Here is a 60,948-nt window from a genome sequence, read left to right as displayed (position 1 = left end):
TATATTGAAAATTCCTTATCGGAAATTTTCACTAGCTATAACCAGCCACCACCATTTTTGGGACACAAACACCATGGATGACATATGGGGATAACGTGTTCACTGGTATTATTTAATGAACATAAAATAATTAAATTAATGTGTACGAAATATCTTCTTCAAGTGGCTCCTTTTCGATTTCCAAAGATACTACTTTCGGTAGGAGTGTTGATCGGAAAACCACAGAAAAGCCTTGTTAATGTGTTTACACAGTCTTTGTAGACTCATTAAACAGCTTGCGAGCGTTTAGTTTTCATGGGCCCCCACATGACTTCCCGTTTGAGGCGGTTCAGATAATCGTTGCTGGTGACCCGGAGAACATTCAGAAGCTCAACATGACTCATGATTATGAATTAATTGATGTAGAATCAGCAACAATTGGAACGGTTAGGCGTTAAGAGCCATACTCTGTAGGGAAATGTCTTTATTTGTCTTCCGGGATTTCAAAATACTTCCAAGTGTTCTAAAGAATTTCGACTTAAATACAGACGATGATAATGTCTATTGGACTCAAATACAGTCAATCCATATCTCTTAAAATCTCAATAATGTATTTAAATATGAAACCGATCTCAACGGACCAGTAATGCAGGTATACATATCCCAATGGCTTCGTACAAATGATCAGCCACTAAAAAAACTGTTGTCACTGATGTATTAAGACAGATAGGACTACCCTACTCCCGGGAAACAAATGTTACACTTGGTTTTGTTGTGCAGGTAAAATATCACTGGCGAATCCTGTATTGTGTTTGCTGTTGTCCAAATAATAATTTCTGTGCATTTTTTAGAATGCGTGGGGAATGTCTGTGAAGGAATTCATTGTTTGTCCAGAGGTGTGGATAATAAACCATACAAACAACACTATTACAAAGTAAAGCTAATAATATAAAATTTATTATAGGGTGCATCTTTCTGATTAGCTCATTTTTCTCCCCACCCTGTCCGTACTTGTTAGTGCGACCACACCAGAGCACGTCCTTATTATGGCCTCCATGTCCTGACCGGACGTGTTGTGGAATTTTTCGAAAGTGGTGCAAACCGTGGAGAGGGTTTTTAGCTTGATCAAAACTTACGCGGTGAGGACCTTAAAGGAACTTGGACGCAGCGTTAAACTCGTATATACCTAATTGAATTTGTATACACCTGGTAGAGACAGTGATGAACTCATGAGTGTGGCGATAACTTTTTGTTCATTTGTCTACTTTCGTCCGCGCACTCGTTTCACTAGGCTTGTGCAGTGTCTTATCGAGTCAAAGTCGCGTCCCTGCTAACTCTACCCAGACTGTTGTCGTCCCGTCCGAGGTTCATACAGGTCCTTAACAAGCTCTGAAGTTTGTACTTCACAATTGTTAATATTAATAGAATCCGGGTCGTTTCGCCCTAAATCCCGTTCGCCCCCCGAGTCGTTTCGCCTTAAGTCCCGTTCGCCCTGGGTCGTTTCACCCTAATTCTTTGGTCGTTTCGCCCTAATTTGTATACGTATAGCGATATTAAAGGATTTATCTTAGGCTTGTCAGAAGCTGAATGGAATATTGTTTAATACAGTATTATATTATCTTAATTACTGTTTATTTTGTCTTTTGAAATAAAACAAAGTACAAAGTTATTTATATACATATATGTATTTAATACATACACAATAATTTGACATACATTTTATTTTATCTAACATAAAACAACTGAGAAAATCACATCGAAATACGGATTTTATGTTATATTTATTAATAAACAAAACGTTCAATCCAGTGTTGAAGCACACATATAACATACATCTTATTTTACCTAACATAAAACAACTTAGCAAATCACATCAAAATTACATTGAATACAATGTGGTAGAATACACACACAATCAGTTGATATATACTTTGTATTTTACAACAGTTTTTTTTAGTTTTGCTTAATTTAATGTCCGTAACAGACTTCATCGTCTATTTGATAACACTATCCACTTCACTCCCCATACAATCCGACAACTAAGTCTGCCGTCATGTTGTCGGACGGTCCGTACAATCTGGACACTGACTTTAAGAAATGTGTTGTGGATACTTCATTCCCCATGTATTTGTCCCACAGGGATTGTATCTTTTCCTCCAACTTGGTGTATTTGGTTGCGACATCACGATCAAGGTCGTCGGCAGCTACTGTGATAGCGACGATCTCTGCTTCAGTCATCAAGGTTGGTACAAGAACGTAGATGGAGCAGCCACCATATCTAACGGTAGTATTCAGCTTGTGGTGCCAGCCTGAAATAAAGAAACAAATTATAATAATTTTAGGTGCATTATTCAGTGTACACTCGCCTTGAAGGTACCGTCCATGAACCAGCGCATAGCATGGCAAAGTAGGTTACGCTGGTATTCCGTGGCGAAGATTATGTGTCTTTGGTCGCCCACTCGGATGTCGGCCAGCAAAAAGTCAGCACACTTCAGGTATTCTGTGTCAAGCTGAAAGAATTAACAGCGAAATCTTAATAAATAATCATGAAATTAAAGGCAATACATTTGATATAAAATGATCATTAGTTTGTTTTTTTTTAATCATAGAGATGATATCTTTTTTAATTCTCTGAATATTCGGTTGTCACAATTAACAGCGTTTTCAAACCTTCGGTCGGTATATTTCATGGGCAATATATCGGGCGTTAAAGGTGTTATATACAACGTACTTTAAAACATATTTTATTACAGTATATTGATGTGTTAATAAATCGGCTTTTATTGTAATACAAACCACAAAGTCTAAATTGGTTGGTTCCTCTGGCCTATTCTTGGCTCGGTGACGGTTCAGAGCCCGCTTTAACAGTTTCTGTTTTGGGGCCAGGAACCGCTGTTCTTCCGGGATATGATTGGTCATCACATGCGTCACTACTTCCATGGCTCGCCGGTGAGGATCAAGCTCCATCAGATGCTTGCTCTGAAATAAAAAAAATGTAACGAAGCTGAAATAAAACAGCGTATAAAACCATTCGGACATTGTGACAAAATGAGAAATTGCACCTTGTTTCTGATTGCATACCAAATATTTTTTAAATAAATAAATAATAGGCCTACCACTGCCGACATATTTTTTAAATAAATAAAAGGCCTACCATTGCCGATATATTTGTTAAATAAATAAATAATAGGCCTACCACTGCCGATAACTCTGCTTTGACGGCCAGTCTTAAGTCAGCGGGGTGCGCGTGATCTTGTAGACCTGGTTTGAAATGGTCACCATGTTGACTGACAGTTGCATGGCATCGCATCTTTGTTGACCGAACACTACACGTCCACAACGTAGACTTCTTGTTGGCTTTCTGCAAAAGACGAAAAAACTAAAGTACATTTATTTCGCACATCTTTTTATCATAAGAACTGAAAGTCTTTTAATATTAACTTTGTATATATAAGCTTTTCGTGTTTTAAAGGTATAATGATGTCTGCATGAAATTAACACAATGAATATCAGCCGATCAAGGGTAAGTTACCTTTACTCCATAGAATAGCCATTGCTGGTCACCAGTAGTTTACCGCCTCGTTTACTGCCCTTTGCCAGCACTTTGTACGTCAATGCCTCTTCTTCCATAATATGGTTTGGAAGATCTGGTTCTGCATTGAGGGACCTAAAAATCCAATCAAAATACATATTTCGTGAACGACCCGAGACCATATGAATACATATTTTTACAGCTACTATGCCCAGCTATGTGTCCGAAAGCCGGGCAGGGAAAGCAACGGTGTTTGAAAACTGGCATTGACCTGACTCCCATAGCTATGTTGGACCCGCCTGCCTTTAGGTATTTGGGGATAGTGGCATATTTGGCAATAAAACGGGGGCCTTTAGTGGGAGGCTAAATTGGCTTAACGCGTTCAATAAGAGCATTTTGCATTAAATGGTTGGGTCAATATACAAGTTAGTAAGTGCAAAGATTTTGTAAGTCATACTGGTCATTCGGACGTTATAACAGGTTATTGTCACGATCATGTGCCTCTATAGTCATAGTGTCTATTTTGCATATATTTGCATAGCGCATTGGGTCATTGTCGACCTGAAATGGCTTGAAGTCACCCGTGGGTGACAAGAAGCCGATTCTTGTCACCCTAGGGTGACTTCAAGCCGATTCATGTCACCCTGGGGTGACTTCAAGCCAACCGGGTGACTAGAATCGGCTTGAAGTCACCCCAGGGTGACATGAATCGGCTTCTAGTCACCCCTGGGTGACTTCAAGCCATTGCAGGTCGACAATGACCCAATGAGCTGTACTAGCAGACATACACTGATGTTCTTTGACTGAACCATTATCTGTATTTCAAAATTTGTGAGGTCCTAACAAGTCTCAGACTGCATCATCTGTTGCCGGTCGAGTGTCCATGTTTTTTTACTGCCTAATTAATTGAATCATGCATCCTGACACATGAAAAACATTCTAATTTAACTCTGCAATTTGCACGGATGAGTTGTGGTATGGACCTTCGCTTTGGTGCCTGTCGGCTTAGGGCAAACCGGAGTACCCGTGATAACACCTTGGGATCCATTATACGTTAGGATCCGGGATGTGTCTGAATAAGCTTACATGATACTCACGAAAACTGGGATAAATCATAGACGCATTTCCCAACTTGTGTTAGATATTTATTTGTGTTTGGTCATTGGGTTTTGGGCCGCAGATCGGAGCACACGGACAGAGACCAAAATGTCCTGAATTGTGACAAACTTTAACTACCAGTCCGGAATTAATATAAGCAGACTTTTCGTTGAATGCCCTTACGCCCATGTATACTGTAACCGGCGTGCAAGGGATTTGTACGGGACAGTAATCATGAAAGTACGGCTGAACAACGACTCTCACATTGTAATTTGGGTGGTTAAAGTTGTATGGATATAAATGTCTGCAGCTTTAAGAAGGTATTTTCAAACAAAATCAATGTAACGTATTTATAAATGAATAATATAATTATTTTTTTATCTTAAGATCAGTAACATAAACAAAAATTCCAAGTTATATGATATTATTTTTAAAAAAACGGTAATGATCCACCCCTTGTATGATAATGGAATAGTCTTGTTTACTTTTGAAACGAGGCTTGGTTAAAGATGTAGAACGATTGGTCGATTCGAACATCCTTCCAGCGGCAAAAGGGACATTGGACCTCGATGTATTGCATTGTTATTGTTTTAGATTTATCATTATGACTAACTGATTTAATCATGATTTGATATGTGTTGTTATTGGATTGTTTATTTATATGTAGTTCATTTAAAATATAAAGACCGCAGGTTGTGAAGATTTTCAAAAAAATAAAAATAAAATTACACTGCATTTTAAATTAAAGCCTTGGCTTTTGAGTTTTTCTTTTTTGCCCGTGACACATGTTCAATGTGGATAACAATATGCGGTTATGTCTGTTTCAAAATATTCAAGTATTTTGTATCATAAACTTACATACGTAAGCAGGTCATGCGTGTTTAGACATGTTCACGATTATTGAAAAGTATCGGAAACATTCATTTTCTCTGGCTTCTCATTTTTTGTTCGGATATTTGTGATTTTTCATATAACAGCTTGTCTATTCAGTCAAAGTGCCCAAATATGATGGTATTTCTTCACGTAAGCTGTAATTGATATTTGTCTATCACTCGAATTTCTCGTCAGTAATTGTTTTCATCGTTCCGTACCATGTCATTTTCGAACCTTTATTTAAATAAACATCAGTAGCCTCAGAATTCAAGCAATTATTTTACCCTTCCTCTCAGTTTAAAATGAGGTTAGAACTAAGTATATATCCTGCGTATATAAAAGAATATACTTTCAAGCTTTATTAGCTAATCATCGGGAATGCCAAAAGCCCAAGTGGACAAAATAAGCATACAGTGTTAACAAAGTAGATTGTTCATGATTATACAGAGTGATAATACTTTTGATTCCTTCAGTACATACATGTATTATTTAATGCTTAATAAATAACTATCATTAGTATATATATAGTATAATTCAATATGTGTAATTGTGTCAAGTTATGATAAAGCTTATTAAGGACAACAATATAGCGACAGGGTTCCCAGCCAACCTGGAAATCAGAAAAAACCTGGAAAAATACTTTCAATTTTTCCAGTAAGGGAATTTGGGAAAAGTTCCTGAAATCAGGGAAAAATCTTGGATTTTTTTTTGTCAGACTTTCCCGACTGTTGAAAAGTCCATACAATTAAAACAGCACATCGATTCATCTGCATGGCTATGGTGGCTTTGTAGTATACATTTAGCTTAATGAACTACATGTATTAGTATATACCTACTTCTTTCTCTCTGTTAATATAGCAGCTGCGAGGAAAGGCAGGCCATTGCTTTTAAATGACATAAATATAATGCATTTTATTGTCTGCAACTACTATTTATTGAGGGTGTCTAAAACAAGAAATAGGTCGAAATTATGATCCTGGAATTTTTATTTTCCATCAGGTAAAAATCAGGGAATTTTGTTCATACAAAAAGCTGGGAATCCTGAGCGAGTATATTGTAGTTTGCATAAATAAGGTCTACATGTTCATGTGAAAACTTGTATAATAATTATACTCTGTACTAACCCATATTAAAAAAATCTTTTCAAGAGGCAAATGTTTTTATAACTAGTATACATAGCAGTATGTAGATGTTTAAGATTAATAGCACAATATTTTATAGTAACAAAATCTTTTTCTTATATTCAGCTATATTACAGTTAGCAGTACTAAAGTAAATACATGTCAATTATCACTTACCCCATAAGAAGCAAAATGAAAATGGCTTGCAACCAGCATAAATCCAGAACAGCCTGCGAGTAACTCACAGCCTATTCAGGTTTTATGCTGTATGAAGCACATCAGTAACTAGGGGTTGGAAATGAAGCCTTTAAAACTTGAATTAAGTAAGAAAGGTATTTAATTAAATGTAACTTTGTAAAGGACTTTAAATGTGTCAAAATACATATCTAAGTGGTAAAGGGTTAAAGGGATGGTCAACTGGATTGCTATATATCACGAAAAAAAGAAAAGTTCTAAAATACCGTCATTAAATGCTTTATATTGATAAACTTAAACATTGGATCTAACAATCTCCAGTTAAAAATCAAGAATTAAATTTTAAAAAAAAATAAAAAATGTAACGCTCAACAGTCTCAAACCACTGACCCCTGGAGTCCTGGAGTAAAAAGTCTCTCATTTAGACCACTCGTCCATCCATGCTCATACAATGAGAGTTGTATTTTATACTTTATATAAGCAATCCTCATAGTTTCACAAAATATAATGACAGCAACAGAACTCTCCAAATTACCTGTTAGACATACTCAGTAAAATTTGATTACCGAATATACTGAAAATATGAAAACTTACCAGCATTTTTCAAGTAATGTTATACACCAGTTGTGATATTTTAATTAATATAAAGTACTAATAATAGAAAAAAAAAACAATGTAATTTTAAAACGTTTCTTTTTTTCATGTTATATAGCAATCTGGTTGACCATCGCTTTGAAGCTCATGCATGTATCAATAGCATTAGCCCTTGTATGCTACCTATACCAAACGAAAATATAGCCAAACCAAGACTCTGGTGATATTTTATTATTGAATTAAAATAACATTCGGACACGGTGTCTATCGATGAACAAACATGCAAAACCGAATGTATTAAGATAACAACGTTTGCTGTTGATTAACGCGGATTTCATAAACCCTATACAAACCACCTACAAAAGAAAAAATATGGATGTTTAAAATGTCATGTGCAATGCAATATTAAAATATAGCGGTTAAATGAGACATAATAGCCGTATAAGAACCCCATTAAAGGTCATTGACTCAGCCGTGGTGGTTTATTTATATGTTTTAAAGGATTTAATCAGCATATATCGATGCATTGCAATTGATTCTATTTACAGTTGCTTATTAAGAGAGGTTAACATTAAAGAGATAAAAATAATATGCTGGAAATTGTGTCAAGATTTTCAAGAAAGCTAACTGTCTTGTGTGAATGGGCAACCATTCATTTCTATCTCTGCAAACAGAAAAAATACATGCCATCATCCTTGTAGCATTTTAAGTTTGCAATGTGTTGTATTCATTGGCTGTTATTTTTATTAAAATTATATGAAGTAATTATAATGGTAAGCTGTGTTTGTTTGCAGTGTATTATGACAGCGTAAAAAGAAAGAAACCCTATTTTCAGATCTGTGACATGAGATATGATTTATTCAGGGTGTGTTTTAAGCAAATAGTAGCTATCTGAACTGTAATAAAAAGAATTTACAGCAATTTAATTTTTTTTTCAGATATCTGATCTGTGATATTTTTATACTATGGACGACTACCTAAAAATAGAGAAAATTGGTGAAGGTACTCCTATTAATTAATTATTTGTTTACCATTTTAATAATGTAATTAAGGCAGAGTATTTCAATTTTGTAATTAAATGTCTTCCTAATAAAGCACAGTCCACTTTAAATGTATATTGTTTTCCTTCAACATTTAATGTTTTCAGTGCAAAGAATTATTAAATATTCAATATTATATTCATACTTAAGTTTTATTTGATTTGCTTCATCATGACTTTGTATTCACCTTATGAATATTTTTGCATGAAGGTTATTATGTCAATTTTTCACAGCATAAATGCGTCTTGTGTATTTCAGGTACATATGGGGTTGTATACAAAGGCAAAAACAAGAAAACTAACAAATTTGTTGCCTTAAAAAAGATTCGTCTCGAGAGTGAGGATGAAGGTGTCCCGTCAACAGCTGTGCGGGAGATTTCCCTCCTAAAGGAGCTGCAGCATCCAAACATTGTGTGGTACGAACAGGGCTGTTTGACAGGAGTTTTTAGTCTTGCAAATGTACGAGTCCATAAATTAATTTTTTTAAACATTAAAGTAACCTTTTACAGAAATTTGTAAAACTGGCTTCTTTACACTTAAAGCTGTTGAAAACCCGCATACTGATTATTATTATTAACATATTCTGCAATATTCAAAATTAAATTCTGTTAAAAATCTCCATGCATCATTGGGACTCACATAATTTGAAACTTTGCATCCTCGCTGATTTTTGTGAATCCAGGACTCGGGGATTCGCAGGTAAAAAAATCACTGGCATCAGATATCATAAGAGCCTGTAAGATGCATTTTATTTTTAGATCATTGGTTGATATGTCAGACACATGTATGCATTTTGAAATCCTGCCTGTGAATTTTGTGAGTGTCTTGTCATAGTCAGACATCGTTTCTTATCTATGTTGATGCTAAGAAATTTGAATAAGTAGCAAAATGCTTGTAATTTAGAACAATAGCTCAGAAGTGTTTAAATCTGCCTTATTTTAAATTTTAGTGCTTAATAGAAGATTTCAGTAGTCTATTATAGACATTGCCTATTTTGGCTACTAATGACTCTATTACAAACATAGCCTATTAGGTCTTATAGCTCCCAAATTTTCGGAAGACATATTTTTATAATCAGATTTGTCTGTTAGGATTTTGGAAGTCTGGGGTAGCAAATTTATGTGTACATGTTGCCCACTTTGTACCAGAGCATGTGGGGACATGATCATTCATTTTTATCAGAATTTTCTTTTTATTTAACAATAATGTGATAATGGGTGAATGTTTTCAGTATTAATTCCAATTTCCGTAAAATGTGCATTAGTACCAATAGTGAAACCTCCTCTAGCACAAACTAATAAAACATGTTTTCACCCTTTTCTTCGTGTTTGAATTGTTAATTACATATTTACAAGTAACATTACAAGTGCATTTAAAAAGCATCGTGTTTTGGGCTAATATGTGCAGACCTTGGCTCAATAGCCAGCTTGTAATGCAGCTGTTTGTGATACCCCTTATATATTGCAGCCTGGAGGATGTGCTGATGCAGGAGAACAAGCTGTATCTGGTGTTTGAGTTCCTTTCCATGGACCTGAAGCGTTACATGGACACCATCCCATCAGGCCAGTTCATGGACAAGATGCTCGTCAAGGTGAGATCCACCTCACAGTGGTTGCAATTGTTTCCAAAAAAAAAAACAAGGACAGTTATTCGCAGGAATTTAACTCAGTAATATTGGTATAAGCCTTTCGCCTTTCAATTAACGCAATCACAGTTAAGAAAATAGGTTTAAACTTGAGATCTATGTAGCAACTGCCAAGCCTATAACTCTGTTGTGATGAGAGAGTTATCATGTGGTCGTACACTTATTCAATGCTGTTTTCAGCCAAATATGACATTTCATCACATTCTTTTAAAGCTATCAAGAGGTTTTCAAGCCAATGAGATACTTGTATATTTTGCATAAAGCTATTGTAAATTTAAGATTGAGTTTACATTTGCGTAATTAAGAATATATCATAAGATCCAATAGCAAACAAGTTAGTAACAGCCGTCATAATCATTAATGTGTAATCATTTTAGTAAGCAGGAAAAAACAGTTGCTTTCCAGGTTTTGTGGTACAACTTTTTGAATATCAATAATTTTAATATGCTCTTAATGATACTTCTCAGTTAAGTTAGATATTTGATAAACTAGGAGTCCCAATGAACAGATAATAATTTAAAAAACACAAAACAGCAGTATTATATTCGTAAACAGAAGTCAATCTTATTCACAACTTAATGATCAGTAGTTGGTTATCATAAGAAAGTTCTATTCTACCATATACCGTGTATTATTTTTAGTTCAGGAATAAGAACACATTATAACATAATATACATTTTATTATTTTATTTTTTAACTTAGAAAGTACATTTTCAAGACATAAAATCATGCCCTGCTGAGTATCACATGTCATGATGATAAATTAAACATATATCTTCAGTGTTTTTTTATGTCTATTTCGGGGCCGATATTCGGCCCCATTCCCCTCAAAAAAGAGTATATATTTTTCCCCCATTTTGTAGAAAAAATCCCCTCCAAAAGTAAAAAAAAAATAAAAAATTTTTTTTTTTTTTTTAAATAACTGTCTTATGATAAATAGACAGGGCTCAACATTAATGGTTGTCCTATTGCCCCTGGCAAGTAAAAGTTGGGTCTGGGCAAGTTATTTTATAATCTAGGAAAAGTGCAAAAGAGAACAAAGAGCATTTAATTTAGACTTTAATTGCTGTAATCATTTTGTTATATGTTCAAAAATAAAAAAGGTTTTGTGGTGTTTCATTTTGGTTTATTAAACAATATGAGGTTTACAGTTGATGTGATATTTCATGTTTGGGCAAGTTGCTTTACGTTCAGTGAAAGTAGATTTTGGAAGTAGTTGCCCGGTGAGGCAAGTTGGTTTTTCGGTTAATGTTGAGCCCTGATATATCTCAAATTTATTTCATAAACAACTAATAAAGAATATAGCTATAATTAATATGATTTTGAATTATTATAAAGAGTTATATTAAGTTAGTTTTTCCCAAATCAGTTAATTTAACATGAATTGCATTTTTTTCCCAAAATGGCCAGAGAAAGGCCTGCTGTATCTATATTGTGTCAATATTCGTTCATAAAAACATTCCAATTTGGTCCATTTAATTGATAAAAAATTATCAATTTTTCCATTTTATTGATTTAAAAAATCCAAATAAGACTCAAAATGGCAAACTAAGACTGTGCATGAAGGCTGAACTGTCTGAAACTTATGTTGAAAAAATCATTGATATATATTTAAGAAAAAAGACAAAGACATTCAGCTGTGAATATTACATTCATGCATACATGTGTATTCATATAATAAATATCATTACATATAAAAGAGTAGATTTTTAATTTTCCCTTTTCCTTAAAAAACGACGTGTTTTTCCCCTTTGGACGGACCCCGCCACCATTTCCCTATAGGTGAAAAAAACCACTGATCTTCAATGTTTTAAACTACTATTCAACAATGGGACAGATGACTTCAGACTTATAATGCTATCTGAGCTTGCAAGTGATGAGAACAGCAACCATGTATTGTTCTGATTTACCACTGTTAAATTTCTTGTGCTCCAGCCTATTGAACACTGATGTTTTTCAGAGCTACACGTATCAGGTGACTCAGGGTATTTTGTTTTGCCATCAACGCCGTGTCCTTCACCGTGATCTCAAGCCTCAGAATCTCCTCATAGACAACAACGGGGTCATCAAGCTGGCTGACTTTGGACTGGCCAGAGCGTTCGGCATTCCAGTCAGAGTGTACACTCATGAGGTAGTGAGCTTGCCATTTGATCTGTATGAGCATTTATACTGTATTGATGGTTTCAAAATGATGCCTTTCCAGCATATTTCTATAATACATATATGACCAAGTAAAAACAAGAGCTGTGTTTGTGAAACACAATGACCCCTACTGGGCTTTGAAGCCATATATTTGACCTTGAAGGATGACCTTGACCTTTCACCACTCAAAATGTGCAGCTCCATGAGATACACATGCGTGCCAAATATCAAATTGATATCTTCAATATTGCAAAAGTTATGACCAAGGTTAAAGTTTTAGGACAGACAGACACACACACACGCACACACACAATGACAGACAGGCCAAAAACATTATACTAGTATCCCTAATCATTCTATCCGGGGTCATAAAAAGTTTGTCTGTAAAGAACTGATCTTTCTATGTTTAAATTGTTTCCTTTGAAATTCATGTCTGTTTAAGTGAAACGCATGTATCATTGCATTTCATATGAATAATTGTGTGGCACAGTAGATAAAACATGCAAAGCAAGCTATTTGTCTTGTGCTAGTAATGTGATATTGCTTTAACAGGTTGTGACCTTGTGGTATAGAGCCCCGGAAATTCTGCTGGGCTCTCAACGCTACTCCACGCCTGTGGACATGTGGAGCATCGGCTGCATATTTGCAGAAATGGTCACTAAGCGACCACTTTTCCATGGTGACTCAGAAATCGACCAGCTGTTCCGGATATTCAGGTAAAGTCGGTGATTTTATGTTGATGTTTCAGCTGTTTGTGTGTTTTTAACCAGGTTTTCCGAAGGAAAAAACTGGTTATTAGATTGGCGAATGTCGGCTGGCGGGCGGGCAGAACAAGCTTGTCCAGGCCAAAACTATGTCGTTCATTGTGAGATTTTTAAATCATTTGGCACATTTGTTCACCATCATTGGTCGCGCGAAAGAATTACGTCAATATCTCCAAGGTCAAGGTCACACTTTGAGTTCAAAGGTAAAAAATGGCCATAAATGAGCTTGTCCGGGCCATAACTATGTCAAACATTGTGAGATTTTATAATCATTTGGCACGTTTGTTCACCACAGGGTTTTTTTTCCACTTTTTGGGAAGATAGCCCATGGCTTTGGAATTGGGAATTTTATCGGCATTTTCATGAAATTGGGAAAATAAATTCATTAGCCTTTTTTTCCACACGAAAAGTCCACTGATTAGGGAAATACTAAATTTGATAAAACCCTTTATAATCATTCAAATTAAAAGAACAAAATCATATAATACTTTGTTAGATGTAATTGAATTAAAATTGAGATAAAATACACATTAGACATCTTTAAAAAAAAAAAAAAAAAAAAAAAATTTTTTTTTTTTATTTTTTTTTTTGGAAATTGGGAATTTTTTGCCACATTTTGGGAAAAAAGTATACTTTTTGGGATTGGGAACATAGCCGAATTTCGGCTATAAAATCGGGCCAAAAAAAACCCTGCACCATCATTGATGGATGTGTCGCGCGCAAGAATAACATCGATATCTCCAAGGTCAAGGTCACAATTTGAGTTGAAAACCTGGTTTTGTGACAATTTTGTCCCTTGATTTGTTAATTTTAATGTGTTGTGTTGAGTGTCCACCAATCATCTTTCAAAGTTGTTTTAGTTTTTTCATATGACACCATCGTTCAAGTGCCCATTTGTTATGAAATCATTCTATGAGAAGTAAAGTAACTCAGATGTAGATTTGGATTTTCAATGCTTTATCAAAAGGACTCATTATGCAAAGATACTCATTTGATTGTCAATATATTTATGTTGTTATTTTAGTAAGACCTTTTAATTCACTGAAATTTGATGTTTAACACAGATGGCCAGCCCTATTTGTATACAGCAAACAAATAATCAAATAAGCAACTTTAGTGTAAAGCTTGTTAAAACATTTCAAAATGTATGTGTCAAACAAGCCAAGTCAGACATCTTGAAATTCCGTATTGATTGACAAAATAGGCAATAAATAACAATCATCTTCAAGCAGTCGGTATAAATTATATAAAATAATAAATATACTCATTTTATAAAGATATTTATATTAAAAGCATGATCAAAACCAGCCACGCTCTGGCAAAACGGGGCTTAATGGATAATTGCTTAATGGAGTGTCGTTGCACAGACTTATCAAGGATGACAATTTCCACCTTGACTCGATTTTCGTTTAGAAGAGACTTATTTCATACAAAAAAAAAGTTTGGCCCCCGATAATAGCCTGTGCTGACTGTACAGGCTAATCTGGATGATACTCTACACACATGCATTTAATGCGGTTTGCAGGACCCTGACCACACCAACAGAGGAGGTATGGCCTGGAGTTACCAGCATGCCTGACTACAAGCCCACCTTCCCCAACTGGAAGACCAACCAACTGGCTAGCTGTGTGAAACAGCTTGACAAGACAGGCCTGGATCTGCTACAGGTAAATGCGATATTTCGTATAATGCAAACACTGCAAGTAACTTAAAACTGTTTGCTGGACAATTAAAAAAAAAAATCATATCCTGTGTTCCTTCTGTCGTTTTCAAAATTGGGGGATGAAGGATGCATTAAATTCTTTAGATAATCGAACAATTTTTGCAAGCGAGCCCCCTACATAAGTGGCCAATTCAGTTAGATTAAGAAGCAAGGTTCTCATTTCATTTGATGCTGGAAATCCTAAGTGCCACTCGCAATTTTCAAAATGCTGTTTTAAAATACTAGCTGGCATATATAAATGATTTCATCATAATATTATGTTATAAAAATAATCTATATTGCTAGTTAGAGCTGAACTTAATGGCCTCAACATTCAAACACAAAAAGAAATCAATCCTAGCTAGAATGTTACCACTTGTTACATTTTTTCCCCAACCTGTGCAACACAATCCCACTAGGTCTATGAACACCACCTTATAATCCTTTAAAATGTAAACCTCGTTTCCTTGTCGGGTTGCTATAAAATAACGTTTATGCCAATTCCTAAAATAGTAACAATAAGAGACTTGAATAACTGATAATGATAGTAGTTTTTTATTATACCCATATTAAATTTAATCAAGTTTTGAGTAAACAAATGCATGTTTTTCTTTCACATTGTGCTGTGACTGATGAAATAAAATTATGTTGCATAAATTGTGTTTCTATGTCTTGCCAATCAGAATATGGAGTAGCCTTGATGTCATTATTGTTACTTTGTTACTAAAATAAGGTAGAAGTGTACTTCAATCCGTTTGCGGTATATAATCAAAGGAATATTACACAAGTCGCTTTTTTGCAAAGTTGATATTGGTTTTGTGGTTTGCGCTATTTCATATCACGCAATTTGATACAGCTTAACATAATTGGTCACAACAAATACATACTCTTGGAACAATGGACAAGCATAATCTTCAGTACGTATTATTTAAACGTTGAATTACTAAAGTTGGTTGTGTTCCTATACACTGACTTTGATATGTTATTGTGGGGAAACCTCTTTTATGTTCCATTACAGCAAATGTTAGTGTATGACCCAGCCTTGAGGTTGTCCGCCAAGGAGGCATTGAAGCACCCATACTTTGCAAACCTTGACAAATCAGCCCTGCCAGCGAGATCATAGTGTCTAATCCGTGCGATGTGGCTGTTTCATGTGATAACGTCTTGAAAATGTGTGATGCTGAATTGGCCCTCGGGAGAGGGCGGGGGTTGGGGGTTGAATGGCACAAATACATTTGTCATCTAAAACTGGTTCAGTTTTGAAATTCATCACACAAAGCATTTCTGCAGATGACTAATATTAATACATCTGAATGGACTTTGTTTTTAACAACTTTCTTTTTGTATAACATACTTCTTTTTTGCTTCTTATAAGATACCTTCAACACTTCTGTATTTCAAACATTGTTTTCAAATTGAGATCTTTGCAGATGTGTTGAGTGTCCACCAATCATGTGTTCACATTGTTATCAAATATATATTTGTTAAGCAGTGTTGCAAATATATTCATGGATGGTATGTCTGTCCCATAGATAGGTGTACTGGTTATTTGTCATAGTGTACATGTAGATAATTGTGTTTATTTGGCAGATATTTTTTGTGAGAGTGCTTATGTTTCTAAAATGTCTGTTGTGTATATGTTTCAAGTATTTTTCTTTAATCAGATTGGATAAAATTCCAACTGTACGACTATTTTCAATGTGCTCTCCCTGTCTCTGTTTCAACTGTGAGATTTGATGTTTGAATGAACAATATTTGCCATTTATATGTGTTATTATATTATTTTTGAGTCATCATCGTTCTATGTACTGTGCACTCCAAAAGATACAGGTGTACCTGTACTTGTGTGTTGGGTTTTCTTCTTATACTAGCAGGATAAATTGTCAATATAGGCTGCCTAATTACAAATAGCTGCCTAATTATAATTATTTTTCCTTGTGTTGTTCAAGATTTTGGTCTGAACACATGCATCTATTATTTACTCCCGATAACCACAGGGTGCAGTTCCTGATTAAATAATTTTAAAGAAAATCCATTTGTCATTTGGTATGAAGCACTTTGTTCAGTGAAATATATTGTGCTATGTAACAAGATTTGATCTTCATACTAATTAAAACAGGATAAGTCAAGCATACATGTAGCTCTCAAACATAAATATAGCACTTACTGTTTACAAAGGTCACAGGGTACCAACCTTTAATACAATACGCTTTTTAATAGTCTGATGATCTGATTAAAACTATTTCAGTCACAGAACGGACAGCAATTTGGAAAATTTTGGATAATTCGAGAGCCATTATTGAGAAGTGCGTCTGGTGATGTTGCTGATTACTTTTCTTTGCCAAGAATTTATGTCGACATTGGATATGCTAAAATTAAAACTACATGTATTCGATTAAAAGCGCTAACAATATTTTGGCCAATTATTTTTGAGCCAAAAGCTCAAACTACTGGTACATGTAGCAGCCACAATGGTTGTGTGTATGTGTGTGGGTGTTGCCATATCAGAGCTTTTCCTGACTTTACTATCATTTATAATGCACTTAAAAGTAACTTGCATCAAACTACCACCATAAGGAGACAGTGTTTTTTATTTGCGTTAAATAACCGTCTTTCAAGTGGAAGCCATGTCAGCAAGGACCACACTTACAAAGCATTCTAGACAATGGGCTGAACGTGTTGCTGACAGGCATCTAGATACCAGTAGTAAATAATTGATGGGCCTTTATTCAGTAGTGCTTCAAGCAATCTAACTGGTTGACAAACTTTGTTGAGATATCGTGCCCACAAATGTCACAAAGTAGAAATAACATGCCCATACGTGTAGCAAGTCTGATTAGATTACTGGTACATGATAATCAGATTAAAACTTACTGGTACATGATAATCAGATTAAAACTACATGTACTTCATAAAGATAGCAAACTTACAAGATTAATTTGGCAAATTTTCAATAAATCAAGGCCCATAATTTCGAAGTGCTTCAAGCTTTCAGACTGTTTGTAGAATTTATAATTGATTTAGTGAAAAGGGAAGTTTGTTTTTGGCCCATATGATTTACCTTCATGATGGGATTTGCAAATTAATGGCACAAAATGTAATGGCGATCATTTCAAGATTATTCATTTTTGTTTATTTGAACATTTTGGTGTTTTCAACAGTATTTCAGTCAGTTTACCTTATTGCTAGCCAGCCATACTCTGAATGCCCATATTGTGACAGTATCCAGCTGACTGAAGCCAGCTTCACTCTGATTCTCCATATTGGGGCATAATAAATCTTATCATAAATGGGCTCAACTTTGAACCTCAATATTGTGACAGTATCAAGCTCACCATATATTGGCTTCACTCTGAACCACCCTGTTGCTACAGTATTGAGTTGACCACATGCATAATTAAATCTGAACCTCGATATTATAAAGGAAAAGGCTTACCATACATGGGCTGAACCTCCATATTGTGAGAGTATCAATCTTACAATACATGGACTCAACTCTGAACCTCCATATTATGACAGTATTAAGCTTACCATACGTGGGCTCAACTCTGAACCTTGACATTGTGGCAGTATCAAGTTGACCATACATGGGCTCAACTCTGAACCACCATAGTGTGAGAGTATCAAGCTTACAATACATGGGCTCAACTCTGAACCTCCATATTATGACAGTATTAAGCTTACCATACATGGGCTCAACACTGAACCTTGATATTGTGGCAGTATCAAGTTGACCATACATGGGCTCAACTCTGAACCTCCATATTGTGGCAGTATCAAGTTGACCATACATGGGCTCAACTCTGAACCTCCATATTGTGGCAGTATCAAGCTGACCATACATGGGCTCAACTCTAAACCTCCATATTGTGAGAGTATCAAGTTGACCATACATGGGCTCAACTCTGAACCTCCATATTGTGGCAGTATTAAGTTGACCATACATGGGCTCAACTCTGAACCTCCATATTGTGGCAGTATCAAGCTGACCATACATGGGCTCAACTCTAAACCTCCATATTGTGACTATCAAGCTGACCATACATGGGCTCAACTCTAAACCTCCATATTGTGGCAGTATTAAGCTGACTACATGGGCTCAATTCTGAACCTCCATATGTGGCAGTATCAAGTTGACCATACATGGGTTCAACTCTGAACCTTGATATTGTGGCAGTATCAAGTTGACCATGCATGGGCTCAACTCTGAACCTTGATATTGTGGCAGTATCAAGCTCACCATACATGGGCTCAACTCTAAACCTCTATATTGTTGCAGTATCAAGCTCACCATACATGAGCTCAACTCTGAACCTCCATATTGTGACAGTATCAAATTGACCATACATGGGCTCAACTCTGAACCTTTAATTGTGACAGTATCCAATTGACCATACATGGGCCCAACTCTGAACCTCCATATTGTGACAGTATCAAGTTGACCATACATGGGCTCAACTCTGAACCTCCATATTGTGACAGAATCAAGTTGACCATACATGGACTCGACTCTGAACCTCCATATTGTGACAGAATCAAGTTGACAATACATGGGCTCAATTCTGAACCTCCATATTGTGGCAGTATCAATTAAGTTGACCATACATGGGCTAAACTCTGAACTACAATATTGTGACAGTATCAAGTTGACCATACATGGGCTCAACTCTGAACCTCCATATTGTGACAGAATCAAGCTGACCATACATGGGCTCAACTCTGAACCTCCATATTGTGACAGTATCAAGCTGACCATACATGGTCTCAACTCTGAACCTCCATATTGTGACAGTATCCAGCTGACCATACATGGGCTCAACTCTGAACCTCCATATTGTGACAGTATCAATACCATAAATGGGCTCAACTCTGAACCTCAATATTGTGACAGTATCAAGGTGACCATACATGGGCTCAACTCTGAACCTCCATATTGTTGCAGTATCAAGCTGACCATACATGGGCTCAACTCTGAACCACCATATTGTAACAGTATCATGCTGACCATACATATGGGCTAAACTCTGAACCTGCATATTGTGGCAGTATCAAGGTGACCGTTCATGGGCTCAACTCTGATCCACCATATTGTGACAGTATCAAGTTGACCTTACATGGGCTCAACTATGAACCTCCATATTGTGACAGTATCAAGTTGACCATACATGGGCTCAACTCTGAACCTCCATATTGTGACAGTATCAAGGTGACCGTTCATGGGCTCAACTCTGATCCACCATATTGTGACAGTATCCAGCTGACCATACATGGGCTCAACTCTGAACCTCCATATTGTGACAGTATCAAGTTGACCATACATGGGCTCAACTCTGAACCTTCATATTGTAACAGTATTCAGTTGACCATACATAGGCTCAACTCTGAACCTTCATATTGTAAAAGTATCCAGCTGACCACACATAGGCTCAACTCTGAACCTCCATATTGTAACAGTATCCAGTTGACCATACATGGGCTCAACTCTGAACCTCCATATTGTAACAGTATCGAGGTGACCATACATCGGCTCAACTCTGAACCTCCATAATTATTGTAACAGTATCGAGGTGACCATACATCGGCTCAATTCTGAACCTCCATATTGTAACAGTATCCAGCTGACCACACATGGGCTCAACTCTGAACCTCCATATTGTAACAGTATCCAGTTGACCATACATAGGCTCAACTCTGAACCTCCATATTGTAACAGTATCGAGGTGACCATACATCGGCTCAACTCTGAACCTCCATAATTATTGTAACAGTATCGAGGTGACCATACATCGGCTCAATTCTGAACCTCCATATTGTAACAGTATCCAGCTGACCACACATGGGCTCAACTCTGAACCTCCATATTGTAACAGAATCAAGCTGACCATACATGGGCTCAACTCTGAACCTCCATATTGTAACAGTATCCAGCTGACCACACATGGGCTCAACTCTGAACCTCCATATTGTAACAGTATCCAGCTGACCACACATGGGCTCAACTCTGAACCTCCATATTGTAACAGTATCCAGCTGACCACACATGGGCTCAACTCTGAACCTCCATATTGTAACAGTATCCAGCTGACCATACATGGGCGCAACTCTGAACCTCCATATTGTAACAGTATCCAGCTGACCACACATGGGCTCAACTCTGAACCTCTATATTGTGACATTATCCAGCTGACCATACATGGGCGCAACTCTGAACCTCCATATTGTAACAGTATCCAGCTGACCACACATGGGCTCAACTCTGAACAAGCGAAAGCACACCATTGTAATTACAGCTATGTTGAGCTCACCTCAAGCGAAATCAACTCGGAACTGCCAGTCCGCGACAGTTATATATTGTGCTGACCACCAAACGGGAAGAGGACAATTACAACGAGCGAGGCATGGTATAGGGGAGATAACCCTAGGTTATGGTTAGGTCAGGGGTCGGGTAAGGGTTAAGGTATGGGTTAAGGCTAACCCAAACCCGACCCCTCTAACCCACCCATGCGCATTACAATACCATGCCTCACTCGTTGTCGTTGTCTGCTTCCCCCACCAAACAGGTCAACATTTACATTACTTGAATATTTGATATTCGTAAAACCATAAGCAAAGGCTGAACCCATAGATAATCTGGATTTTCAACGTATCATGTCAAAAATGGTGAGATTCATCATTCTGTATTTTAATGATTTTTCTGTTAACTTTGTATGTTTAACAACCATCAAGTAAATACATACAACAAGTTACATATTTTATTATAAAAATATTACTATATACACAGGTATAAAAAGTATTTACATTCAAAATTATATATTATTAATTATATTTACAACGTAAACCAATAACTTATCTAAACATGACACAATCACAAAAACTTACAATTGTTTACAGGACGGACTACCTTTAAGTTACAATTTTTTTAATGTAAAGTACAGACATGGACCATGATTAATGGTCCTAAATTATTAAGCTAAACCTCTTTGTATGAATATGTTCCTAGATACATGTATATATCACAGCTCTACCAGACTTCTGCTCTTCATCTTTTCTTCCCAGTTGCCTTTAACTGTTTCAACTCCTTTTCATAGTAGTTTGATGTTGCAGCTGTCTCTGCAAGCTGTACACAAGTTAACATTATAGGTAATGTACGTGTACTCAGAGAGGAGCCAGGATCAAATGCTCTATAATATAATTAAAGGCGCTAGAGGGCCCAAGCGATATAAGAACTGCAGACCATTTTGAAACGTTAAAAAGTAAAATATTTTAAAACATTAGTGTTTTTTTAAATCATTCGATATTAAGTTAACTTTAATTAGTACATTAATTCAATTGCATTTTTTACAGCAAAATATTGAATGAGCATGCTTATTTACAGTTAGAAGCATACTTAAATATCATTTTCATGTAGCAACTGATAAATTTAACATTAATTCGATGTTCAATAAACAAATTCTGCATCCACTTGTCTTTTCTGTCAATGACATTCAAAGCTTTTTACCTGCTTGAATTGAAATGATAAGTACTGAATGTATGTCACTATCATGGCTCCAATGTAATGAAACATACATTTTTATAACTTAGTAAAATAAGACTATTGCCAAGCAATAAAAGTCCCCTACCAGTTATCGCAGGATCCACCATTTTCAGCAATAGTTATAGTCTATTTGTCGCCATAGACGTAGGAACAAAATGAAATGACGTGCATAATGTCCATATTGCCATCTGTCCATGTTTCAAGTTTCATGAAAAAATATGAAGATCTTTTATAGTTATTGCAGGATCCAGAAAAGTGTGACAGACTCACGGACCGACTCACAGACTGACAGACACACAGAGCGCAAACCAGAAGTCCCTCCGGTGAAACTGGCAGGGGACTACTAAACATGCTAAAGCTATACTTACAATATCCAATAGCAAGTCTATTTTCAATTTAAGGAGATTATTTTCTTCAGTCAAATTTTGGTTGTCTTTTCGAAGCTTCATAACTTCCTTATGACTGGCAGCGTTTGGTCCAGATTCTAAAAAACAACCCAAAATGTGTGTTCTAAAAAGGAACCATAACAAGGGGGCCTGAAAGGCCCAAAGTCGCTAACCTGAGATTCAAAGGAGCTGACCTCAGTCACCTGTTCTGTGCAGCCCAAGATGTCATTAGAACAAAATGTTCTTGCCAACTTTCATGACTAGTGAACACCCTGGCAGCCACGTTTTTCAACAGACCAGAACCATTTTCATACACATCCAAGATATGATTTCAACAAATATACTGACAAAGTTTCATGAAGATTCATAAGTCCATATAAGGAAAAATGCCCCGCCCACTGGTGCAACTGCAACTGGAACCAATTTCGAACCTGTCCAGAATATCATTGGGACAAATCTTCTGACAAAGTTTCATGATGATCGTACAATAAATATGGCTTCTAGAGTGTTAACAATGTTTTAACTATAGCTAAATAAGGAAAAATGCCACACCCCCTTGGCGGCCATGTTTTTCCACCAACCGGAACCATTTTCTAACTCATTCAAGATATCATTGGGACAAATCATCTGACCAAGTTTCATGATGATCGGACAATAAATGTGGCCTCTAGAGTGTTAACAAGATTTTACTAAAGCATGATATATAGCGATATTAGGAAAAATGCCCCGCCCCCTGGTGGCCATGTTTTTTAAGCAACCAAAAGCATTTTCGAACTCATCCAAGATATCATTAGGACAAATCTTCTGACCAAGTTTCATGAAGATCGGAAAATAAATGTGGCCTCTAGAGTGTTAACAAGGTTTTACTATAGCCATGTAAGGAAAATGCCCCACGCCCTGGCAGCCATGTTTTTCAACCAACCAGCATCATTTTTTAAATAAATCCACGATATTATTGGGATGAATCTTATGACCAAGTTGCATGAAGATCTGACAATAAATGTAGCCTCTAGAGTGTTAACAAGATTCCTCTAGAGTGTTAACAAGATTTTACTATAGCAATATAAGGAAAAATGCCCCGCCCCTTGGAAGCCATGTTTTTCAAGCAAACATAACTATTTTCGAACTCATCCAAGATATCATTGAGACCAATCTTCTGACCAAATTTCATGAAGATTGGAAATAAATGTGGCCTCTAGTGTTCACAAGGTTTAACTATAGCCATATAAGGAAAAATGCCCCGCCCCTTGCAGGGCTCGACATTAACTTTTGAAGCCACTTGTCCAGTCGGACAAGTAGACCATAATTTCACTTGTCCTGACCAAAAAGCAACTTGTCCTGACCATTATATCTTTATTCTGCTCAGTACTTTGCAAAATAATGAAATAATACAAAATGCTCAAATCATAAAGACTTGAATCGTTCAAATTACATGTAAACATAATTGTAAGCAATTTCAATACAAAAAGAACTGACTAGAATAACAGAAAAACTCAAGATTATTTATTTTTAAACATTATACAAAGCCATAATACCTGACAAAAACTTGTGTGTTGCCAATATCAAACAGAAAATGTTAAAAGTGATGTATATGTACAGTACTTAACTGATATTTAAAAAAAAAATCATTCTATACATAGGGAGGACGTCACTACGTTAATTGTCTGTAAGATCGGTGTGTACCGGTGTCGTAAAATGCATATTCTTTACAAGGGAGAATATTCTTATCTTGGCAAAGAAAAAATGTTAAGGGTTGCTTCCCTTGTGAACAGTTCAGTGTAGTACATGTATCACATGGAACTATCGGAATATCTCGGGCTTCGACGATTAAACGTATACAAAATATACTCGGAAAAGTTGAGTGATATCTCCACAGAAATAATGGCTTTAAAGGCATTTTTTCTAAGCTATACAATTATAATGACCACTTGTCCTGTCGGACTAGCAAATTTCTTTATTTACTTGTCCAGACTAACAATTTGGTTGTCCCGGACAGTCGGACTACCTTTAATGTCGAGCCCTGCCCCTTGGCAGCCATGTTTTTCAAGCAAACGTAACCATTTTTGGAACTCGTCCAAGATAATATTGAGACCAATCTTCTGACCAAATTTCATGAAGATTGGACAATAAATGTGGCCTCTAGAGTGTTAACAAGGTTTTACTATAGCCATATAAGGAAAACTGACCCGCCACCTGGCGGCCATGTTTTTTTCACTGATATGGACCGTTTTCGAACTCGTCCGAGATATCAATGAAACCAATGTTTTGACCAAGTTTCATGATGATTGGGCAAAAATTGTGACTTTTAGAGTGTTCACAAGGTTTCTCTATAGCCATATAAGGAATACTGCCCCGCCCCTTGCGGCCATGTTTTTCAACGGACCAGAACCATTTTTGAACTCAACCAACATATCATTTAGACAAACATTTTAACAAAGTTACATGAAGATTGGGCATCAAATGTGACTTTTACAGTGTTCACAAGGTTTTTCTTTTTTTTGACCTAGTGACCTAGTTTTTGACCCAGCATGACCCAGTTTCGAACTCAGTCAAGGTATTAATGGGACAAATGTTCTGACCAAATTTCATGAAGATCAGACAATAAATGTGGCCTCTAGAGTGTTCACAAGGCAAAATGTTCACGACGCACAACGGACAAAGGCGATCACAAAAGCTCACCATGAGCATGTTGTGCTCAGGTGAGCTAAAAATCACATTCTTATATTTACTATTAAGATGTAGTTATTTATCAATAAAGACACAATTGCTTCCAAAGTAATTTGTGTAGCCAGTTTTGAACTTGAACCAGAGAAGTTTTTCCAAAGAGTTGTGAGGTTGATAAGTGTTTAGGTGCCTGCAATTTGCTTCATTATATACATGTTTACTACATACATGTATACCAAAGTCTCTTGTGCAAGTAGTTTTTCTTCTGTACTTATAATATTTGATTTCGATATTTGTATTAATGGTATTTATGTTGTGCTTTCTGTTTATGCATAACATAATGACGACAATATTGTATGCATCTCAGGGTTGATGGCAACTCTTTTAGTTTAGGGCAACAGGACTCATCAAGCCTTTTACTTAAAGATTATTATGATTTACTTTGGAAGCATATTTTATTAGACAGATACAAAATGATCATCCAGGCTCTTTGAAAACAATCTTGACGAAGTCGTTGTAAAACGAATTCACTTATTGGTTTCCTTACAAACGTCCATGGGGTTAATAGCCAATGAAAACGTTGTTTGTAGAATGATGACCATTTGACAAAAAGGGGCTTGTAAATAAATGTTTCGTGAGAATTACTAATTTGGACAAATTCCACTTGATTTTGAATGCGTCCTCTAGAAGGACGCTTGTACTTGGGACTGATGCGTTTTTCTCCTATTTTAATGCGTCAGAGACGCAGGACGCCAGGGCTCGACACTAACGGTGGTCCGTTGACCCCGGGTCAGTAAAAAATAGGGAGGACCAGTGAAACTAGAAATTTGGTTGATCCGTCGGACCAGTTAAAAATCCTGGCCAGCTTATTGTGAAATACTGATGGAAAGCCGTTTTCATCAATAAAACAACTTTATATGTTCATAATAAACCGATAATTTCATCATTATTTTATGGGCCGACTTGAGACCGGCATAAAAATAGCAACATATTGGAAATTTCAATTTTTCTAGATGCCCGGATGACAAAAACCTGTTGTCGCATCCAGAAAATGTCTCCGGACTTCGCTGTGATCGATACACAAATTAACACAAAATTCTAATCGTTGGGATCGAGAAATGAACAAAATGGTATTTATTATTTTGAAAAAGCAGCAATAATCAGCATTTTATGGGAGAGTAAACATGCGCATTTTCAAGAATACAAGTTTTCAAGATGTGGAATTTCATTCCGGGGATGGTTGAACCTACGCCTAAAACCTAAAACCAGGGTTCGACACTAAGGCACGTCCGACAGACATTGTCTAGTAAGATCGGTGGTCGGCCTGGTAAAACTGTGGGCTAGCTTGTCCGACTGGTCGTACATAACAAATCTATAATGATTTATATAACTATAACTAACCGAAAACCTTTTTCTCTTAATATGTAAAAGAATAACTCTCGTATCTGTTATTTACATCAGAACAAAACTAGCGTATATTAATAAACGAGGAGCATTCACATGATTCATCACTATTTTTAGACGCGAAGGAGAGCTTACCGCAGAAATTGCTTGTTTCCATTGGCCAAGTTGTCATGAATATTAATGATTTTCTGAAGTGTCTTAGAACTTTACATCATGTTTTTACGACTTCTATTGAAAATCGGTATCATCAATGTAAACATTTTGGCGTAGCAGACGAGAGAATGTAATTTAAAGAATGGCTTTGTTCAAGATTGGATTTTTGTCCGACAAATAAGTTGATAAAGAAGAATCCGACGGTAAAACTGACACAGATTATGATGGAAAAAGGGCCTTGGAGCTGTGGTTGCATGGAGCACAGCGGTCAAGGAGGCCAGAATTTGATGACCTTGAATAAATGTCACCTGCTTTACAGACATCATTTATTTAACTGGTGATAAACAGTGAAATTCTAACAAACAATTTATGTTGTTAAATAGTTTTATTTTATTTTTTACTCTTTGCATCAAAATGACTTTCTTGTGTTCACTAATTATTTTCTGATTAATAATTGATTAAACAGTTACACGACACAATTGTGTTTATTTGTTATGTTATTTATGGTCTAGTAGACATCATATTCGGGCTAGTACATTTTAAGAGGAGCTGGTCCGATGGTCTGGCTGTAAAAAAAGTTAATGTCGAACCCTGAAAACTAACGAAGAGAAGCTTGAAGTACAGCGAAAATATGAAAGGGATATTGAGATAGTTTAGTAGATAGTATAGTTTTCTTTTTATAAATGCACAATACATTGTGGATAGTCCGGAAAGTAAGTTGAAATTTAGGTAAAATAACAGAGAAATTGTCGGACCACTTGAAATCTTGAAGGACCAGTAATTTCTGAAAGCTGGTGGTCCTTTGGGTCAGTAGGTAAAAAAAGTTAGTGTCAAGCCCTGGACACTGTGACCTCACAAAATGATTTTGAGAATGTGTAGTTTCAAATGCAATACCTGTAGTAGAAACAGTCATATGGAGATGTTAGACATTTTAATACTTTAACCAGAGTATTAGAAAGACTTTTACATTTGGGACAGCAATATAGCTTGCGCCATATAGTGAATAGTTGAACTAAAAATTGTAAATATATTTTTAAAGTTTAAAAGTAATTCCAGCTTGTCCATACCTTGTATCCACATTCCATTTTCAAATGCAACCTCTTGGCCACCAAGTTTCAGCTTTACTGGACCTACATCAGGCCCAAACTCTTCTCTGGATTTCTCAGCGTCAAGGTGGAGGTTAGACAGTGACTGAGCGCGACGTGGTGGGGTTTTCTTAGGGGAAAACTTATCGCCAAATGGAAAAAGCGGCATTTTGTCTGAAACCATTAAAAAAGAATGAACGGTTAGGAATCCGAAATGCGTTTATCCGTAATTACTCCACTTGCAGAAAAAGATAATATTATGCAGGCAATAATTTAAATACGAAAAATAATCAAATCTGTTCAGATGAGAAAAAAAATACATGTGTTTGTCCAAGTTTAGTGTTTGCAAAATGAATAATCGAATAATAACAAACGATGTATAATTTTTACTTTGTTTGGACTTGTATCCGTACAACTACGCTTGCGCGGTGGAAAACGCAAAGGTTACAAACCACAAAGATAATCAAAAGGTCACAATCTACTAATTCTAATCATATTATTAAATCAAAGCGCTGAAGTTACTGAAGTTGTTATCTTTTGCATAATTTAAGACGCAACTAATTTTTCAAAATAAATCGCAAGTTTGAAATGAACTCATTTATAAAGAATGTGTTTATTTATTTATAAAGATAACTTAGACAAAATAACAACAACATGACCCTTTTTGACGTTCTGAAAGCATAGAAAGTATGTTAAAAATGGTAATGAAAACTGAATATAAAAACAATTTGCAATCACCATCATATTAAATAAATATTGATTGAATATCGAATACCTAAGAATATACTTTCACGATGGAAATTCCCTGTACAAAACTTTTTATTTTTGATACCATATACAAATTCCAAATATACAATATTTATTATAAGATAATTGATAAAAATAAATAAATCTTCGAGCAATACTTTTTACTCACAAATATGGTAGTCATAAAGGCAGCCCCGTTTACCCGTTATTTATTTTTTATGCGTTACTTGTTACCCTAGCAGTTCACACGGTGTCAACAACTCTGACCTAAACATAGGTATAGAGCATTAGTGCTGTTTTACCCAGCTTTTCTCCTTAACTGACTTTTACATAGCGCCAGAAGATATGCATGAATATTTTCGAATATTTCATTGGCTGATTCGTGATAAAACCTCTGAACTTTGGCAACATAACCGGGCCTGTGCTCAGCGCAAAGGATGTTCCACTGTTCAGTGTAAGGAATTCCGAACTACTCTCTGTATGTTCAAAAGACACAAATTGTGGCCCAGTTACAATTACGCGTTAAAATCCATCTCGCAGAATTTCAGGGTCAATACTCTTTCACAAAATCGTCCTGGGAATATATAATTGACTATCGATAAACACAGTTTTGCTTTCAAGATGAGAAAACAAACATTACCGAAATAGTATAGTGTCACGATAAAAGGAAAATCGTTTAATTATCCAACCACAAATGTTTGTCGTATTCGGTCAGCACGTCTGGAAATCGTTCCTGAACGCCTGGATAGGCTGCCCTTATTTACAAGTTAGCAATTTTGAATTCAATTTTTTTTATCGAAAAGCATTGCGCTAATATGTGCCATTTACAATTCGCAATGAGATTTTTAATGACCCTCGTCATGCGAAAATGGGTCTTACTCCATATGCGCCCATCATATATATATAGCCCACTCAGCCTGCGCATCTCTCAGTCTGGTCAGGAGATACATAATGAGTCTAAAACACATTGAGTGATTTTATAGCGAACAGCATCGCCTCTGACCAGACTGCGCAAATGCACATGTTGGGCTTATGATACGCTGGCCGAAACGCATAAGACCCATTTTCGCATGACGCGGCTATGAAAGTGTGATTTAAATGTGTAGAAAGAAAACTGCATGTAAATCAAATATTAACAAACGATATGTTTCGATGGTGAAGAAATATGCTCATAATAAGGCATGTGAGGACACATATGATGTGCTGCACTCCCGTAGTATATTTTTTATCTACTTACACTAATGTGTGGTTTGACAATGATAACACACATTTCACGCGGTGAATATGCGACTTACAAGTGAGAAAAAAAAACACAATAGTTAAACTTTTGTTTTTAATTTAATTAGTTAGAAACGTAAATTGCAAACTTTATTTCAAAGTCAGCATTTACGCCGACTACCTTTTAAAAGATATTTCTTGTTATATTTAGTTGTTTTTTATATTCGGTTTTAGCATTTTTGTGGTTGTCTATAGTTTACCTGTAGTAATTGGTGAACTCATGTTCAACGTTTTATAAATTGAGAACTGTGAATATAAACAAGCTTAACCTTCTACTATTGCGTTGTTAGCACCCGTAAATACAAAGGATCGCCGCTATCTGTTGAGAAAAAAAGAACGTTTCCCAGAAATATCAAATTTAACCCAGCTGTTGTACATGTAGCATGCACTATAAACGAGGTTATGAAACATCCCACTATACTTATTTATCAGCAGATTTTCCCGCATCTATTAATAGCCTCAGATGCGGCAGATGCGGTGGTTATCGTTCTTAGCGTAGTTAAGAGCAGACCGACTTGCAACGTGTAGTACTAACCTTAGTTTTTGGCAAACGAACAACTAAAAATAAGGTCAATATTTTGCCGGTAGAGGCAAACGGCATGAAAAGGGATATTGCAGTTCGTTTAGCAACGATGTTTACTGCGTATCAGCATGAAACAATTGTATCTCTAATAATAAGGCTTGAGAGATAGAGCAGTTTAACACTAAACTCTCGCCACCAATACAGTTTGTGCGTGCCTCTTTATATTTAGAAGATTGTCAGCGACAGAGCGTTTGTACTTGAAGGCTGTTTTCTTATATTTGGTAATAACTACGATATTGCATTCTGTGTACTCATAAATTTTATATCAAATAAGTATTATTGTTCAAAAACCTGATATACGCTTTGACGAAAATATTTAAAATTGTTTTCGAAATTGACCGTTAAACACGTAAATGTATAAAGCTTTAAATAAGCCGTCGTTACAGCAGTGGAATCGTTACTGGATCACTTACCGTTACACTTTAATGGATCACATTCCAACCCGCAAGGTATCAAGGTCAGTTCGCGGTCAGTTACAGAAATCGCTATATAAACGCTATCGGGTAAACAAAAAAGAAAGATATTAAATGAAGATATTCGGCGATATTATTATAGTATGTCAATCATGGATTATTCATGTGTTTGCATGATAAATAACAGTTTTGATTAATTTAATTAAAAATATTCAACAATATAGACCAATTTATTAAGCATGAGCGCGATGATTCACAATACTATTTAATTAATGGAATCAAATTACTATATCCGACAAACCACAAAAACAGGTCTGTTCGAATAACACGCGAATAAATATTTCAAATATGTATGACTGATTCGTGTGTTGTCGGCTGACCTATATGCTTTCATTTATTTTCATTCTTCCTGTGTTTTTCTTTTCTGTAAATATAGATGCCAGATCAATAATTTCTAATGAAGCGAAATAAGCCACGATATCTGGCGCAACACCCCGTAATTGATGTGCGTGTACTCCAGCTAAGAACTGCGCAGAAAAGGGCATTTTTGATCTCAAAGATACAACTTTTGATCGTTCATCAACACCGAAAACAATCAACGCCGTATATCTTTTTTAAAGATATTTTTTGTTATTATTTTATATAATTATAACATGCAGGTCTTTCATTTTTTATGTAAACACGTATTGTAATGATATGGATTTTATTTGTAATGATGTTTTTCATTCACTATTAATGCGTTTACTTAAGAATACAGATCACATAAAATTTGCCCGATTCAAATTTAATTACTGATCAAAACAGACCATTGGTAAACAACTGCGTACCGGTAAAGTGCAATCTAGCCTGTTTTTGTAGTGTTTAGTGTGGCCGCTACGGCATGTAAACAATAGATTCTTTTAATTGTAGAGACATGTGATTAATGCTATACTGCTTCGTAAACTAAGGAGAAACGATTCGATGTTATGTTTAGAGGATGTTTTGTATCATGACAGTTTTTAGTTTATTGTAATTTATTCAGTTCAAATAATATGCATACAATGTTTTAGTCTGGGAACAAGACTACCAATGTTTACGGGGTGATTTTTGTATTATTAGCCAATGCACAATTCGGGTTTATTCATTTCGGACCTATCATGAATGAAGGTCATCTAAAGTCAAAATGACGTTAAACAGCTGTGCCGAAAAAAAAAGAATTATTGTACCACGTGGCTCGGCTATCACCACGTGGTTGGTTATGAAAACAGGGTTTTGATCCAGTTATGCTGGTTCCAGTCAAATCTTTGCGCGCAGTATGAATTTACACACGAGTCGACTGTTTCTTTGACCAATGAAATCCACGGTGTGGATGCATATCGGTGGCCTTTCTGTCAAAATGCTGCCTCTCTGTTCATTCTTCGCTGCCTCTCTGTCATAAACAAGAAAAATGGATGATCGTAATTCACTAAACAGGTAAAAAAAAATCTAAAATTAAAACCCGTAAACACATTTGTGCATAAAAAGAGGTGGTCCATAAGTTGAATCATATATCCAGCTAGAGGTTCACAGTATTCCGCAGGTCCAAACACTTCTCAAAAACTTTATCGAAGATTGAATGATGACGAGGGTGGTGGAACAATCCTGCATACATGCCACTTTGATGACTTTTTATGCCCCCTTCGAAGAAGAGGGTGAATATTGCTTTGCTCATGTCGGTCGGTCTGTCGGTCTGTCTGTCGGTCCGTCCACCAGGTGGTTGTCAGACGATAACTCAACGCTTGGGCTTAGGATCATGAAACTTCATAGGTACATTGATCATGACTCGCAGATGACCCCTATTGATTTTGAGGTCACTAGGTCAAAGGTCAAGGTCACGGTGACCCGAAATAGTAAAATGGTTTTTGAATGATAACTCAAGAACGCATACGCCTAGGATCATGAAACTTCATGGGTAGATTGATCATGACTCGCAGATGACCCCTATTGATTTTGAGGTCACTAGGTCAAAGGTCAAGGTCACGGTGATCCGAAATAGTAAAATGGTTTCCGGATGATAACTCAAGAACGCATACGCCTAGGATCATGAAACTTCATGGGTAGATTGATCATGACTCGCAGATGACCCCTATTGATTTTGAGGTCACTAGGTCAAAGGTCAAGGTCACGGTGATCCGAAATAGTAAAATGGTTTTCGGATGATAACTCAAGAACGAATATGCCTAGGATCATGAAACTTCACAGGTAGATTGATCATGACTCGCAGATGACCCCTATTGATTTTGAGGTCACAAGGTCAAAGGTCAAGGTCACGGTGACCCGAAGTAGTAAAATGATTTTCGGATGATAACTCAAGAACACTTTTGCCTAGGATCATGACACTTCATAGGTACATTGATCGTGACTCGCAGATGACCCCTATTGATTTTCAGGTCACTAGGTCAAAGGTCAAGGTCACAGTGACAAAAAACGTATTCACACAATGGCTGCCACTACAACGGACAGCCCATATGGGGGGCATGCATGTTTTACACACAGCCCTTGTTATTATAGCTGTTCCGTAATATGTCAAATATCTAGTGTCATTGATATCATCTTTATGATAAAATCTTTACCGTCAATGTACGCTATATATTAATTTCCATCAATTGTACTTAAAAATGCCTACTTTCGCTTTCGTTGTGGCACGGAAAGCCTCTCGATCGGCTCACTTTTCTGGCACGGGAAGCCAAGTCGTCGAACTAAACCGCTTGATATATCAAAGTTCTCTTCTCGAGTGGATATGACTTATTATAGGCTAGACTTTTACAAAATTGATCTTGTATGTGTGCCATTTTTAGCTGTAAATATTTCATTTTTAAATATTTCTGCACAAAATTTTGTGTTTTGGGCATTTGGCGAAAATTGAAAGATAAAAATTGCTATCTTATGAATAAATTTTGATACCAGGGCACAGTGAACCAGGAAGCAACTAGTCCGAGTCAATGGACAGGGACGGGATGATACTTATTGACTTGTTCATCCACTTGTAAAAAGCCGTTTTAAAAGGACCAAATATAAAATGGGCCTTTTTGATAATTTGAGCCTAGCCGGTGTCAAGTTACTTGACTTGCACGAGAAAATCCATGAACTCGTGGCAGTTTACCGAATCTTTGGTTTTTGCATTAAGTATTTTAAATTAACACGTTGTCACCAATATGTGTTCATTATTTCTACAATTCAACAAAGCGATCTTCATTACTGACGGATTTATGCATTTACATTACACCCCCTGTACGTCGATAATCCAAACTGAGTAGGATAATTCAAACTGAAGAAAAAATGGCGACAGAAATAAATACTCCAGTCATTTATTTCTAGGAATACGTTTATTGAAGGTAAGTAGTGACATAATAAACGTTTCTTTTTTATAAAATGTTATTTGCCGGATACAATGCGCTAATAAACAATTAAAAACAAGTACGTCGAAATAAAATGAATATGTTTGAAAATCTGGAAAAGGTAAATGAAATTGTCGAAAGTTTTAGGCCAAAAACAATTATAATCAATGTTTTTAATGTTTGAATGCTTGGACTTATGTATTAACCTTTCATATATGTATGTACACAATTTGATTAGCGTAAATGCTCGAAAACGCAATATATTCGTATTTGTTTGGGACAAGAATATGCACATTGGATAATTGTAATAACTCTGAACTCGTCGGTGGGTAACTCACAACTGACTTTATTCATAGATTCACATAGATATATATCTCAATACAAGTAACTCATGACTGCATGCTTTAACAAGACAATACGAGTTGTGTCCCTTACATCACAATACATGACATCCCCTTTTCTTTCTTTTTTTTTTAAATTATAAATACAGGATACATCAACTACTCTATCGTTACATATGCGAATAGGTTTATGAAAGAAAGCAAATAACATAACCTGTAGTAACACATTATAAACTTCTCTGTTTATAAAATCTAAGTGGGACTTTCTTTTAAACCTCTGAGTTTTAAATTGCTTTTGAAAATAGAACATTTCATTTGAATAAAATTCACTTTAATTAATGAAGAACTCCTTTTAAATTAAATCTGGAATTGAAATTCATAAAATCAAATTAACAATAAAACAACATGTGAGATAAAATTATTTACTAAAATACATGTTTGCTAAGTTTCCACAAAATTGTCGCTGTTATCTAGGATTCAGGCTTGTTCAGGACAAAATGACAATTGCCAGATACACGTAATGTCGGGTTACAGCTGGGATATGATAACAAACTGTGTTTACGCCCAAAACAAACTAGAAAGTAGATACACCCAAAAACAATGAAGTTTTGGATTTTCGTGAGAATTTTTTTTTCATGAACATTTTGTTATTAGGAGAAAAATCAATTAAAGCGCTGAAGGCACTGAATCTTTAAACATTAACCAAGATTTTGATATGATAAAAATAAATGTGTACAAACAGTTCCTTTCTCGTTATGATAGTACAGTTTCAATAACATCATGCATTTAATACCACAATACATCTTACTTATACAAATACCACTATTACCGAATGATAGTTATTAAACAGTTTATTAATAAGTTTATTTTGCACTACAATAAGGCAGTCCTATGACACATGTTTTGCACTTTACATCTTACACATAGTCATTTAACCGTGTCGGTTTGCGAACTTCTCTTCCCGACCTCGTTTTCTTTCTTACAGTGTCTTGTACACTCTCTCTCCCGGTTTGTCTCGGGTTTTGCTCGACCTCGCACTAGCACTGTTTTCGTGATTTGGCGTGGTTGATGGTTGTTCTGCTACCGTTGCTGTTGGCGCTGTGGATGCCGGTATGTACACGTCATTGTTTGTGGTGATAATGTGTGGTTCTTCCTTGGTTTTCATAAGCATGTCCGTGTTTCGACGCTATTCGCGCCCCAATTTGCCTGCTTTATCGATATGTGATCGCGGGTACTCGGACGGTTTCACATACTCTGCCGGTTTCCAGCCAGATGGGGTTTTAATTCTTACTGCGTCCCCTGGCTGAAGATTGTCCTTGCTATTCGCGTGTTGGTCATAGTAGAATTTTTGCTTTTCACAAAATTCTAACAACTTCGGTGCGACATTTTCACTGGTTGTTTCGGGTTGTCGCAATGTTTGTTTCATAGGTATAAGTGTTTTTGCGCGTCGACCCATCAAGCATTGCATTGGTGATCCGATGTTATCGCGTGGTGTGTTTCTTAGTTCTAACAGGGCTAAGTAGATGTCGTCTCCTGTTTCGCTACACATTTTAATTAGATTTTTCACGGTTTGTACAGCCTTTTCGGCAAGGCCGTTTGTTTGTTGGTGCAAAGGCGACGAAGTAATACGGGTGATGCCATATTTTTCGACGAATTCTCGGAATTCAGCACTGGTGAACTGTGGACCGTTGTCCGAGATGATTGTGTCCATGATTCCATAACGAGCCACGTTTTGCTTGATGTGTTTTAAGATGGTGCTCGTTCGAGTGTCTCTTTGCAATGGTGTTACTTCAGTGAAGTTAGAGAAGTAGTCTACAATGATTAGGTAATGGTTACCCTCTAGTTTGCATAAGTCCATTCCAACTTTGCTCCAGGGTAGCTCAGGTACTGGTTGGATGATCATTGGCTCTTTTTGGCTCATGTTGCGATGCATTAAACACGCACTGCACTTGTCTACAAGATCTTCAATTTGTTTGTTCATGCCGGGCAAAATACTAACTCTCTCGCCCTATTTTTACAGTTCACTACCCCTAAATGCGACTTATGTATCGCTTTCAACGTTTCTGTTCTCATTTCTTTCGGGATACACACGCGTTCCCCTCGGTACAGAACTCCATTGTAGATTGATATTTTATCGCGGTAATCCCAAAATGGAACGGCTTCGACGGGAACTTCGCACTTAGTTTCTGGCCATCCTCGAATGATTACCTTGGCCAGTACTTGGAATTGTTCATCCGCTTGTGTTGCGTGTGCAATTTTGTCATGGTTTGAACACGACAGCGTGTCGAGCTTCAAAACCATCAACTCTTCATCGATAGTTTTCTCATCTTGATTTTCTAACGGTAATCTGCTGAGGCAGTCTGCTTGACCCATGTCCTTGCCGCTTTTGTGCACGAGGTTAAAGTCATACGGTTGAAGCTTCAGAATCATTCGTTGAATCCTTAGCGGAGCTTTATGTATTTCTTTCTTTAGAATCGACTCCAACGGTTTGTGATCAGATTCCACTAGGAAAGTATCTCGGCCATATAGCAGTTTGTGGATTTTTTCCACATTTTAGCATTTCTTTTTCGATCTGAGGGTACCGTTGCTCTGTCGGTGTGAGCGCACGTGACGCATATGCCACAACACGGTCCTGTTGGATTTATCGCGGCTCCCAGGCCTCTAATTGATGCGTCTACTGTGAGTGTGACAGGTTTTTTCAAGTCGTAGTACTGGAGTACTTTTGTTGAAACAAGAGCTTTTTTTATTTTATTGAACGCGCGCTTCGCTTCGTCACACCAGCTCCACGTTTCGAGCCTTGTCATATCGCGCAGTGGTGCATTCAACTCACTGAAATTTGGGATGAACTTAGACACGTATGATAACATGCCTAACACAGTTTCCAGCTCACTGAAGCTTTCTAGCTCTCTCATGTCTGCTATCGCCTTCACTCTTTGATCTGTTGGTTTTATTCCGTCTCTAGTCAGTTTGTGACCTACATAGTCCACTTCCGGCTTGGCAAACATACATTTTTCTTATTCATCTTCAGGTTAATTGAGCGTGCCTTTTGAAGCACCGTTTGCAAACGCCTGTTATGTTCTTCGAGTGTTCTACCATAAATCAAAATGTCGTCAACAATTATTTCTACCCCGTCAATGTTACCAAAGTTGTGTTCTATGGACTGTTGGAACACTTCACTCGAACATTTCACGCCCATTGGCATCCGCAGGTATCAGTACCTGCCGAACAGAGTGTTAAATGCTGTGAGCTTCGAGCTCTCTTCAGTTAATTTTATTTGGTAATAACCCATATTCGCGTCTAGCGTTGTACAGTATTTACTCCCATTCAATCTTGTGGCAACATCAACATCATCAAAACTGTTCATTGGATAATGTTCTCTTCGGATTGCGCGGTTTCAATCTGCATATTCGCACTCTTCCGTTGTTCTTCCTTACGCACACCAAACTACTAACCTATTGCGTAGGTTCTGTTACTTTAGCAATAATTTTGCATTTCTCTAAGTGTTTCAGTTCATCTTGCAATTGTTCACGAATCGCGACTGGCACCGGTCGTGGTGCATGAACTACTGGTTCTATTGACTTATCGATTTTAATCTCGTTGTCGCCCGGTATACACCCAATCTCTTCCCAAGGACGTCACTTTATTTCTCAATGATAGATTCTGTTTCAAGTCTTGCGGTGTGTATTGTCATGATCAGCCCAAAATCAACTGAATCATCCCTTCCAAGCAAGTTTATGCCTCTTGGAGTGTTCATAATCTGGAAATTAACCGAACGCTTTATATTTTTATGTTCGCACAGCAATGTAATCATTCCTAGCGCCTTCACTGCTGGCCCATTGACACCGCTAATAATAACATCACTCCTTGTGATTGGCGCGACCTTTTCAAATAGCTTCGCTGTTCCATATGACATGACACTGCACATTGCGCCACTGTCGATTTCAAATTTCACCGTTTTACACCCTATTTTCAAGTTAGCGGACCATTCATGGTTATCTTCACATGATGTTGCGATAAATACGTCTTTCACATCCGCATGTTCAAACTGGTTAAACATTTCCTCGACCTAGTCTTCCTGGGCTCCTGTGTAGTTGACACGTCGTTGACCTCCACGGTCCCGATATCCACGGTGGATTCCCCGATCACTTCCGCGATGACGCGGTCTACGTCCATAGCCACGTGCCCCTCTGTGTGATGCCCCCTTTTGTTGATGCGACGCCCCACCGACTGCAGGACATAATTTGGATGCCTTGAAATGGCCCAACTCACCGCAATTGTCACACTGTTTTTGATAGGCGGGACATTTCCTTATTTCATGCTTTCTGCAGCACTTGAACACAGTATTTTTGTTGCTTGTGAGGGTGTTGATGCGTTCTAGCCATGTTTACATGAGGGCTTTCGCCCAGTGATTTGATGTGAGATGTGGTCAATTATATTTGCCTACAAACCTGCACGACACGTTCGATGGTAAGTTGTGTAACTGGTATCTCCATTAGCTTTTCACTACACTTTGTGTCATTCACGCCATTAATGATCATGTCACATATTAACCCTTCTTTTTGTTCCCCATATTGGCACTGTTCGGCCTTTCTTTTTAATTCCGAAATGTAATCCATTATGGACAGGTTACCACGCTTTGTGTTGAGGAACTCTTGTCTTTTAATGTTACGGTAATTATGCACTCCGAAATGTCTGTCGAATTTTGTGAAAACCGTTTCTAGATTGTACTTATCCTCGGCTGGCACTGCCGCTATTCCAGCATCCTGATTGGCAACAACTTCCGGCGCCCACGCGAACGAATCGTAAATTTTAACGAACTCTCTTCCCATGTTAGCAAGTAGGACGCCAATCTTTCTTTTTCCAGGCTTGTCGTCCAGACCTAGATTGTCCAAATGAATTTGGAAGTTCCGTTTGTAGTTTTCCCAACTTGATGCACTTTCCGACGGGTTAAATTCCGGTAATGGCCTGATTCCCTTCGAAGCCATTTCGCTGTTGTATATAATGAACCTTTAACAACAGATTTGCAACGTACGATTGTCATGCAATCGCCTGAATGCGCCGATTTTATTAGATTTCTGACACCATGTAATAACTCTGAACTCGTCGGTGGGTAACTCACAACTGACTTGATTCATAGATTCACATAGATATATATCTCAATACAAGTAACTCATGACTGCATGCTTTAACAAGACAATACGAGTTGTGTCCCTTACATCACAATACATGGCAATAATGTCCTATAACTATAGTGTATGGATACTTCCAAACTAACATTAGGAAGTCGATGGATACTGACCAAACTGCAAGATGTCTTTATGTAAAGATCTATGTAAAATGAACACTCTTGTAAAATATTTCGAGATTTATTTAATTGCTGACATTACAAGCATTTTAGCACATTGTTAAACAATCATCATAAAAAATGATTTTGTTTTCTTTTCAGGTAAAACAGAAGATAATGGAAAACAACAGATGTTATTATTGTACAGAGTCCTTTAAATGCCTGAAAGAAATACTAATCCATAACACAACTAACCATTACGTAGAAAAAATAAAAATTAGAGAACTTACCTTAGATGAAACAATCGGCAAATGAGTTATCGGACAAAAATAAATGCTGATATTACTCCACAAAACATAGACGAACAACAGCAGCAACTCACTATTGAAAATGACGTTATCAAAGTATATATAAGTATAAGTATAATATATAATGAATCAGATCAGTAATGCCTCAAATAATATTCGAAACCTCTAATATGGTGACAAATACATGCATCAGCAGGGCAAGTGCCACTTTAACCTGCAGCTTCAACTCGAATCCATTTAAATCAAGTGATTAAATCATAAGTAGGAATATTTTAAAAAAGTACGTGAATGCAAATTTCGCATGCTTATTTTGCTTCTAATCTCAATTGTATATATATGCAAGTTCTGTTGAAATTGTTTTCATTATAACAAATAAATGAATGTGGATGTTCGTTGAAAGTATTTTTATATTCCATTATACACATCGTGTGAGTTTCTGGTTATAAATAGTTGTTTTCAAAGAATAATATCCAACCTGTCTTTGGAAAACATGTTCAATATATCGCAGTTTGAGAATTATCCATTTGAGTTTGGTTATTATCCACAGAAATTTTCATGTCAGTTTGGATTTATCCATAAACTTTTATACCCGTCCTGCAAACACATGATTTTAACGCAGAAACACACTAGGTGTTAAAAGTAAAATTTATAAAGGACAGTTCATGATATAATTTGGCATATCTCTGTTACAGTTTCGTTCGCTCTTTTGTCAATTAACGTGTAAATAATTCAACACATAGGTCGCATTTCATGAAAATTAGCATTTTCCGAAGACAAATTTATCGTTTTTAACTAGAAAACTATTAAATCATTGCAAAACTCAAAACGCATGTGTGTGTCAGACATTCATTATCACATTAGTCAACAATTACGTCCTTATAGTTACTTTATAAGCAGACATTATACAATTATCGCCTACCTTTCAGTTTCAGTTTCTGCCGACATTTTTTTCTTCAGTATGAATTATCCAACTCAGTTTGGATTATCGACGTACAGGGGGTGCATTAAGATACTTCAAATATGTAGCCAATATTGTTAGTCCAAATAATTACGTTAAAAGTCCCCTTTCGCCTTTGGTATTTACATCCAATATTCTGACATTTTAATTTTTTCCTATCAATACATTTAACAAGTGTTAAACTCATTTTACTGAGAAAAATAAAAAAAAAGGTCAATCGACGACTATGCTTCCCGTGCCAGAAAAGTGAGCCGATCGAGAGGCTTTCCATGCCACAACGAAAGCGAAAGTAGGCATTTTAAAAGTAAAATTGATGAAAATTACTGTATAGAGTACATTCACCGTAAAGATTTGATCATAAAGATGATTTCAATGACACTAGATATTTACAATATTACGGAAAAGCTATGTTAAAAAGTCATCAAAGTGGCAATGTATGGACGATTGTTCCACCACCCTCGTCATCATTCCATCTTCGATAGAGTTTGTGATAAGTGTTTGGACCTGCAGAATACTGTGGACCTATATAGCTGGAAATATGCTTCAACTCATGGACCACCTCTTTTTATGCACAAATGTGTTTACGGGTTTTATTTTTAGATTTTCTCACCTGTTTTGTGACGATCATCCATTTTTCTTGTTTATGACAGAGAGGCAGCGAAGAATGAACAGAGAGGCAAAATTTTGACAGAAAGGCCACCGATATGCATCTACACCGTGAAATCGCGTCTTACAAACCATCTTCTCGAAAAAATACTACCATAGAATCAAAATCAATGTAGACATGTTGATTGAGACCTCCCTTGCCGGGACGGTAGACCGAAAACTTGCATTGATGGCATTAATCATGTACAGCATGGGAATTAGCAGATTTGCTGCACGGGAGAAGAAAATGCCAAGACGCGTATTTACACGTTATTTACGCTTTACACACAAATTCAATAATTTGTTTTAGTAAATAACACACTTTTAATTGGACATAATTTGATTTAAAATAATATTATTTATTCCTTTTTGAACATTAAATTGTCATCGAAGCTGGTTTTGAAAGGCGAACAATAATGATTTGTTGGTTATTGGCCGACGGAAATAACTGCTCCCTGCTGCAAATGATGTTTTGGTCAGTCTTAGCTTTCACTGTCTCTGACTATAACATACAATTAGTAAAACAATTCATTAATCAAACATATTGATGATTATGTATAGTATCGAATCTATCGATATTATTTATAATTTTACTCACAGGCGCTCGATGGCAATGTTGTTTTCCTGTTTGTTTGTATTTGTATTTTTATTTGTTACCCGTTGTTTATTATAATGCATACACAAACTAAATCAATAAAAATCTTCCGACAAAACGTCTTTAAAAAAAAAGATAGTTCGACTATGCATAAAGATATTTACAAGGTATGGCACTCGCCATTTTCTCAAGCAACGGAAGTGCGTCATTACCCATAATTAAATCGCTGTCACCCCGCTCGCTTATTGAAATGCGCGCGCAGGCCGGGAACCTTGCTCTTTCTCAACAACAACAGCCTAATCTGTCAAGTTAAACAATTGGTAAGGAATGATTCTTGTGTATGCAATTTACAACCCATTTGATTAAACCATTAAGTGAGTGAAACAATAGTTACAGGGATTTATCACATCGTCTGTGGAGGTCTCTACAGGCTATAGGCATACACGCATGTACATGCATACGTTCTGTTTAAACTGAAAGTCGATGATCATTTTCGTAACAGAATCATGTATGCATGAACGTGAGTAAAATATTCTTTAGTGTATCATTTTATATACGGTGGGATGTATATCTATCTATTCTGGTAATTGTATAACTTGATTTCGTCTGCCACGGTGATTTCCAGAAAAAAATCAGCGCGTCAACAATTAAATCTGACACCCAAAGTGTGTAGAGAAAGATCGAGGTTCGCGGCCTGCGTGCGCATTCAATAAGCGATCGGGGATGACAGCGATTTAATTATGGGTAAACAAATAAAAAAATAAATAAAAATACATTGCCATCGAGCGCCTGTGATTTTACTTTGGATAAAAAACGCATAGAAGCGATCATGAAACGCTTACGGCTAAGAGGGTTGCGAAAATGTATATTACATGTAAACAATTAAGTACAATAAGCAGCATTAAAATAAACATTTACGACAAGCAGTTTTAAATTTACTTTTAAAAGATGATGCCTACCTTTGGAAAAGATCAACGAAAACACATCACGACTTTATCAAAGGACAAATGAAAAAGGAAAATGTGAATTAATCCTGTACCCTATTCTTAATAATAAAGGGAGGAAATCCGGCCAAGGTGCTTAATTATGACCCTTCTTGGTAAATTCACAAAAATAACGACGTGCAATTGATAATTTTTAATATGTTTTACAGTATTGAGATTTCAATTGAATCTATTAAAAATACATTTGATTAGCATAAATCATTACATCCGCACTCAATATATTTATTTCGGAACGAACTTATCTTTGTAGCCATGTCAGTCTTGTTATCCCCCGCCATAGGCGGAGGGATATTAGTTTTGGCGTTGTCCGTTCGTCCTTCCGTCTTTCCGTCCGTCCGGAGCCATATCTTGGAAGTGCTTTGGCGGATTTCATTGAAACTTGGTATGAGTAAGTACATGGATAAGAGGATGATGCACGCCAAATGGCATTGTACACCATCAGTTTATAACAGAGTTATGGCCCTTTGTATCTTGAAAAATGCTTTTTTTGTGTGTCCGGAGCCATATCTTGAAAGTGCTTTGGCGGATTTCATTGAAACTTGGTATGAGTATATATATGGATAAGAGGATGATGCACGCCAAATGGCATTGTACACCATCTGTTAATAACGGAGTTATGGCCCTTTGTATCTTGAAAAAATGCTTTTTTGAGTGTCAAATATAATACTTTTGTGTCCAGAAGCATATTGGCGGGGGATATCAATTCAACAAATTTGCTTGTTTTTTGGCGTTTGCAGTTTTGTCCAAACTTAAATTAGATTTTGCAAAGTCACATTTTATGTAAGTTATGAACGAACAAAAAAATACGGTACAAAATAATATGTAGGAGTAAGATATTCGCAGGTTCGATAAGGCGAATAAAATGATAAGAAAAGATTGTTCAGTCCGTACATTTCATTAACGGTACTCCAAGGGCTAAACTATCAATATGTAAGTCAACAAGATTTAGCACGATCATTCACGATCTCAAAGCGGATTATATATCTGTATAAAACTCCCATTGTGAGCGTTTCGGTATGCCAGTTTTATTGTTGACAAGATAAACGACCCGGTCGAACAAAACCCGGCAAAAAACAAATTACTGCTTTTCTAATAACAGAGTTGGAATCGAGCTGTAAAACGCATTTATAAGATTAATAGTTCTATTGGTAGGCCGTGCGTTTGTAAACTTGATCTTTAGTGCAAGTGAATTTTGACAGTGTCCTTAGTATTTTTATTCCGGTACTCGTGAATAGTACTAATGTCAGACAATAATATCTTTTATTTTTCAAAAGCTTTCTAGGCGGTTTTTTAACTAAATTTCCTTTTGGAATAAGTGTTTTTGTTTTGATAGCATTCACTTTAAAACAGTGTTTTCCGTTAATAAATAACAGATTTGCTTTATGAATATTCGTTCAGTTTTAGAATATTCCATGAATTATTAAAAGTGTTTACTAATGAAATTCGTAAAATTGCAAGATGAGATGTAGATGACATATAGACGCTATCTACCATATGTTTTAATCGTATGGCATATTACTACTTTAATTGTAACGCGTAGAATAGTTTTATATACATTTGTTTTCTTAAAGTTATCATTTGTTTAATTTAATTCGACCAATATTGAACAATGTCGTTTTTCTTATGACGCTGGTAACATTTTTGCATCGGATATAGGTCCTCTAGTATATCTTAAGCAGCTGCAAGTATTGTTTTGATCAATTTAAAACCACTCGCTTCTTATAAGCTTTTGTTTTCTTTTGTGTTTATAATAAGTTAAAAAGTGTTTTAAAAATTAACCATGTATTTATAATAATAACTCTATTAATTCGAGTAATTGTTATTCCTATGACCACAACGGTGTCACATGGGCCTTATTTGGTTATTAATTCATATCTTCAACAGTAGAATTTTGCAATTCTCCCATTTCCGGATAGGAACACGGTATTTTTGAAATAATAGATCCTCATGTCGTATCTTGTATGAATTTAATTTCCGTATTATTTAATTGATTTAAGTATGTATAAATTTCCATAACGTCATATAGAAACAATATATGTCTGTATTACATTTTGTGTTACACATGAACCATCTTTTGTTAATACTGCTAATACTTAACATACATGTACTTGTTCACAGGCTTCATTAAAAAAAAAACAAGAATTTAATCATCCTCGGTCGGCGAACCTTCGGAAATGTGGTAGACACCGCCGAAACATCCAACGAAGGAGGACTCCTCCTAAAGAAGAAACGGATGCATGGGTCTCATCAATTGTTTATATGTGAAAATAATAAGACATTAATTAAAAGAAAACAACTGTGTCATTTTTCGCTCGAATCTTGTCCTTTTGACTGAAAGTATATTGCCTTACTCATTCGGCAATCCGGACTATTACATTTCGGAAAGTATTTTATATTTTAAATAACTGATCCACGTATTGAAACAAATTTAACGAAAACAACAGAACAATGCCAATTTATTCCATCTTTTTGCGTAGGTAAAGCTCTATAATATTATTAAATAATAATCGATTAATCATAAAGGACACTGTATTTTCTTCAGGAGTCCTCGTCATTAATCCTACTTCGCCCCATGGTGTATACTATTCTTTTATTTTTATTAATGTTTGACACACGTTTGAAAACTATCGTTTCGACTATCTGTGAACAAGTCCCTTTAAGAACTGCACGTTAATGAACTCAGTTCAAAATAGCTGATATTATTTATAGCGTTTTAATATGATATTTGTTGACGACGATAATTTTGTTAAGCATGACATTGATGCAAAGATTCACGCTGAAACTGGAAGTTCGTTGTAAAATCACCCCATAGATTTCCAGAATTGTTTTTATCTGCTTATTGATCAGCATACGAGAGTTAAATTCAAATCTTTATTCAAGTGTTATAATTATAGAGACCCTTGTCACAACACGATTCTCCACTCACAGTGTCACTATCTATTGACTGATATAGTTGTACAGATAATGATATCTTTTTTACGGGACAGTAAACTATAGATTATGCTATTTTTATTAACACCGAGATAAAACCAAGTGGAAGAGCTTTTTTTGAGGAAACAAACACTGAGCGAAACAATTAACAAAAAAATAATCATATTGTATTCACATATGAAACAAGCACAATGCCCGGCTTTGTCAGGTGTATGTGTACTAACCAATTCTTTGACCGTAGCATCGACTTACATATAAGAAAAATATCAAATCGTTTTCAAATATATGACTGTTACCCACTTTGCGTATATCAACTAGTTTTTACGATTTAATATTTATGTCAAAAGATGTTGTCAATATATTGGAAATACCTTATTTTGAATATAATTTATTATATATATTTTTATAGTCTTATGTCTGAGTCTTTTATTGATTGGGACCAATTCCTTCATTAAGGAAGTTATTGAAAATATATAATCTTGACATGTTCTATTTAATTTTGTATTCAAAAAACAATAAACATAAAACTAACAATACGTACCGTATTTAGACGGTTATGTATAGAAATGAACGGTTTTCTGCACTGTATATTACATACATAAATTGATTGACAATTAATCAGGTAGTTTATGGCCTATTAAGTATATAGCCAATTTCAATATATAAGTATATCAATAAATAAATAAAGAAATGAGTATATGCTTATAGTGTATGTTGTAAATAACGTTAAACTAGTATATAAAAGCAATGGTTAAACCTCTAGAATACATTCGTGCCTATTATTATGGCTGCCAGCACCAAGATCGCTAATGAAGAAAACAATACTGGACAATAAAATGCGAAAGAAACAAAGTGATACATTTAGTGACCGGAAGTCGAGTAATAAACCATTCCATCGCAGAACATAAAATCGGTTCTCGGATAACACAGTTCATAAAACATTCATTTGTATGCTGCGGGGTTATTTCGTTGCCTGAAAAAGAACTATATACTGCGTATGTTCGTCATTAAATTGTGCCCTTTATTTCAAATGCCACCTGAAGAAAGTATTTAATGTATTTAATGTAGCACGACACAACAAAAAATGAACTTTACACGAATACGTACCATTTGTTTCAATTTTCTTAATTTGTCTTAACCTTTCTCATTTTATGATACCACATCAGATATGTTAAAGGCAGCAAACCTTATAGGATCCCACATTTAATTATTTATTCGATATGTATGCACACTGCACAACTGCATTACCAAGTCGAGATAAATATACGCCAAAATCATAGAAAATAACTCTAACAATTACTGGCCTTTGACACAAATATCATCTTTGGTAAAGTTAGTGTTGATATTTATATAAATTTAAACACTGTTGGATTCGTATTAGTTTAGATTTATTTTTCAGTTGTTTTCACTTCCTCATTTACCTATTTTGAATGTCTAATGTACTGCAATAATCAATAATCAATATATATTAAATGAAGTATAAAGTATGTATTGGTTTTTCAGGAAAATTGTACATTTAAATTGTCTATTGCTTCATTTAATCCTATTTTTTACAATTTACCTTTCCTGTTAACAACACCACTGTGCTTGCATTTCGATTATTTCAAACTTGTTTCAATGTAATCGTGGATAAGGCAACACTGAAACATTCAATCATTGAAATAAATAAACAGGTTAATTAGTCTTCATTCGCAATTCCAAGAATTTTGAATACAATTTAAATCTTTCTAGGTTCTTTAGTTTATCAAAATCAGATGAATTCAGTAAGTATATACATTTATTCAGTACAAAAACAATGCGTCAATAAATAAACTTTAATAAAGTTCAATTGATTTAAAATAATTGCATGAGTTGCATTGAATTACAGGGCGTTTGAGATTACCGAAGCTACCGATATGTTGAAGTGACATGTCCAAAAACGAAAAATTAGGTGGAAAATCATTATATGCGTGAGGCGTTTGATACTTTGTTCAAAGTTAAATAAAAACCTGGATTGAAAATGTGAACATTTGAATTAATTCATTGATAAACAACAGAATATGGAAAACGACACGTTAAATGTAATTGTTAACGAAATAAGGTCAAGTGTTTATATTAAGTATTTCAAGCCAAACAAAATGGCCTGTCTTATTAGCAAATTTTGTTCACGAAGTGCCATACGCTGTCTTTACTTCAACGACTAAAGCTTCTGAAGTAACAAGTTACTTTACTTACCACAAATTTCGACATAGCGCGAAAAAGATAGAAATTGGTTCCACGACATCCGGATAAACAACCTATGAACTAAACACCGCAAAGCTTCATCTGCTTGTTTCGTTGTAAGGGAAGTTTAAAGACGATGTAAATGACATTTATTGTCGCATATCAAAATCCTTAATAAATGAACAGAAGTATTCACTATATGGTGATTTAAAACATATGTAAGTACCTGTGTCGTTCGTTTGTTGACGCGAAACGCAAACTTTATTCTATGTGACACGGCTGTGCTTTTTGAAAGGCAAAAACATTAACATAAATGTAGAAAGTACAGTTTATATGATATAAAGCGAATTTGCGTAATGAAATGTTAAAAGAAACAAAGTAAAATGGCATGCTTTGAAATTTAATAACGGTAAATCTTTTGCCATTTTAATTATTGATTATTCATAATTCAATATTTTTGGAGAACACATCTGTGTCCATCTTGGACATCATTTTTTCTCCTTTATTAAACCGAGTAATTACCGTTTTAGGAACGGCTATAGGTCTCTTGATAACAAAATGTTCATCGTGTATATAATTAAAAATTTATCACTACTGACATATAGCAAATACTTGTTTGCGATCTAGATGCGCGTTTGTGTTTCTCTGGACCAAAATCAGCTTTGTATAAAACTGGATATACGGACAGAGATGATGTTTCTTGCCATACGAATATAATCGCTGTGGGTCATCATGCAAGCCTTGCTTTTTATGTCTGCAAGATCATTAGCTAAACATAGTCGCGAGAAAGCCTGTTTTTTTGCGAGCGAGAGCGAAGAAAAAAGCTTGTGGAAAGATTTTCGATAATTACTGATACGATACTTGCGTTAGAAAAATTTCCAATACAATAGCTGGCTCAACTATATTTTAACGTTGGTTTACAAACAATATTATGTTAGTATGTAACACTGCCGATTAGTGAGGCATGTCGTCAAATCCTTATTAAATGCGGACTATGATTCGCGCCATCCGTCGCGTTATTTGTATATACTATGATTCCACTAACGAAGAAAAGTGCATATAAAATCAATTGCAAGTGGACTATTGGTGCGTATTAAACTTAGGAATTGCAGCTCAAGGGTGGATGCCATGTTGCAGAATGGCAAGACGTGAACCAAGTCACGTTGGCCTTAACTTTAATGTTCACAACATTAATTACACCTGGTAAGACTCGTTAGTTCTGGCATCCTAGTTTGTCATGTATGTTTTTTTAACAATAAATGATCTGTATGTTTTGGCGTTTTGTTTCTTTCGCTTGTTTAAGGTTTGCTTAAATATTAAATAGATTCACACTTTTATTACAAAAAAAAAACTCAACAGGATGCAAAAATTTGTGAATTAAATGTCTGTTATTTTAAAACAACAAAATACTCTGTTACATAACGTTATTTTACCTCATATTTATGTGTATTTTATCATAAACAAGATCGTTTTAGGTCCGTAAGATACGAAAGAGACCTTCAAAAGTATATGGAACGGTCACAATTTTCTTATATGAACCGGGCGTGCTTAATTTTGACCGCGCAAGGATGATGTTGAAGAACGAAATTACACGCAGAAAAGTTGCAATTATTTGTTTCATGAGTTTGACTGGCGATCGTTTTAAACTGAAAAACACATAAGCAATCAATTATTATAAAACATAATTAGTAAAACTTAGATTAATAATATACTCTAATTGTCAATATATTCTGGATTATAACTCACATAGAGTTATTATACCTATGCTTACATTGAACCGTGACTATAGAATCTTCAGTTAATTATGCATTGATAATCATTTACAGTTGAAAAATAACAACATTCACATGAATGTATTAATGCCGAAACTTTGATGAGATCGCTCTTGGAAGCAGTATCTTATATGTCAAAGAAATTATTTAAAGATTATTAATCGCCTGAAACTGCTTAAAATGACTCATTACACAATTGTGTTCTGTTTGATGAAACATCGATTTCATCTGTTACGACTTTTGCTTTCACGTCCTGGGTTATTTCCTGTTCAAAGTTTTTGTTTATTTTCACCTTGCATATATTCTTATGGTACACGTGTGTGTTTTTATGTTAATATGTTTAATATATAATAATCATAGATCTAGGTTAGTATTTGAAACTATCTGTAAGAAATATCAATTGTCAGTAACTTAAAACAGAGATATTCATATACCGTCATGGATGGAATCGTGTTATTCTGGAACGTACCACAGTTTGGGGACTTTTGTACGTAAATGCATTTGATAAATTTGATTACAAATTAGAATTATAAGAAAGAAATTAAAAGAAGTTAGTATGACCACAGCGGGTTCGCACAAATATCATTTGAATTAAACGTCCATTGCGTTAACCAGTCAGCCAACAGTATTTACGGTGCCTATACCACGTGACTTTTTAAGATCTGTGTTGGGAGAATAAAGCGCGACCCAGATAACATTTTTAATGATGTCTTTTTAAATATTTCACCATTTTTAATGGGAGCAAGTGGAGAGTGCGCTCATTCGTGAGAGTTTTCTATAGGTATCATGATCTTTTCAAACAAATAAGTATTTTTTCAGTAAAGTGCAACCGCGCGTTTGTAATATGAAGTCCCCACGCTGATCCGACATTTTTCTAACCGTTCAAACGCGCGGCTGCACTTAACTGAAAAAAATACTTATTTGTTTAGAAAGATCATGATACCAATAGAAAACTCTTACGAATGAGCGGGGTCTCCACTTTATCCCATTAAAAATGGTGCTATATTTAAAAAGAGATCCTTAAAAATGTTAACTGGGTCGCGCTTTATTCTCCCAACACAGATCCGAAAAAGTCACGTGGTATAGGCACCGTGGTATTGGTATGCATTGACGGTCATTTTAGGGAGGCGGAAAACGACAACGGGCGAGGCATGGTATGGTATTGCGCAAGGGGGGGTTAGAGGGTTAGGGTAAGGGTTTGGGTTAGTGTTAGGGGTCGGGTTAGGGTTTGGGTTAGCCTAAACCCAATCCCTTACCCTAACCCGACCCCTAACCCTAAACCTTACCCTAACCCTTTTTGGGGGTTATCACCCCTGACCATGCCTCGCCCGTTGTAGTTTTCCGCCTCCCCAGTTATTTTATGATAGAAATCCATATAACAACATCAAAAACCGAATGATTCAAACTTATTCATTCGATTCTCGTTTGGAACGCTTTATTATTTTATCTTATAAAAGAATAATTCATAAATTTTCATTACGCGTCTACGTCATAAGTGGAATATCTTCCCCTAATTGATAGTGTTTTTTTTTCTAATGTTGTGATATAAGATGGAAATATTTCGTTTCGACAATCTCTGAACATGTCTCTATGATTAGCAGCTAAGTTCGCTCAGTTTGGTATTGTGCGATCGATCATGTCCCGTTGCAGCCTTATTTGAATAATGAAAACACAATTTGTTCTTGTGATAACATTATTTTCGGAGATTTTTTTTATAGATTTTTACTGATATTCCTAAGAGTTAAGATGATATGCGTTAACTTAAACAAACGAATTCATAGGAAAGGATAACGCAATAAGTATATAAATAATGGCGTATGAATTTAGAATTACTTTGAACATTGTAGGAATTATTTTGATATTTTCTCATTTTCTCATTACCATATGATATTTATAGGTTCGGTGTAGGGAGAAAATTTTGCGTATGCATTTAGACATGGAGCGTAAGCATATAATTAATTACATATAAATTTGTCTTTACAGACCATTTTATACTTAGTTTACAATACACCTGCGAAAAACGTTTAGTTCATTTGATTTCAGACAAAACATTAACAATGAAAAATTCTTAAAACCCCACCTGTTGTATCTTTTAGTTATTTGACCAATGTAGTTAAATGTTTACATTATGCAAACAATACAATGCAAAATGTCATCATTATATACATTTATACGAACCATCCTTAAATAAAGAAATGATAATTGTTATTGTCTTCAAATATTTTCCTTATAACAAGGCCCTTTTCCCAAAGTTGGTGTTATGGCCCTGATTGCATGACTATTTGTATTTTTGCCTTGGCCTCTGTATGCTTTGTATCAAATACTTAATGTGTTTAAAGTTGTTTAAACTTTTTGTTATATTTATTATATGTATGTACTTTTGCGTGATATGTATTTGTTTTTACTTCGTGCATGTGCTACTGTTGGATATAAGCAAATAAACAAGTAAGTTAATAGTTGACAAAAGTCAGGATTCTGTTGAGAAACACAAGTTTGAAATGACTAACTTAAATTAACGAACAGTCATGCATCAGTTTCATTAATTTTAGAATATTTAACAAAACATCTGAATTATAAATAAGAGGCACAGCACTCCATATTTTTTTTTTGCAAAATGCCTTATTCAGGCATGGTATAGGGTTTGAAAAACTTACTAATCTATCAAAATTACATTCTAATGAGATTAAATTGATTGAAACTACCATTGACGTTTTATAGAGGTCAGTTTGTTTGTACGAAAGGATTTTCAAAATCTGTTGAGATCCTGATAAAATCAAGTGTAACCAGTCTAAGCAGATTGATTTGGAGCTTTCGAATAAGGTGTGCTTAGTTCTCATAAAATGAAAATCAATTGTCACGGAAACCGACTCAATTACAATTACTTGTTCTTGTAAGTGTCTCCCATTGTATAAGGCTTTCGTATCGCGGTTACACCTGCGTTCCGTAATCAACCTAGCATTTGTGACCCACTGCCCGATAAACGTTTGTTTTAATATGTAGTCATACTTTTGTTTCACACATTACACATATTTATGGTGTTAAACACTTACTAAGGCTTTAAAATAACGATTTCAACTGTCAGCTACGAAATAAATGAAATGCCAATAATGGTTTTATTTACATTTTTACAATTGCGCACTGATTGGAAACAAATCCGGGCCGGTTCTTAGATAGCGACTGTTCGCATTGGGGATGCAATGGCCCCATTAAAAAAGCACATTTGTATTGCTTTTTCAATCTAATCATAAACAATAATACTATTGTAATCGTTACTCATACCGTGTTTCGAGAATCTTGAACATTCTTATCATCTGAAAGGCCCTTCATCTTAGGCAAGTGGAAGACCGAAATGGTAAGGATGAAATCAATTCCCGGTAAAAAAAAAAGAAAACAAGTATTTTCAAGTAGATCTATCAGCGACTTACATTCTTATGATGAGAACGATTGGACTAATTTAATAAGTAATTGTTCAAAATTTCCTCTTCCATATTTATATTTGCGAACACGTTGGTGAACATCGCCGTGAAACGATCGGTGGGAAACAACATAAGACAGGGTCAATTTTGAAAGTGAGTTTGTATTTAGAAACTTAATATCTGTATTAAGTGTAGAATTTCTGAAAACTTCTTTCGTATAACATAATATAAAAGCTAAGATTTAATAATTGTCAATAACGATCAGATTACGGTTGTTGAAATTGTTAACTCGGGAGAAAGCCCTTGCAGATCGAACTAGTTTTAAAATGTTTATACCGTTTTTGAAAAGCAAACGATGTAAAACTCATGAGAATGGATCCCAACAATAATAAATATTCTAAACGGCTCTTTGGACATGTATTGTTGATAGCATAAGAGTCTGCGCGGAAAAAATACAAAAGAAAGGGCCTTCGTACAGTGATCTTAGACTGTGGCATTATCGCGTAACAAATTGTTTTTCAACATAATACTAACCCTCATTCTTCCTGATATTTTGGGACAGCTGCCTTAGGGACATTTCAATTTTCATGCCTTCTGATGTTAATGGTACGAAACCTTTCAGAAAACATTGGCATAATACATATTATCGACGGTTTCATTAATGGGGTAGAGCCTCTGATCAAAAGGTAATCACAGAGTATTGAAGCGTGAAGAATTTTTTTCTTTCTTTCTGACTATTTGGATATGAATGTGAGTGTTCTTTAGATTGCTGTTATGTTTAATATGTTTGTGATTTTTGTATACAACTTTAATAATCTCTGAAGTTACATAGACGGTATTTCTTCACAAAAATTAATAACTTTATTCCTACAAGAACTATGGCCAGTGAACTACTCTTAAGGAAAGGAGTATGTTTCGAAGAAATTTGGCATACTGACCAACTGAAGCCAATAGAAATTGAATTTAAGTCTGTTCAAAAGTGATGTCTAAGGAACGAGTATAAAGGATTCATAAACGTGGTCCCTATGTAAGAAAATTCTTAGCTTCAGCTCTCTTCGTGTTTTGTTGCTTTAGTTTTCATGTTTTGTCTGTGTTATGGTATAAAAGCCAGTTCAACAAACTTTAGCTGATAAGATATAATATGAATAATAAATCTGGAGATCAGTATATAATCTTTGATATGTGAGCCACTAAAGCCGGATCAAATTGAAAGTCCTAATCTGTTCAGGTCACAGTCTATGGAAGCATTGTTCCATCGGTTCTGCAGGCATCACTGTTCTTTTCGTAAATTGAAATGTCGATTTCAGCAGAGGTAATGCTCGATGTCAGCGCTTTATGTATAACGGTATTTTTTTCGTAACTGGCATAACACAAGTTTCAAATGCGGCGATAGAAGTGAAACGCTATCATTCTATTTCCAGTACTTATTTTGCAAATGTCGCCAGTAGTTGTCAACCAAATGAATAGAGGATATTTTTTGGATTTGATGCAAATTCAATTTAAATTCCCGAGTGTTCTATGATCGTGAGGGAATTAAAATAAATATTCCACCAAATCCAACAAATCATCTTGTTATTGTGTGCTTACGAATGATTATTTATTTAATTTTGCTGAAATAATGACGTCGTAGCGTCATGAAAACGACGTCATTTAACAGTGAAAATTATCGATAATGTTCATTGTGAATTTTCACTGGTTAAAACTGTGAATTATCAGTTTTAATTCACTGATTTTTCTTTTTAAACCACCGTTCATTATAAAATAACATTACCTCTTTCATACATCATAAATGTGTGCTGTATATTTGTGTTTCTTTTATGCTTGCCGTTGGACTATAAAGGAATATCAGTGAATTAACAGTGAATTATTGATATTTTTCACTGACATACGGTGAAAAGACGTCGTGACATTACTTGGTCACCATTTAAAAAAATAAACAAATCATCATTTGTAAGCATAAAATAAAAATAAAATTTGTTGGATTTGGTTGAATATCGATTTTAATACACTCGTGCTAAATAGACAAAATCTACGATCACTCGTGAATTAAAAGCGATAGTCGACCAAATATGACAAATTTCATCTATGTCTGTGTTGTTTTTAGCTTTGTAGTTTATAATGTAAACAGTTGCCCGGTAAATGTATTAATATTCTATCACATTGAATTTTATTTGCATATATATTCATTATTGTCGTTATAAAAGAAGTTATTAATGCACTTTTAAGAGAACCGAAATAAAAAGGCATTGAAATACGATACGTTAGTCCATATTTGCTTTTTAATCTGAAAATTGCTATTGCCGAAAGCGATTAAGTGGTAGTAATGTTCAGATATCTCTATTGAGGGATCTTTTTCTGCATTCTTCAGGCAAGGAATCAGTAAATTGTGTTATTAATATGCTTCGATCGCGCATAAGCAACTTGCTTTTTATTGATACTTGTGTCTTGATTTAGATGACGAAAATCACAATTGAACATAAATCAAATAATGTGAACAGTTGGCGCGAAAAGAAAAAGTCCGCATTTGGCAATTCTTTAAGATATCGATGTTTAACAAATAATTTTTGGCAGACACACGTAACCTGTCCATTGCCGTTTTGTCTATCGTCGACATTATGAAACCTTACATTAATCCGTGCGAAAAGATTGGGTAAACCCAGTTAAGGAACATTTCTGTGCATTTCTATCCCATACATGTATATAATTTATCATATCGTAATTTCTTAATGATTTATTTTCAATCTGTGCATTACTTCACTCAATATTTTCATGTAGTTGCCTGTCATTGTATTAAGAATATTTAACGGTTCTTTCTATTTGACTTGTTATAAGTATGTATCCATGCTTACATATTTTCAATTTAAATTAATAATTGATGAAACAAAGAACATTTACTGACATATCACTGTATGTTTTTTATATGTATATTATTTTACCGAAGAAACCATTTTGCTTTATGTCAAACAACCACAAAGACAACACAATTCTGCTCTGTTCATAAAACTGTTGACAAGCCTTTGCTCCTTCATGGAGTTCTGAATGCAGGTAAAATAACAAACATTATTTTATTAAACATGTTATTTACATAAATTAACTCACCGGTAAACTATTGCGTTGATTATCATGCACTGAAATTAGTTTTGAGTCGATTATAATTTTTAAATCAATAGCATTAAAAGAGACGCAACCTATATATGCATTATTTGCAAATAGCCGTGATTAGCATGTTGTACGATGTCAAACACTGAATTTACTAATTCGATGATAATATATATAATTATGTACTATTTGAATCATATGCAGCAATGGCAAAGTATAAACACATGTCTTTTCCTTGCCAACAGTTTTTCTACGCTATAAGCGTTTTGATTCTGCAATATAAACGTGTCGGTTAATTCTTTTTTCGTGACATATCTGGCAAGTAAAACGCGTATAGGAAATGTGTACATTAATAATATGTGTCGCATAAAGTTACTCTTTACATGAGGATTAAGCATGTTTTTATTGGTGCTATGAATATGATTTGAAAATAGTGAACGTTTAGATGCCGGTATTGGTCATTATTTGGTATTTCCGCTGCAGGCATTATCACTATTATGTATAAGCGAATACAGTGTTGTTTCCCTTTAAAAGTGACTTTGTAGGCGATGAATATTTTTCGTTCTCATCACATGCGCCTATCCAGATATAACTTAATCGTTAATAAGCCAATATTTTCAAAAGAGAAAGTTACAATCAAACAACTTAGTTGGTCCAACGATACGTTAAAGCACAATTCGTTCAGAAGTAATGTGCATACATCGAAAGCATCGTTCATAATATCACGTGTAATACCATACAATAAGATAAATCAGGGTATTGATAAATTTATATTTACGAGAAGCTGGACATATTGTTTACATAAAAAATAAACCAAATGGAAAACTACATATGTTCTTTGTTTAACAATGTTTGCAAGTTAGCGTTAAGTAGCTATCGGCGGACGAACAAGTTATTTTTCACAAACACTTCCCTTGATAATTGCAAAATAGTTTGTCCTACATAAAACAATACAATGAAACAAAAACGGCGAGATAAACGTGTTTACGACATATATCAAATAGGCAACTTACATATTTATTTGTCAACACTACACCTCGTACATGCTAGAATGAAATTAAAGAGTTTAAAAAGTAGCAGAAAAGTCAATGATGAAATAACTCATTGTATATCCTTTACTATTTTAAAAATAGTTTGAATATTGATGTTTTCTCGAATAACAATATCGAAGTAGATTTGTAACATTTGTTTAATGACGATGCTTCAAGCAAGCATATACGCAATCCTCGTAGTGTCACAAAAATATAAATATAACAACATAACTCTCAATATTATTTTATTGTTTCGCGTTTGTAACGCTTTATAATTGTCAGGTTGTTCAATCGTCAAAAGATGCATATAATTGATATTTCTGAGCATGGTTATTGTTCGTTATTACTGTTTCCTTGCAAATATCATTACTTCCAGGAAAGTTTAAGAATCTGAAACAATTGTTTTAAACTTTGTCACTTTTTTCCTAAAAGTGAAAAGATCCAGTTAAAGGGAAATTGAAGAGTCGAAATGTAGAATGGGTCGTGGTAATAATCAGCTTGTAACTGAAATTTGTATTGAATGTTAAGAATAATTAGATATATGTGCACATACTGTGCACGTTAATTAATTATACTTATGAAATAAGTACGTTTCCAGATACGTCTATAGGTGTCGTTGTACCTGTGCCTAAAGGGACAAAAACGACGTCAATAACAACCGGGGCATTACCCTTTTCTAGTATATTGCCTACAATATATCATTTTATCACATGCCATACCCTGTTTCCCATGTACTATAACCATTACGAATATTTTTTGTCTAACATATGTGTAAGATACGTTTTAAGCGTTCTCATTGGCTTAGTTTTCGTTCTATTGACCAATCGCCTATTGTTATTTTGCTGAAATGACATTGCAGCGTCAAATGACGTCACGAAATGTAAACAACTCCGGAGTTATCAAAACGTTTGCGTAAATATTTATTTAATTTGCTCATTTAAAAGCATATGATAGAAAGATCTGACACCCGTTGTCATTTCATACCATATTTTATTGAACTCGTACAGGAAGACAAAATATGACGTAAGTGGTTAGAAACATATGAAATCCTTTATGATTCTCAGTTTGGATTCCGAAAGCGATATCATACAATAGATTGATTGTTTGTGCTTATTGTTTTGATACATAAAGTAGTGTATCAAGTCAAGCACCAACATTTGTGTGCATTTGTTGATGTTGTAAAGGCATTCGATTTGTATTTAGGAATGGAATCCTATACAAACATGTGTAATATGACGGCCCATTCAAATTTGTCAAATTGTACACTCTATATACAGAAGTGTTAAATCCTACGTAGTCCCGAACAGGGTATAACATACACATAACGAAACATAGAATTGTGCGGATAACACTCATTTAAACACAAACAATAATATTCAAATTAAGAATTAAACAATAACATTTAGAATGAAGGAAACCAATCTGTTCAATTTATAGTCATACATGTGGTAAAGTAGTTCGAGCTCCTATCTCCACTGGGAATCGTAGTTCTTAAACCTAAATACATCTTGTCCCAGCAGGCATCTTGAGCCATGTTTCCTCTTAAACATCTCTTAATCTGTTAAATCAAATCTTACAAACTATAGCTGAACATGTTTTTTAATGAATCAATAATTTTTCTTGATATACATACGGAACGGATGTATGTGGTTTGATTCCTAGTCCTTATATAAACAGAGATCATCTTAAATGTATAAAAACAACTGCCGCCTGTCCGCCCACTAATTACTTCAGCAGCCGTATATTTCGAACTGGACCAATTATTGATATAGTATAGACGTAATGAAAAAGATACATATCGTCAAATTAAAGTTTAAATAAAAAGAGAACCCATATTCGATTACTGTTAAATTACTTTTGCAATCTTATGTTACTGAGTCAATGTATATAATTTGATAAACAATCTTAAGCGAATGTCATTTGAATTATTATTGCAATACTTGTACTACAAAACATGTTTCTATTAATGGTATTAATTGTTTTTCCAAATTATAAAACGACAAAGTTTACAAATTTTGGATAGTGATATAAGCAGACTCACTTAGCTTGAAAGTTATCGCATATTTGGTTCTGTATGTCAATAAATTCGACTAAAGTAGACTTCACATGTACAGCTACTGGAGGTTCACTTATTTACATAGAAAACCCAATTATCAATCTTTCCCGGTTCTAAATCAGTTGTCGTAATTGACAATTAACCGCCGTATTCCCAACGGTACGTAAATAGTTTCCTGGTTGTATGAAATATATTTAATACTACTGACAATAAGTTGAACTGAACAAAACGCGTTTTTTTTTCAAAATAAGCGGCTACGCCATATGGTTGATTTTAAAATTAACATCATACATTTAAACACATATATAGGAGTAATAAGAAGTTTTTTTAGTTGTTATTCGTCATTATGTGATGACACCAATATTGGAAAGCGCGTGTGTCAGCGTATAGCAATACCGTGTACATATAGGTACGTCAATGCATTAAGTGCTACAAGAATCGGTCTGATAACGTAGTAACGACGTATTAAGAAACGCAAAATATTCGGTCAAGCAAATGTGAACAGAGTTGCCTAAAACTTTTGATCCTCTAGAGTACTGCTAATTTATATTCATTGGCTAGAATTACATTAACTGAAACTTTCTATTTACATTCCTGTACTTTACTTGGTCAATTATACAAACAATACTTCACATGCGCTGGACATTCATGTTCGCACTATGTGTTCGTTTTTAGTCTGGCAAATATTTATTTGTCATTTTTGATGGTGTAATGCATTTAGTTCATAAAGTGAAGCGCTTCGAGGATAATAATACGATAAAGGATTAATGAAACTTCAAAATTTTTAACAGGGGAACAATTTTTGTTTTCATCCGGGAGTCGTATATTTGTGCCTAAGGATAAATTATCCACACAGAACAGAAACAGTCAACAAGGATTGTTAACTTACGACGCTGACGCAAACACATGGTTTTGTGTATGGTGGATATTATTCTGAATTGCAAAGAAAATTGCAAACACATTATTTTTTCGCATTAATTTATCAAATTATTTATGCAAACATACTTTTCACTGCATTA

The 60,948-nt window shown here is 35.3% G+C and overlaps 3 protein-coding genes and 1 long non-coding RNA gene across 7 annotated transcripts; 2 read left to right on the top strand and 2 right to left on the bottom strand.

Moving 5' to 3' along the window:
- Window positions 1–1,040: 1,040 nt before the first annotated feature.
- LOC127868597 (cyclin-dependent kinase 1-like) lies at window positions 1,041–16,525 on the top strand. 3 transcript variants are annotated; one of them, XM_052410475.1, is made up of 8 exons: window positions 1,041–1,118; window positions 8,331–8,394; window positions 8,691–8,847; window positions 9,899–10,022; window positions 12,037–12,207; window positions 12,771–12,934; window positions 14,508–14,649; window positions 15,703–16,525. In XM_052410475.1, the coding sequence occupies exons 2-8, from the start codon at window positions 8,358–8,360 to the stop codon at window positions 15,805–15,807; spliced, it is 900 nt and encodes a 299-aa protein (XP_052266435.1). In that variant the 5' UTR covers window positions 1,041–1,118; window positions 8,331–8,357; the 3' UTR covers window positions 15,808–16,525. The 3 variants fall into 3 exon arrangements, with proteins under 3 accessions (XP_052266435.1, XP_052266433.1, XP_052266434.1); XM_052410473.1 differs by lacking the exon at window positions 1,041–1,118 and adding an exon at window positions 5,085–5,180; XM_052410474.1 differs by lacking the exon at window positions 1,041–1,118 and adding an exon at window positions 5,501–5,632.
- Window positions 1,942–3,659, bottom strand: LOC127868599 (uncharacterized). Its single transcript, XM_052410476.1, has 4 exons — window positions 3,512–3,659; window positions 3,176–3,340; window positions 2,776–2,958; window positions 1,942–2,489 (listed from the first exon to the last, which is right to left on the bottom strand). Exons 2-4 carry the CDS (start codon window positions 3,287–3,289, stop codon window positions 2,331–2,333), a joined length of 456 nt encoding a protein of 151 aa, XP_052266436.1. The 5' UTR covers window positions 3,290–3,340; window positions 3,512–3,659; the 3' UTR covers window positions 1,942–2,330.
- A 4,897-nt stretch (window positions 16,526–21,422) lies between the features above and the next one.
- LOC127868600 (protein chibby homolog 1-like) lies at window positions 21,423–28,420 on the bottom strand. 2 transcript variants are annotated; one of them, XM_052410477.1, is made up of 4 exons: window positions 28,301–28,420; window positions 27,893–28,084; window positions 22,587–22,702; window positions 21,423–21,801 (listed from the first exon to the last, which is right to left on the bottom strand). In XM_052410477.1, exons 2-4 carry the CDS (start codon window positions 28,077–28,079, stop codon window positions 21,724–21,726), a joined length of 381 nt encoding a protein of 126 aa, XP_052266437.1. In that variant the 5' UTR covers window positions 28,080–28,084; window positions 28,301–28,420; the 3' UTR covers window positions 21,423–21,723. The 2 variants fall into 2 exon arrangements, with proteins under 2 accessions (XP_052266437.1, XP_052266438.1); XM_052410478.1 differs by having other exon boundaries at window positions 28,231–28,340.
- Window positions 28,421–33,758: 5,338 nt separating this feature from the next.
- On the top strand, window positions 33,759–40,612 carry LOC127868605 (uncharacterized). The gene is made up of 2 exons (XR_008044196.1): window positions 33,759–34,284; window positions 40,075–40,612. It is a non-coding gene; the product is annotated as an uncharacterized LOC127868605 (long non-coding RNA).
- The last annotated feature ends 20,336 nt before the right edge of the window (window positions 40,613–60,948 follow it).

Source organism: Dreissena polymorpha, chromosome 2 (genome assembly GCF_020536995.1).
Source record: "Dreissena polymorpha isolate Duluth1 chromosome 2, UMN_Dpol_1.0, whole genome shotgun sequence".
In the NCBI taxonomy this organism is placed as follows: domain Eukaryota; kingdom Metazoa; phylum Mollusca; class Bivalvia; order Myida; family Dreissenidae; genus Dreissena; species Dreissena polymorpha.
Note: the sequence above shows the minus strand (reverse complement) of the source record. Positions and strands in the feature narration are given on the sequence as shown.

What these genes read in the sequence shown, in the direction of transcription:
- LOC127868597 (XM_052410475.1), top strand. Translation starts at nt 8,358, where the DNA reads ATGGACGACTACCTAAAAATAGAGAAAATTGGTGAAG. An exon ending in CAGCATCCAAACATTGTGTG is followed by an intron (nt 8,848 to 9,898) that starts GTACGAACAGGG and finishes TATATATTGCAG; the next exon opens with CCTGGAGGATGTGCTGATGC. An exon ending in TCAGAGTGTACACTCATGAG is followed by an intron (nt 12,208 to 12,770) that starts GTAGTGAGCTTG and finishes TTGCTTTAACAG; the next exon opens with GTTGTGACCTTGTGGTATAG.
- LOC127868600 (XM_052410477.1), bottom strand. Translation starts at nt 28,079, where the DNA reads ATGCCGCTTTTTCCATTTGGCGATAAGTTTTCCCCTAAGAAAACCCCA. An exon ending in AAATGGAATGTGGATACAAG is followed by an intron (nt 22,703 to 27,892) that starts GTATGGACAAGC and finishes GTTGTTTTTTAG; the next exon opens with AATCTGGACCAAACGCTGCC. An exon ending in TAGACTTGCTATTGGATATT is followed by an intron (nt 21,802 to 22,586) that starts GTAAGTATAGCT and finishes ACTTGTGTACAG; the next exon opens with CTTGCAGAGACAGCTGCAAC.
- LOC127868599 (XM_052410476.1), bottom strand. Translation starts at nt 3,289, where the DNA reads ATGCGATGCCATGCAACTGTCAGTCAACATGGTGACCATTTCAAACCA. An exon ending in AAGCAGAGTTATCGGCAGTG is followed by an intron (nt 2,959 to 3,175) that starts GTAGGCCTATTA and finishes TTTTTATTTCAG; the next exon opens with AGCAAGCATCTGATGGAGCT. An exon ending in CAACCAATTTAGACTTTGTG is followed by an intron (nt 2,490 to 2,775) that starts GTTTGTATTACA and finishes TAATTCTTTCAG; the next exon opens with CTTGACACAGAATACCTGAA.